This window comes from Camellia sinensis, chromosome 3 (assembly GCF_055761805.1).
Source record: "Camellia sinensis isolate YWXY chromosome 3, ASM5576180v1, whole genome shotgun sequence".
Lineage (NCBI taxonomy): Eukaryota > Viridiplantae > Streptophyta > Magnoliopsida > Ericales > Theaceae > Camellia > Camellia sinensis.
In genome coordinates this window covers 221,908,482-221,980,570 of record NC_138963.1, presented here as the reverse complement: position 1 = coordinate 221,980,570, position 72,089 = coordinate 221,908,482, and the positions used below count along the sequence as shown (strand labels likewise).

At 33.9% G+C, this 72,089-nt stretch overlaps 1 protein-coding gene and 1 long non-coding RNA gene across 9 annotated transcripts in view; one reads left to right on the top strand and one right to left on the bottom strand.

The window, feature by feature from the left end:
• The first annotated feature begins 16,022 nt into the window (after positions 1-16,022).
• LOC114308977 (uncharacterized) lies at positions 16,023-51,312 on the top strand. Of its 8 annotated transcripts, none has more exons than XR_014365276.1 (8): positions 16,023-16,281; positions 34,544-34,637; positions 44,126-44,260; positions 46,786-47,322; positions 47,410-47,502; positions 47,600-47,707; positions 47,794-48,248; positions 51,072-51,312. XR_014365276.1 is itself a non-coding variant. In XM_082922315.1 (7 exons), the coding sequence occupies exons 4-6, from the start codon at positions 47,113-47,115 to the stop codon at positions 48,226-48,228; spliced, it is 738 nt and encodes a 245-aa protein (XP_082778441.1). In that variant the 5' UTR covers positions 16,032-16,281; positions 34,565-34,637; positions 44,126-44,260; positions 46,786-47,112; the 3' UTR covers positions 48,229-48,248; positions 51,072-51,312. The 8 variants fall into 8 exon arrangements, 6 of the variants coding, with proteins under 6 accessions (XP_082778441.1, XP_082778442.1, XP_082778437.1 ...); XR_014365275.1 differs by lacking the exon at positions 47,600-47,707 and adding an exon at positions 48,539-48,598 and having other exon boundaries at positions 16,031-16,281; XM_082922315.1 differs by lacking the exon at positions 47,600-47,707 and having other exon boundaries at positions 16,032-16,281; positions 34,565-34,637.
• A 20,325-nt stretch (positions 51,313-71,637) lies between these two features.
• Positions 71,638-72,089, bottom strand: part of LOC114308952 (uncharacterized) — a 1,390-nt gene continuing 938 nt past the window's right edge. The window contains exon 2 of the long non-coding RNA XR_003645642.2: positions 71,638-72,015. This is a non-coding gene — a long non-coding RNA (uncharacterized LOC114308952). The remainder of the gene's footprint in view (positions 72,016-72,089) is intronic.

Sequence of the window (72,089 nt, the reverse complement as noted above, 5' to 3'; positions counted from 1 at the left end):
CTATAAAGGAATATGATGACTTGACATTTATTTTGATTTTTAAAACCTTAAAATATCAACTTTCAAATTAAAAAAACTAAAAAAAAAATTATGAGCAAAAAAATAAAAATAAAAACTCAGTTTTTTGGTTTTCGTGTTTTTCTGTTTTTAGTGAATATTTTTAAAATTTTAAATATATTTTTAAACTTTTTTAGATGTACCTTACTTAGATGTATCTAAAAAGTAAAAAAATTGTGAAAAAATATTTTAAAATTTTAACAAATACATAAAAATACAAAAAAAATGTACTGAATTCTCATTTTTTTTTTTATATTTTTGGTATTTAGTGAATTTTTAAAAGATTTTTTTCACAAATTTTTTACTTTTTAGGTATATTTATGTTTGGTATGTCTAAAAAGTAAAAAAAATTGCTTAAAGTATAAAAAAAATTCAGTAAAAACAAAAAAACACAGAAAACAAGAAAGTAGAATTTTTTGAAAAAACACAACCAAGCAAGCTTTTTTTGAAAAAAATTTAAAAATTGAATTTTTTTTTTGGTGCAAAACTAAAAGTTTTGTGTCTATAAAGGAGCATGATGATGAAACATTGATGTGTAAAACTGAAAAAAATAAAAATAAAAATAATAATAATAACGAAAAAAAATTGATAATATTCTCAATTTTAAAACTAAAAAAAAAACTGTTAATATTTTCGATTTTATTGGATAGTTGAATCGAACCAATAAGTAGAAGGGTAAAAACGTTTAATCTCATACTTTGTTTTTTTTTATCAATTAGTAAACAATTATCTGAAACATTACTATACAAATTTGATAATGTTCTTAATTTTAAAAATTAAAAAAAAATGATAATATTCTCAGTTTTACTAAATAAGATTTATTGGTTTAAAAATTCTTAAATATGACCTGAGTTACCATAGTATTTGTAAGCAAGACTTTTAAGTAATTAACTCTAAATTTTTTGATTATATTTTTAAATATAGGTTTCACTACACTTGTTAAGCAGTCAAAAAACATAAAATGAATAGAGAGCGTGATAATAAACAAGTTGAGCAATATTCTTGTCTTCCAATTTAGTATGGTAGATTTTTTCTCATTACATATTCTAATGTCAAAATCTTAAACGTTGCTGGTTAATCATTAAAATATTAAAATAAAAAACTTGTATCATACAAACTCAGACATTTATTTTTTATTTTTCGTCAATCAATAATTGACAATCTTCAAATATTGTGAAAATTATATCAAACAGAACAATAATTTATGTGCAATAATTCAACAATACAACAATAGTAATTGTGTGTGTCAATTTCCGACCACACTGCCAATCAAACACTCAGCTAGAGAACACTGACAGAATAAATTAAGCACGAACGACCTGTCACAGAAAGAAGAGATTTCGACAGTGGTTCGTCCACACGAGGCCACTCCGACGATCAAATTAGTTGTCTCTCAAAGATAACAAAAGTGCTTAACTCACTATTCAGAGTATAAAAAGCATACCTTAAACTCATAAGGGTGCCTCTTTTTCATAGCCAACACTTACCTAATCCCAATAGAAGCCTAGCTTCAATGGACTTAGGATTACTGCTAATCTTGAACTCCCAGTAAAATTGGGATAAACTCTCTAAGAGTCTTATCTTTACTCAAACTGAAGTCTTCTCACATTCTAGGACTCTTGTCCTTTATCCGCTTACCCCGGATTCCAGTTTCTTCGCAGATAACCTCGGCCTATCCGAGATTATCTCGGTGTCATGACCAAGACACGTGACACTTCGGCTGATACCTCGGTGTCACCTCGACCACGTGTTGTCATTCAAAAATTATGTCCCCATAACTGCCGATGTTATGTTTAACATTTGTTGAAATTTTAAGAAAAATTTACAAGCTGTAGTTAAATTGGAGTCATGATTAAAGGAAGGAATGATATAGGTTCCATCACCTTAGGATGCTGAGGTAATAGAACCTAGGGGGCAGTTGTGAGGACATAATTTTTGAATGACAACACGTGGTCGATGTGACACCGAAGTGTCAGCCGAGGTGTCACGTATCTTGGTCATGACATCGAGATGATCTCGGATAGGCCGAGGTTATCTGCGAAGAAACCGGAATTCGAGATAAGCAGATAAGGGACAAGAGTCCTAGAATGAGAAATGACTTCATTTTGGGTAAAGATAAGACTCTTAGAGAGTTTATCCCAATTCTACTGGGAGTCCAAGATGAGCAGTAATCCTAAGTCCATTGAAGGTAGGCTTCTATTGGGATTAGGTAAGTGTTGGCTATAAAAGAGAGGCACCCCCATGGGCCTAAGGTATGCTTTTTATGCTCTGAATAGTGAGTAAAGCACTTTTGTTATCTTTGAGAGATAATTGACTTGATCATCGGAGTGCCATCGGGTGGACGAACCACTGCCGAAATCTCTTCTTTTTGTGACAGGTGGTTCAGCCTTAATCTATTCAGCCAGTGTTCTCCATCTGAATGCTTGATTGACAGTGTGGTCGGAAATTGATACACACAATTTGGCGTCGTCTGTTAGAAAGAAAGGAGAATAAATGGCCAACGACGGATAGAAAGAGAAGGTTGTGGACGATACCCCTACTGAGAGTGAAAAACATATTGACCTTGATGTCCAAGAAGACAACTGCAACGAAGAGACTCGTGATAAGAATCACGGAAGAAAGGACGTCGGCCAGGAGGGGCGGCGTACCGAAGAAATCGGACCGGAGCGGGTATTATAACGAGGACGACCTCCAGGTATAGAAGGATAGATACTTGCGGAGGGGCGATGAGATAAAAGGAATGGCGGACAAATTGGCTAACCTGCAAACGGTCGTCAATTTCATGATGTAGAATAACGTCATGCAGTCACCGTTCCTTTTATAAGATACGCCGATTTCAGAGGCCAAGAAAGATGCCCAGAAAGGGGGGTAGAACACAGTTCTTGCAGTTCCTCAGCGCGACAGGACAAAGGGACATTCTCACCGGCCTTCACGGGAGATCGGGTATGGAGAATCAAAAAGGGCTGGAGAATGATGCTTGAGAGTTGGAATTTACAAGCTAAGGTTGATTTAACACTTGTTGAAATTTTAAAAATTTACAAGTTGAAGTTAAACCGAGGTCATGTTTAACACTTGTTGAAATTTTAAAAATTTACAAGTTGAAGTTAAACCGATGACATGTTTAACACTTGTTGAAGCTTTTAAAATTTACAAGTTGAAATTAAACCGAGGTCATGTTTAACAATTGTTGAAATTTTAAGAAAAATTTATAAGTTGAAATTAAACCGAGAACATGTTTAACACTTGTTGAAATTTTAAAAATTTACAAGTTAAAGTTAAACCGATGTCATGTTTAACACTTGTTGAAATTTTAAAAATTTACAAGTTGAAGTTAAACCGAGATCATGTTTAACAATTGTTGAAATTTTAAGAAAAATTTATAAGTTGAAATTAAACCGAGAACATGTTTAACACTTGTTGAAATTTTAAAAATTTACAAGTTAAAGTCAAACTGAGGTCATGTTTAACACTTGTTGAAATTTTAAGAAAAATTTACAAGTTGAAGTCAAACCGAGGTCATGTTTAACACTTATTGAAATTTTAAAAATTTACAAGTTGAAGTTAAACCGAAGTCATGTTTAACATTTGTTGAAATTTTAAGAAAAATTTACAAGCTGAAATTAAACTAGGGTCATGATTAAAGGAATAAATGATATAGGTTCCATCACTTCAGGATGCCGAGGTAATAGAACTTAGGGGGCAGTTGTGGGGACATAATTTTGAATGACAACACGTGGCCGAGGTGACACCGAAGTGTCAGTCGAGGTGTCACGTGTCTTGGTCATGACACCAAGATGATCTCGGATAGACCGAGGTTATCTGCGAAGAAACCGGAATCCGGGATAAGCGGATAAGGGACAAGAGTCCTAGAATGAGAGAGTATTTTAGTTTGGGTAAAGATAAGACTCTTACAGAGTTTATTCCAATTCTACTGGAAGTTCAAGATTAGCAGTAATCCTAAGCTAGGCTTCTATTGGGATTAGGTAAGTGTTGGCTATAAAAGAGAGGCACCCCCATAGGTCTAAGATATGTTTTTTATGCTTTGAATAGTAAGTTAAGCACTTTTGCTATCTTTGAGAGATAACTGACTTGATCGTCGAAGTGTCCCCAGATGGACGAATCACCGTCGGAATCTCTTCTTTTTGTAACAGGTCGTTCGGACTTAATCTATTCTGTCAGTATTCTCTAACTAAGTGCTTGATTAGTAATGTGATCGAAAATTGACACACAGTATTATTATTCATTAATAGAAAAGTCAAACTCAAAAGCCTAACAATTAAGATAATAATATTGTCAATCAACATCGCATATGTAAATTCATACAACACCAAAAGAATGTCGTGAATATGAGGCTAGTCTTGAGGTATGACTTGGTTGAATTAAAGCCTCTTCTCCTATGTCTTGTCAAAAGAATCAAACTCACTTGCCTAATGTATATCTTATTAAACCACAAGCTCTAGTCAAAATCACCACTCAAATTATTCCCTAATTAATCAATTCTATCATTGAACCTTGCAAGATATCAGTGACTCATCGGGGAAAATCGGTTGCAATGCGTCGAATTCTCACAACTATAAATCAACAATGATGGCGTCTAAATGCATCACAGAGAAATGAGTGAAATCGGTTGCTTTAAAGTTATTAAAAACAAAATATAAATACTTATCTAAAAAAATAAAATATAAATATTAATAAATTGTCTCCCTTTTCAAAAGTTTAAGTTTTTAGATAAGATAGTGGTCAACAATTTACTTAAAAAGATAGTTCTGAAACCGGTTTAAGTTTGACTTTTAATATGTTAAAAAATTTGTTATTTATTTATTTATTAACTTTTTTTGTAAATAAAAAGAAAGTTAACGGGACATTTAGGGTATGTTTGGTTTGGATTTGTAAAGTAATTTGGGAAAAAATTTCTAAAAAATTTGTTTGGTTTGTAAAATTTTCAAAATAATTTCCAAAATCATTTTCTCTCTTACTTATCAATCAATCATTTTTTCTCTTACACACATCTACTCAATTATAACAAAATATCAAATCATTCCAAACTCTCAAATTCCAAAACTTCTTTCAAAATACACAACCAAACAAACTAAAAAGAATTTTAAACTCTCTCTCTAAAATAATTTTTAAAAACTACTCTCCCAAAACTAAACCAAACATACCCTTAGGGTGTGTTTGGTAACGTTTACGTTTTCAGTTTATATTTACAAAAATTTTATAAACTGGTTTTTGTTTATTTTTTGTTTATTTTTAGAAAAACATAAACTACAAACGCGTTTGGTAATTGACAAAATGTTTAAAAAAATTTAAAAATATAAAAAAGAGTAAGAAATGGCAAGTGGCGGCGAAAGACGGTGGTGGAAAGTGGTGACGGTGGGTGGTGGGTAGCTGGTGGTGGTAGGTGGGTGGTGGTGGTGGTGGGTGGGTGGGTGACGGTGACGGGTGGTGGGTGACAGCGAGTGGATGGTGGTGGTGGTGGTGGTGGTAGCGAGTGGTGGGTGGTGGTGGTGGCAGGTGGGTGGCGGATGGCGGGTGGTGGTGGTGGTAGGTGGCGGGTGGTGGTGATGGGTGACGGTGGCGGGTGGTAACGAGTGGGTGGTGGTGGCAGGTGGCTGGCGGATGGCGGGTGGTGGTGGGAGGGTCGTGGGTAGTGACGGTGGGTGAGTGGGTGACGGTAGCGGGTGGTGGGTGGCAGCGAGTGGGTGGTAGTGGCGAGTGGTGGCGGCAGGTGGTGGTGGTGGGTGGGTGGGTGGGTGGGTGACGATGGCTGGTGGTCGGTGGTAGCTAGTGGGTGGTAGTAGTGGTGGTGGGTAGTGGGTGGTGGTGGCAGTGAGTGGCGGGTGGGTGATGGTGGTGGTGGTGGTGGTGGTAGTGGGTGGTGGGTGATGGTGGTGGTGGTGGTGGTGGGTGGCGGCGGCAGGTGGTGGTAATGGTGGGTGAGTAGGTGACGATGGCTGGTGATCGGTGGTAGCTAGTGGGTGGTGGTGGCAGGTGGGTGATGGTGGTGGGGGGTGGTGGTGGCGGGCGGGTGGCAGGTGGGTGGTAAGTGGTGGTGGCAAGTAGGTGGCGGGTGGTGGTGACGAGCGGTGGATAGTAGTGGCGGGTGGTGGGTGGTGGCGGGTGGATGGCAGGTGGGTGGTGGTTGGTGGTGGTGGTAGGTGGGTGGTGGGTGGTGGTGGAGGAAGACGGTGGTGGAAAATGATGGCGGATGGTGGCTAATGTTGGGTGGTAAAAAAAAAAAACAGAAAACTCAAAATGGAAACATATTTTTTGTGTTTTCATTTTGTGGCCAAATTTATAAACTGAGACCACTGATTTATAAATTAAAAATTTTACCAAACAAGTTTTTATTTGAATTTTTAAAATTTTTATAAATATAAATAGAAAACTGAAAACGTAAGTGTTACCCAACGGCGCCTTAATACTCTATTCGATGACAAACACTTCATTGTTTTTTTTGACCTTTTTAATAAAAGCTAGCTTTTTGAAAAGTCGCCTAACACTCCCAAGAATATTATGAGCTTGATTAAGGAGTGGTTTAGAATGATTTAAATAAGTATATTTTTTAATTTTTTTATAAAATATTGGTTGAGTTTGAAGTAATGTGATAAAGAGGTGATGCGACTTAAATAAGATGATGTGACTTAAATAGAATAGTGACTTTTTGACTTTTTTAGATTATAACAAATAAGGCCTAAGTGTTCATAATTCAAAATATAATTATACTAAACAAAATGAATACTAGCTTAAATGTAATTTTAGATTTTGAATTATGGATACTTAAGTTATGTTCGTTTTAACATAAAATATCTTATAATAAAAATTATTTTGTATGTAAAATGAGTTTATGAAAAAATAGTTTGTCAATTTTATTTTTGGACGTTGGGTAGTTATCCAAAAAAATATTTACAAATTAAATCTTAATGTTTTGAGCCAAGGCAATGCAGGCCCGGTCCTGAAATTTTCGGGGTCCAAAGTCGATAATCAACTAATAAATTTTTGAAGCCCTTCACATTTTTTTTTTATTGAATGAAAAAAAAATTTGAAAGTAAAGGACAAAAGATTTGTGTCAAAATCATAAAAAATACTTAGTATTACATTACAATAACTAATAAGTATCGTTTGATCCTCACTTTTTTTGTATTTTTAGAAGCAAATAAATCAATCATACTTGCATAATCTAATTTTTTTGCAAAATCAATTTCAATGAATAATAATGCTAATTATTTTAAATGGACCTTTCAATTTTTTAATGGATTAATTTATTTTAAGTTAATTTGGGCTTTCCTTAATTCTTTTTGGACTTAAAATATACTTAATATATTAGATTAAACTATAATAAGGGAGGCCCTTTTTTGGGTCTATTTTTCAATGGATAACAATGTTAATTTTTTTAAATGGTCTTTTAATTTTTTAATGGGTCAATTTATTTTAAGTTAGTTTAAGTTTTTTTTTAATTTTTTTAGACTTAAAACATACTTAATATATTACACTAAATTATAATAGGAAGAGACTCCTTTTTTTAATCTATTTCGAGAGATACTAGATCATGGCCTTTTGGCGTATGCCCCAGGGCCGGCCCTGAGGCAATGATGGCTCTCTCCTCTCTTCAACCTCCCAAGCTAAGCGATTCAGAATTGGTTTACGGACTTTGGAAACTAAAATCATTTTATGCTTCTGTGGTAGGAAATATTTTTATACAAAAATATTCTTTGAATTTTTTGTTAAACAATATAAATTGTCGAAACAAATGAAGCTTTAAATGCAAATTTTCTTAAGTTCGGGCGAAATAGAATGAAGCCAGTGTATGCTCCACCATGTGGTCGCAAAACAACGGATTCGCCTCCTCTCCTGCCCTTTACAGTCTAGCATCCTCCAGTCATATCTACCAGATGGAGAAGCGTAGTGACGGCGATGAGGGAGCCATGTCTAAAGAGTTCAACAGCTAAACAAAACAACATTGATTTCTGTCGTTTTGGCCAAATGGAAGGTATGTAACGGGAACCCTTCATACACTCTTCTTCTCCTGACTAGATTGAAAACTCAACCCCTCTTTCTTTCTAGACTTACATTTTCAAATTTGGCCTCCCTCCTCTCCATCAGTGAACCCATCGGCGGTGGTGGAGGGCTTTCAGCATTAGCCTTCCGACGTCCTTTCTTTGCATGGACACATTGCTTTGTTTACCCAAACACATTAGAAGCCCTGGATTCTCCTCCATTGACAACCAAGAAAATGTTTTATTTATTTATTTATCTATAAATCCTCTCCATTTGATCCCCATGATAAAAAGCTGTGTGATTATTTTTTTTTATATATTTATAAATCCACTCCATTTAATCCCCATGATGAAAAGCTGTGTGATTATTATTATTATTATTTTTTAATTTATAAATCCTGTCCATTTAATCCCTATGATGAAAAGTTGTGCGATTATAAAATTGGACTTGCTGAAATGCTTTGTGAATTTGAAAAATAAACTTGTTGAAATGATTAATTGAAAACATATGTGAGAATTGAAAGCATGAGTGATTCTCTCTAGACTTACATTTTACATTGTAAGTGTATAATAAAATGCCTCAATAAAATGCTTTGTGATTTTGAAAAATGAACTAGTATGATGAAATGCCTGAATGAAAAACTTATTGTTTATAGGTATCTGAACTTGTTTTGACATGTGAAACAACAACAGCAAAACTTCTTGTTATATACAAATGTATAAATACTACAAAACATGATGTTAATGATTGTCATCTTTGGTTGTTTAAATTATGTAAAGCACTAGTAGGTTCACATGATATATTAATTAATAATACAGTGCATATATATTGGTGGCATCTAAATGCATCACAGAGAAATGAATGAAATCGGTTGCTTTAAAATTATCAAAAACAAAATACAAATACTTATCTAAAAAAATAAAATATAAATAGTAATAAAATTGTCTCCCTTTTCAAAAGTTTAAGTTTTTAGATAAGATAGTGGTCAACAATCAACTCAAAAAGATTGTTTTGAAACCAATTTAGGTTTGACTTTTAATATGTTTGAAAATTTATTATTTATTTATTAACTCTTTTTTGTAAATGAAAAAAAGTTAGCTGGACGTTTAATGGTTTATTTGATAACAAACGCTTTGGTGTTTTTTTGACTTTTTTAATAAAAGCTAGCTTTTTGGAAGGTTGCCCAACACTCTCAAGAATATGATGAGCTTAATTAAGTGTTCATAATCCCAAAATATAATTATACTAAAAAAAAATGAATACTAGCTTAAATGTAATTTTATATTTTGAATTATGAATACTTAAGTTATGTTAAAACGTAAAATATCTTATAATAAAAGTTATTTTGTATGTAAAATGAGTTTATGAAAAAATAGTTTGTCAATTTTATTTTTGGACTTTTGGTTGTTATTCAAAAAAATATTGACAAATTAAATTTTATTGTTTTGAGCCAAGGCAATGATGGCTCTCTCCACTCTTGAACCACCCCCAACCTAAGCGATTCAGAAGAATAAAGCCTCCGACCCCCAATGGGGGTGCTGGGGGTCATCCGTGATTGGCCAAAAAAAAATAAATTTTTTTTTTTTCTTTTTTTTTTTTGTTTCTAACCAACCCCAGGCGACACGTAGCACTACGTGGCACTGGGGGGTCATTGGGGGCGCCCCCAACTGGGGGTCTGAAGTACGGCTGGACTCAGAATTGATTTACAGACTTTGGAAACTAAAATCATTTTATGCTTATGTGGTAGAATATATTTTTATACGAAAATATTCTTTAAAAATTTTTTTGTTAAACAATATAAATTGTGGAAACAAATGGAGTTTCAATGCAAAATTTCTTAAGTTCGGGCGGAATAGAATGGAGCGGGCGTATGCTGCACCATGCGGTCGCAAAACAAGAGGGGAAAAACTAATCAAGTGCCTTCAGAGCTCGGGGTCCAGACTTTACCATCCAATCACGTGGCCACATTTATGCTGTGTGCCCCCTTGAGAGCAAAATCAAGTGGTCACAAGACAAGAGCATTAATTTTTTTTATTTTTTTTAATTTTTCTGTGAAGTAAAAGTAAACACTAAACTCCACATGCAAGTTTTACACTATGTTTGAAATCTAGGAGGGAAAAAAAAAATGATTACATAAGTAATAAAAGAAAAGAAATTGTTGTGATTTCTCTTCTTTTTATTTGGATAAGGAAGAAATAAAATAAAAGAAATGATTATGATTTCTCTCATTCTTGTTTGGTTAGGTTTCATTAAGAAAAAAGAAAAGAAATTATTTTTTATTATATTACCAAAATAACCTTTCTATATTTTCAATCATTTTATTTCTTTTATTTTTATAGGGATAAAATTGGTATTATGAAAATAGTGATTTCTTTTCTCTCCCGATCTCTCCACTTTTGGGAAGATTGAAAATGAGGTTTACAAGAGAAATGAGTTTCTCTCAATTTCTTCCTATTTCTCTCTACTTAGGTTATTCAAACAAGTAAGAGAAATACATATCACTCAATTTCTTTTCTTTTCTCCCCAAATCACTCAATCCAAACATAGCGTTAACGTTTGACCTAATAAATTTCACTGTCTAATTTTTTTTATTATAACTTTTCAATTACAGAATTAGACATAATTCTTTATATATTTAGAATTTTTTATTTTTTACTTTTAAATCTTGAATGAGAATGTAAAAGGATTGTTTGTATCAAAATTTAAACTCGGTTACTTCTAAGTAAAATGTGAGATTTCTAAGCAACTAGATTAGCCTTATAGATTTGGTAATAAGTTCCAGTATGATCTCACATATATATATATATATATATATATATATATGACGACAGATTAAAATTATAAAAAAAAAAAAAAACTCTGTTTTGCCCCATAAATTGAGAACTAGCTTTGAAGAGAGGCAAATGCTTTATTTCATAAAACTTACAACTCATGTTTTTGAAATAGTTAGGGTTGGTTTGGGAAGTAGCTTGGCTTTTTGGCTTTTTGGCTTTTTTGACTATTTTAGCCTGGGCTTAAAAGTTTGGTTTGGGAAGGACTTTTTGACTTTTTTGAATTTTTTTGTGAGAGAAGAATGTAATGATTATGGGTTGGATGTGATGTTTTGTTTGTTATGGCTAAAATAGCCTATTTTGTTTTTTGTATCTAAAATAGCCAAAAAAAACCTGGAAGAAGCTGGCCCTAAAGTTCCAATTGGAATTACAGTACTTAATTTAAAGTTGATATACCCTATAGTAATATCACTTTTATATTGACAAATTTCAAAGTTTAAAAAATAATTTTCATATATGAGACTCATATGCATCGGTCATATTTTATTTTACATCTTTTTCTTTCTTTCTTTTTTAATAAAAATTTTGTGCAAACAGCTTCGTTTGGAAAGTGGGTTGACTTTTTAGTTTTTTGGCTTTTTCGACTATTTTAGCCTGGGCTAAAAAGTTTGGTTTGGAAAGGATTTTTTGGCTTTTTTGACTTTTTTTGTAAGAGAAAAGTGTAATGATTATGGGTTAGATGTGATGTTTTATTTGTTGTAGCTAAAATAACTTATTTTGTCTTTTGTGGCTAAAATAACTAAAAAAGCCCATAAACCAACTTGCCAAATGGAGGCTAGAATTACTCAGTGAGAGAACAAGAATGAATTTAAGGCTCTGTTTGGTTTAGATTTCAAAACATAGTTCCACCACTGATTTGAGTGTGGTATTTGATTGCAGTTTTCAAATCATAATTTTACACACATTTCTCAAAACTCATTTCAAACTATAATCATTACTTTTCAAAATTTATAACCAAATATACAACTCAAAACTCTTTTCAAAACTCAAAAAAAACATAATTTTTATTTTAAATATTTTTTATTTTAAATATCTTATTTTATTTTATAGAAATATTTTTAATATTTTAATTTTTATAAAAATATTTTAATATTTTAATTTTAATATTTTGATATTTTAATTGTAAATATTTTGATTTTCAGAATATTTTTAATATTTTGATTTTCGGAATATTTTTAATATTCTTAATATTTTAATTTTCGGAATATTTTTAATATTTTAATTTTCTAAATATTTTTAATATTTTTAATGTTTATACAGGCCTAAAAAATGAATTGACAGAAAAATTAATTGACATAAAATAATTGACATAGAAGTTATTTGAAGAAAAAAATTATTCAAAAAAATTACTTAAAAACAATTAATTGAAAAAAAAAAATCATTTTTTTATTTGAGTATTTTAAAAATAGTTTGGTTATAACTGTTGATAAAAAATATGGATATCGAGTTATGAGTTGTGTGTTTGATTATCAATTATAGGTTGAATTAAGTTTTGAAAATTATTTTGAAAACTCATCACCAAACAATTTTTTTTATTTCACATGTTTTATCAAATTTTCAAAACTTAATTCCACATACAATTCAAAACTCAATTCAACACTCTATTCAAAAACCATAACCAAACAAATTTTCTACACTCAAATCATAATTTCACAATTCACAAACTCAAAATACAACTCATACGCTCAAATCATATTTACAAAACTCTACCCAGCGCAATCTAAGTTTTTTTTTTTTTTAATTTCTATTAATATATAAAATTGAATGGTTATGATATTAATGGTTTGTTGGCTACATGTCAAAATAATTTAAAAGTCAAAAAATCATTACAAAAATATTAATTATTTTTTCTATTTTTTTTACATATTTTATTATTATAATATATTAAAATGTCACTAAAAAAATGGATTTTCAAAACATCTCTCAATTCACCAATAAGTAAACTACAGAGTTCAATCATGAGTCTTCATTTACTTGATTATGGCTTGTTTTGGGTACACAAAAATAAGTAAATTTATTAATTTATTTGAGTCATATCTTTTTTCTATTTTTGTGTATATCTTTTTATAACAATTTTTTTTTTAAAAAAAATAAACCATACCAAAAATAAACATTCATGTAGTTTTAATGTTAACTTATTTTTATACTCATTTTGAATCTTCAATGCCATCGTCAGACTTCAATCAGGAGACTACGTTGATGAATGGGGGGAGTATTTTTTGGAAACTTCAGGCTGTCACTACAATGAAAAATACTTTTAGCGACTATCTTTTACATATTTTCAGTAGATAATTTGCTTTCTACGACTAATTTTTTTTTATCGCAAATGAGCTACATTTTCATGACCAATGATTATTTGGTGGCTAATATTAGAAGAATCCGGATCCTCCTTGCCCTTTTCTACGGCCAAACCCTGTCACCATCCAAAATGACGTCGTTTTGGAGGATTTTTTTTTTTTTTTCTTTTCTTTTCTTCTTCTTCTCTCTCTCACTGATAACTCTCTCTCTCTCCTCATTACAATCATTGACCCAAATCATCGACCCAAAAAAAAAAACGCAGCAGATTTGTTTGCCTTGAGGCTCTGTTCTGTAAATTTGATTATAAAAAAAACGCAGCAGATTTGTAATTTCCAGAACAAATTTACAATCATCGACCCAACTTCAAGCAAACCCTCAATTTCATTCAGAGTTCTGCAAATTTGTTTTTTATTTTTTGAAACAAACAAAGTGGGTTTGCTTGAAGTTGTTGTCAAGCCTTTGATTCAGAGTTCTTCAGCTTCCATGGCTCTTCTTCCCCCCTTTTGTGTTTTTTTTTTTGGTTCAAATTTGAAATCTGATTTTTTTTTTACAGATTTACTCACAGATCTGTATTGAAAATATCAGGAAAAAAAAGAAAGAAAAAAACGAAGGAGAGGGAGAGAATAATCATCATCTGTGACTTCGAGGGTTCTACAGGTATTGCTTCAGAAGTTTAAAAACAAAGAAAGAAAGAAAAGATTTGATTATTGAATTGGGTTGGGTTGTTTTTGACCAGAACGTTTTTCATTTTTTGACGGTTTGATATTCCAATCCACAATCCTTTGAAATTCTTACTACTACCCATTTTTAATTGTAGTTAATTTTGATTGTTGGTTTTGATACTTCCTTCACTCCCATAAATTAATACACACATTTCTTCTTCTTCTTATTCTTTTTTTTTTCTTTAAATTCTGATCATTGATGATATATTATCTTTTTCTGTTAACTTGTTTTAGTTTTTGGATCTTGGGTTTCACTCAATTTTTTTCTTTGTTAAAGGTATAGTCAGTTACTTACTGGGTTTTATGTTGTTATGGGGTTTCCAGAGTGAGCTTTTCATGTCATGTTCTTGGGGTTTCTTACTGGTTTTTGGGTTTATGTTTATGTTTATGTGCTTAGTGAGAAATGTTGAGGGGAATAATCAATGAAGCGTTTTGAGGGAGAGAGAGAGAGAGTTATCAGTGAGAAGAAGAAGTTTTTGGTTCAGATGTTCAGTTTTTGGTTCAGATGTTCCCCTCTCTCTTCTTCATCACAGTGAGAAGAAGAAGAAGAAAAGAAAAGAAAAGAAAAAAAAAAAAAACCTCCAAAACGAGTTTTGAAGGGCGACAGGGTTTGGCCGCAGGAAAGGGCGACGAAGGATCCGGATTCAATATTAGAAGTGTAAAAATGGCTTGAAATCCGTGGACGGCCCGCGGTGAGCCCTGCCCGATTAGGCCCGAGCTTGAGCCCAGTCCAGGACCTTGGGCCTGAGCCTGGGCCTTCCATTTGAAGCCCGGCCGGGTCTAGCCCACTTGGTCCTTCCTTCGCCAATAGTCAAATTTCAAAAAAATAAAATAAAATAAAATAAAAGGCAAGTTGCAAGTTGCAACCAACGGTTAAATAATTTTTTTAAAATAAATAAATAAAAAATAAAATAAAGGTTGATCTTTTTGTGCAACAATGGTAAAAAAACAAAAAATAAGACTGGTCATTTATTTGCAGGGAGGTGGAGCTGATGCCTGCCCCCTGCCTTGCAGAGGTAGGACTCACTCAAAATCAATTACCAAGATCATTTACCAAGTCAGGGATAAGAGTGACTCAAAATCAATTATTAAGATCATTTACCAAATCATTTCCATGCAAGCTGCCAGTGCCACCCTACCCCTGCCCCCCTTGGGCCTTGCCTTGTCATCCTGCCATGCATCATCATCACTCACATCATGATTCATTGTAATTTGCAATGAATGAAAAAAAAATTAAATAATCTACACTTATTTTATTTAATGATATAAATTTTTGTAATATTTTATTTCATTTTGAAATAAAAATTATTCATTCAATAAATGTTATATAATTAATTTAATATTGTAATATTAAAAGTTTCATTTTCATATATATAAAATTATTCATTTCAAAAGAAAAAAAATAAATAATTGCATATTTTTTTATTTATAAGTTCATAATTGAAAAAGAATAATGTTATATGCTCCAACTAGTGTACTAATTAATGTATCAATTGTTGATGTGGTATAATTCAAGATATTTTTGGTATTTGTAATTTGTATAATGAGTGGGATCAATAATAATGTCATAACTAGTGTTGGCACACTAGTTAGTATACTAATTAGTGCATGTAGGACCACCGATTAATAAAATATAAGTCATACATAATTAAATTTAAATACCACCATAAAATATAACCAAACAAAATATCTCATTAATCTTAACTAAAATACTCTAGTATAATTTTTCTTTTATTTTTTATCCCTAATAAATAATCTACATAGATAATGTATTTATCGTTCATTTTTCAAAAAAAAAAGAAAAAGAAAAAGGGCCCAGCCCTAGGCCCTATTTTGAGTGGGCCTAGGCTTGGGCCTAGGTCTTACTTTTTAGCCCATGGGCCAGCTCGACTCAGTCTGCCAAAAAATTCAGAGTCCGCGAGGCCCTGCTGGGGTCGACCTGAGCTCGGACCCAAATGGGCCGACCCGGCCCATTATAGCATCCCTAGCTAATAGATAACTTTTTGTGACCACATCTGAAATATGGTCGCAGAAGGTAATAACGAGAGGGTGAAAATTTTTTGGCGAGATCTCGAAATCTTTGGTGATTAGTAAATTATGGTCACATAAAGCACAAAGGCATATTTTGTAATGAAACTAGGTCATTTTGAATGTTTACAAAACCTAGTATGCTTTCTCTCCTTTCATCGTTGGCCCTCTTCCTCCCTATAACCAGAGTTTTTTCACTCTCTCTCTCTCTCCCTCTCGTCACTCTCTCACTTTCAATTGGAATGAAACCCTAGTCACCATCTCTATTCACTTTGTCCCTTGTTCTACCTCCACCACTAGTTCTGATACCTCCTTTCTTGCATTGCCACGGGTGACCTCCAGTCTAGGTATGATTTGTGTTCTTTTAATTTTGTTTTGTTTTCTTTTCCCCCAAAAGGCAGAGAGAGAGAGAGTGGAAAAGTGAAGGATCTTAGTGATGAATGCTTGATAGATTAGAAGGTGAGTGTGCTCGCACTTCTGATTTGAGCTCTAATTTCATTTTATATATATACATGTACGTATCTACATGTTTGTGTATATAAATGACTGAATCCTCATGGAGTTTTTCCAAAATGTTAGCTTTTGCTTTCTGGTTGTTAGATTTCAAGCTTTCTTCTCTATATTCTTCTTTAACTCTGCCTAGAAATGTGTATAAAAATTCGTGTTCAAGTTCTCTCTTTGATTGTTCAGTCAAAAGCGATGAAGAACAATTTTTTTTTCTTTTTTTCTTTCGTGACTATATAGGAAAATTGGTTACTAATTTGAGCTCGGTGATTTTTTTTTTTTTTTTTGTACCCTTTATTATGAAATTCATTGAGTTTTTGGGTTTTATTATGAGAGTAGGCTGCTTGTTGTTTTGGTATATTTGTTTGAAATTTCTATTATGGGTCTTTTTTTGACTAAATTTACATTTTATGATATGGTTGTCAAATTTAGGGACTTTTGGTTTGTTACTGATTGTCAAAGTCTCTATATTTGGCTCTCTTCCACTTAACTCTGGAGGATAGCAAGTGAAAATGTATTTATGATCACTGAATATGGTTATATGTGTTCATATTTATTTAGATTTCTCTCTCCCACTTGACTTCTGTATCTATTAAACTTCAATTGGGTATTTTCAATTTTCTTTTAATTTTCAATCATGGATCCCTTTCCAGCCCTTTTCTGTCTCCTTCTTTCACCTCTTTGCATACTAATTTGGAATGGTATATTTATATATTTTATTATAATTAAAGATTGACACAAGCACAACATAATGAACCTAAAACAGTAGCAACAAAATCTTACCCAATACATATGAATCTAATTATCTAATTTCATGATAAATACATTTAATCTATTTTAAGATTGTTGTACAAATTGTGTAAATTAAACAAGATGAATATATTCATGATTAATCAATTACATTACATAATAAGAAACACATGTTGAACATTACAACCATATTGCACAAAAAAACATAATATGACAGATGAGAAAGAAAGCAAACCGAAACCTGTGTTGTCACGACCCGAACCCACCCCTATGGGTTAAGGCCATAACCGGCCAGTAATCACGAGATTACCTACGGCCTCAAACCACTAAAACAAAACTCATCAGAGTAAAGGGGCCAAACATAAGCAAATTTAAAACTTTGTCCATAGAGCTGTGCTTATATGCACACCATCACATTCTAAACATTTATGTGTTAATAACTCACATCAAAATATATACCAACACAGAACATCGTGCATATAGGATCATACAAGTTTAAGTCAGTCGAACCCAAGACTTATATACAAAGTAGTCCAATGCTTTCGCCAACATAACAAAAACTATGAACAAAGGACAAAAGCGAAGACAGTCTCGTGCGTGAGACGTTTGGGTTGACTCCTCAAAACTCTGACTGTTTCTCACAATTTCATCGAGGCTAGTTCTGGACATCCCTTGGCTTACCTACATGTACATGAATGAGTGTGAGCGAAAGCCCAGTGAATAATATCAAATAAGGTAGACACATAAGCAATCTTTGAAACAGTTACAGCAGACGGCCTTTGGCCCAATCACTTGAATCAATCGGCCTTCGGCCCAATCATTTATGTCAATCGGCCTTCGGCCAAATCACTTATGTCAATCGGCCTTCGGCCCAATCATTTATGTCAATCGGCCTTCGGCCCAATCATTCATGTCCGTCAGCCTTTGGCCCAATCATTTATATCAATCGGCCTTTGGCCCAATCATTCATGACAATCGGCCTTCGGCCCAATCATTCACGTCAATCGTTGTCCACCATTCAAATTAATAAACTTACAAAACTTACATAGAAGTAAACAATTGGACAACAGTATATTTCAAATATCTTGTTAAGATATTACTCACAGTGATCGGCTTGTGGATTTGTCCTGGAGCTTGACCCTACACATCATATAGCACATATGGGCCACAGACAATTCAATCCGTTCTTTAATTCACATATTTCTCTTTAGGCTTTATTCTTATCTCTTTAACTCAGTTACAATGCTTAATGCATGCCTAAGAGTGCTTGCAAGTGAAAGAGAACGGAAAACAAAACACAAAATGCACTTTCAAAATTTCAGAAAACAGGGTCTCCGCTCGAGCGTGGGATTCCCCGCTCGAGCGGACCCTTGAGGCCTGTAAAAGTACTGGTTATGCGAAAGTTATGCTCGAGCATTAATTTTGGCGCTCGAGCAGAAGGCCTCTCTACATGGCTCCCCCCTTGAGCGTGAACTTCCCCACTCAAGCGGGAGTCATGTTTGCAAAATATGCTGGGAGCACGAATTTCACGCTCGAGCGGCCCAGCTAAGTTCTTGAGCTCAAATCCAGCATTCAAACCAATCCAACTTACATTTTATGGCTCAAATTCCAAATATATTTATGTTACCATGATACAAACACCCATTTACATCAATATGGAGCTCAATTTCATAAATCAAACACATGCATGTCCCAATTGACACCAAACTCATTTCCAACATGCAAATTCATGCATTCATAGCTCCTATTCTTATAATTGTACATGCATGTGATGTATTACCCTTGTTCTCAACCTAGATGATGCAAATGGTGTTCATTCTCATGAAACTCAATAAAAACATGCTTGCATGTATTATTTAACACTCATAATTCCATATTCAACTTAATACATAGCAATTATATACATACATACATGCATACATTGACCTTCAATTCAACATAAACAACTCAATTCCACTTCAATCCTTACTCTTGATCATTAATCCACTTTGAATACACAAAATTACACATTAAACTCATGGATTCACTTACCTAGAGGCTCAATCCTTCCAATCTATAGCAAGTTCTTGAGTAATCTTCCAAAATCTCCAAGCCTCAAGACTAAAATCTCAATCTCCTGCACTCTCTCTCTCTCTAAGCCGACCGTCTCTTCTTTTCTTTGAGTTTATGATCAGTCCAAATGAGGCTAAGGAGAGAAATCGAGTGTATTAAGGCCCCCACTCAACACATTATTTTATTATAAAACAATTGGGCACTTAATTCATTAATTTAATCTAATTAATTTGATCCAAATGAATTTCCAATTAAATTTCACCGTAGGCTCTAAAAATTACGCTAATCACAAAGGCGCAATCGATTTCAGTTTCTGTGGCCGATAGGGCCTTCAATTTAATTTCCAAAGCAGATAGTCAAACAGATATTCCTACGGTGAACAGATAGAAATTCAAAACCACATATTTTCACATGATGGCACACAAAATCCCATTAAACACATAATCATATTCATATTAAGGACCAATTAGCACAAAACGGAATAGGGTTATCACATGTGTGATACTGTAGTCTCCTTAAAACAGATTAGCCGCCTCACCATAGGTGTTGGAGGTATGTTGAATTTTGTCTTCCAAGATACGAGGTTTAGACTGGTTAGCGCAGAAGCACCTTCTGATAGTTTTGGCGAATCGACAATGGCAACATTCTCTCAACATAGGAAGAAAAATTATATAGAAGGAAGCAAACTGGCTATATATATTTTGGAAGCAAAAAATCTATACTAAAACCAAGGGAGAAGGGTCTTCTTTTATACACCATGGGGGAGAGAGAAGGAGCCTCCAGCCATGAAGGCTAGCAACTAATGCCCATTACTCTTGCAAAACTATTGGAGTAATGGACCAAAACTGATGGGTCAATATTATTTAAGATATATATTCTGCATACACAAGTGTCTTGGTCCAAAAAGTTTAGGTTGGTGGACCACCAATCTGGCCCAACCCAAACCTAACCCATTCCAGCAAGCCTCAAGCACCTCAAGCTTGCCCAAGATCCACGATCTACGAATCACGGATCATAGACCTAGCCCGGTCAGAGCGACATGTGGCAATTTTTCCATAACTAACTTGGACCATAGTCTTGGTCCAAGCCCATCCTTGAAGCATTCATAACTCCATTCTTTCGGAAAATTTGGATTCCCTAAAGGGCTCATTCCCTTATCAAAATCTTGAGGTTTAAATACCCATCAAAGTTTTCCTCTACAATCAATGTGGGATTGGTAGTTATACACAATTTTCAATACCTCATTCATGAGGCCATCTTTATGAAACAATTTCTCATTCAATTCTCAATGATTGTTAGTCATTCTTTTTGGACTAATGCTATGTGCACCAATTAGTGCACTAACTAGTGTACCAATTGATGATGTGATACAATTTAAGATATTTTTAGTATTTGTAATTTATATAATGAGTTGGGTCAATAATAAAGTTATAACTAGTGTTGGTACACTAGTTAGTATACTAATTGGTGCATGTAGCACCGCTCTTCTTTTTGTGGTGTAAAGACCTTATTACAAAGAATTTAAACCCATTTAATCTCACATCAACCAATGGTTAGAACCTTCTTTAATTTCACATTAAAGTTATCAAAAAATCCATTTTTTCCAACAGCTCTCACCTCTAGGAAAGTTTTACTCTTTTTTTTTTCTTCTCTATATACATATTTCTACACCTACATACATGGTGTTTGTATTGTAATTGATAAATGCTAGGATTTTAGAATTTTTTTGTTTAATTTTGGGGTTTTTGTAAACTATTTAGTTTCTGCCTCTTAACTAGACAAATTGTAAAAATTTCAATTGAAATGCTTGATCTAAAAATTTCAATTTCAAAGTAGCAATTTCACCAAATGTAATATCATGAAATGCCTTTCTTTCTCTTGCAAAGTAGCAATTGCAAGAGGAATTAGATAAGAACAAAATTGGAAATTGGAAATTGCAATTTGCTTAGGGTTGAATTGGTATCTTGAAGAGGAATTAGATAAGTATTTTATAAACCCATTGTATTTTATGATTGTTTTACATAAACAAAACGTTAATTTAGCATAGAATTGGAATGACCCCCTCCTCTTTTTTTTCCCCCTCTCGTAGATGACTTCTCTTCTCTTCCTCTCTACTTTTTCTATCTTCTCTTAACTCTTTGGTATCACCTAATTAAAGAAAAAAAGATGTCTAACTCAATTCCCTTTTTCAATTTGTCAGACAAGAATTTAAAAAGGAAAACAACAATGTTAGCTTCTAATTAAAATTGTTTTTATGTGATTTTTTTAAACCAATTTTTTTTCCCTTCATCTCTACTTTTTCTATCTTCTCTTTAACTCTTCGGTAACACCTAATTAGAGAAGAAATATGTCTATCGCATTGCTTGTGCCACGACTTGTAGTTATATTTCTAGCAATATATATTCATCATCAATATTAGGTGCAAGCTCAATTTAATTAAGCCTCTCTATTGTTACTTTTTGTTTCGATATGTATTCGCCATCATCATTGTTCATCAAATTTGTAGTCTACTTTTAACTTGGTTTGGTTTGTTTTGTTCTTATATCAATGTTAGCTTTGAAACATTTGAAATAATCATCTAAGTTAGTTTGTCCTTGTGACACCCTAATTGTTTAATTAAATACCCCATGTATACATATATATATAATTATGGCTATATGGGATAATATATTATCAAAACAATAAAGAAATAACTAAATAAATAAATAGGTTAAATAAACAAATATAATAAACGTAATAAGAAATAAATATAAAAGTAATATCAGACTAATAATAATAATAATAATAATAAGATATAGCAAATCTGTGAGTTAATAATAAGATATAGCAAATCTGTGAGTTAATAATATTATCCAATTATATCTAATTTCTTAATCCAAATAATAATGAACGTGTACTGCTGGACAAATGAACCTCAGTCATTTGGACTCTCAAGGCCTAGGGGGAGGTAAGTCATCCAATTAGGATCATTATGTCCATCACTAGGCTCTGTGTATATATATATAGGGGGTGGGGCTGTGAAGCCATTAGGACGGGGGAAAAGAAAACAAAAAAAAAAAAGGAAAAAAAGAAGAGAAGTAAGGGAGCAGCCGTAAGAAGTTAGCAAAAATAAAAAGAAAATAGGAAGGATTAATATTAAGATGAGTTATATTATACCTTGAGTCACCATAATATATTTTACATATGTTTTGAACTACCATAATTTATTTTATACAAGTTATGTTTTATAACTTATATTTATATTTCAATTACGTTAATTATTTTCTGAATTCCATTTACTTAAATTGAAACCCATTGATATGTTTGTTTAAATTTTAAAAATTATTTGACAATGATTTTGTAAACAAGTATTTTCTGTAAGTACCACCACAGGAGTCCCATGCCTTGGCGCCTCTGTTCGGCCACTTTGTGGTCCTCTGTTTGTGATGGATCCATTTACCTATGTTTTGACTGTCACTTATGTGACCTCTGTTCTGTTTTGTTTTGTACCCGTGGTTATGGTTATTTATTTACGTAATTTTTGTACTTCAATTTCTGCCATGTAAATAATTTGTTTATTCAAATTATGTTATGTAAATGTTTTAGCTTAACTAACTAACTACGGTTATTTTGTGTTCCCTATACTCTTGGCATAATATTTCTCATTCTGCTATGTGCTTATAACTGTTACCCTTTCAGGTAATGAAATGTAAGGAAGACTCGTAACCTCGTGTAGTAGAACTCACACAAGAATTTGACACTAATCCGTTATTTTGTTTCTTTTCTTTTTCTTTTCTTTTCTTTCTTTTGTGTTTTACTGAGGACCGGTCACTGAATAATAAAATAATAAAAATTCCATAGATGTACTTTCTTTTATTAAAATAGTAGAATGAAATAAATTTTATGTTTAATTTTTTTCCTACTTCCATTTTGCCTCTACTTGCGCCATTTAATTTGTTACAATTTGAATTATTTGGTAAGTTGTGATTCCAGCCCTAAGCCTTGGGGTTGGGTCGTGACAAAGGTGGTATCAGAGCAATGGTTCATTCAAAAAAAAAAAAAAAAATCTATTTTAATTTGATTAGAATGTTTGAAAAGTTATAAATAAAAATATAAATAAAACTATATAACTAGATACATATAATAAAATAAAATGACTACATAATAAAATAACTAATAAATATTTACCTGTGACGTTAGTCCTTTTATGTAAAATCTCACGTTTATTCTAATGATGTGGGGATGTCCGAGATTAATCTTGATGAGGCATTTTGGGAGGAGCTCGGGGCCATTAATTTGGAGGACATTTTAGCAGAGCACCCCGCCCTCGCCTCACCTGTAGGATGGGAAGACTCGGAGGATATAATTAGGAGACTGTATTCAGGCCTTGCCCAATTGATGGGTCGGCCAATATATATACAGACCGATCCTACTGATGTCCCATACTTATTATGGAGGCAGAGCCGTGCCTACACGCGTAGACGCTTTCTCGAACCCACCCGTGTCCTCAGCCTTGCCCCAGGATATGACCGCTCACACTATATCGTTGGCCCTTTGCCCCCAGATTTTGTAGTAAGAAGGGGAAATGTGTACCCCGAGGACTACATTTTTACTAATGTCCCTAATCCGTTGGAAATTATTAATATTCAAAATATTGATTTTAGTAATGACCTATCATACATTGAGCAATCGAGATGGATCGTCGATCGGGCGTTTTAGGGATACATACAAGCCATCCCCATTTACACAATCCAGGCAGCGTGGATGTGTTTGGTGTGGTACAGTTGGGATGAGAATTTGAGCTTTCTATGCAACACTACTTCCCGTGGTTATTTGACCCGTTTGACCCACCACTCTAGATTTGGTAGAAGAAAACTTCTTTTTGTAAGCTAACCATGATGCATATTCTAATCTCTTTTTTTTTGTTTTTTTGTTGTACCATAGGGATGAAAAACTAACATATTTTGAGTTTTGAACAAGGATGTAATATTTTGTAAAAATAGTAAAGTTTTATATATATATATATATATATATATATATTGCGCTATATATGTCATGACCCAACCCTAGGGGCTTAGGACTGGAATTGTAACTCACTACTTTATTCTAATCGTGGCAAATTAAATGGCGCAGGCGGAGGCAAAAGGAAATAAAAATAATTAAACAGAAAATTTATTTCATTTTACTATTTTAACAAGAGAAAATACATCTATAGGGCTTCTATTATTTTATTATTCAGTGACCGACCCTGAGTAAAAACAAAAGGAAACAAAAATAAAATAAATATAAAAAAAAAAAGAAACGGGTTCCACTACGTGAGATTATGGGTTTCCCTTACATCTCGTCACCTAAAAGGGCAACAGTTATAAACACACAGCAGAGTGAGAAATATTATGCCAAGAGTATAGGGAATACAAAATAACCATGGATATTTATTTAAGCTAAAATAGTAACATAACTTAATTTGAATAAACGAAAGATTTAAAATGGTAGAAATTGAAACACAGAAATTATGTAATTAAATAACCATAACCACGGTACAGAACAGAACAGAACAGAGGTCACTGGAGTGACAATCAGAATAGAAGTCAATGGATCCATGACAAACAGAGGACCGTAAAGTGACCAAACAGAGGCCAATGGTGATTTAAGTCCCCCAAGGCGTGGGACTCCCGTGGTGGTACTTACAAAATATAATTGTTTATATGGTCATTGTCAAATACTTTCTAAAATTTAAACAAACATATCCCTATGGTACAACAGAGTTTAGAAAATAACCCACGTAATTGAAATATTAATATAATTTATAAAACATAACTTGTAGAAAATAATTTATGGTAAGTCAAAACATACGTAAAATATATTATGGTGGCTCAAGGTATAATATAACTCACCTTAATTTTAAGTCTTATTCTTCTTCTCCTATTTTTGCTGTATTATCTTCTCTCTCTCTCTCTCTCTCTCTTGCTTTCCATTTGATCCCTTACTATTTTACAGCCCTTTCCCTCCCTTATATACACGTTCCTTAGTGCTGACTCATCCCATCATGATGACCCCATGGTTGATGACTCACCTCTCCTATTTGCTTAGATGGCACAGGTGGCTTAATTCTACCTCTCTAGGACAATTGCCAAATCTTCTCTCATTAATGGTTGGTTTGCTTAATCCCCAAAAAATCTCCTACATCATATATTTGATAAAGGCAAATTGATTTACATATACTTTTTATTTTTTATTTTTTATTATTTTTCCTTAATTTTACATTGACTCTAATTAATAAATTAAATTATACTTTATAACATACCATCATAATATTAATTATTTTGTTTTACTATTACATAATATTATTATTATTCTTATTCCATATATTTATTTTATTATTATTGTTGTTATTATTTATTTATTTATTAAATAATATATTATAACATACAACCATAATTATATATAACTATAAATATTTATGTAGTATTTTATTAAACATTCAGGTTGTCACATTTCTCCCCTCCTAATAGAAATTTGTCTCCAAACTTGACGTACCTTAATTTTCGAAGAAGTGTGGGTATTTAGCTCTCATTTGACTTTCTGTTTCCCACGTAGCTTCTTCAATATGATGATTTCGCCGTAAGACTTTTACCAACGGTATGGTTTTGTTTCGAAGAACTTGATCACGACGATTGAGAATCTGCACTGGTTGCTCTTCGTAAGAGAGGTCCTTTTGGACTTCCAAGTTCTCATAGTCGACAACATGTTCTGGATCTCGGAGGTACCGTCGGAGCACCGAAACGTGAAACACGTTCTAAACGTTGGACAGTTCAGGCGGTAGTGCAAGGCGATATGCTACAGGACCAATCCTTTCTAGTATCTCGAATGACCCGATGTAACGTGGGTTTAACTTTCCTCGCTTTCCAAATCGGATAACTCCTCTTGATTATGAGATCTTAAGGAACACATGATCTCCTATTTGAAATTCCAAGTCCTGTCTTCATATATCTGCATAGCTTTTTTGGCGACTCTGAGCATTGCGAATTCGCTGTTGGATGAGTTAGATTTTCTCACTTGTGACTTGCACGATCTCGGGGCCTAACAGTTTCCTGTCCCGGACTTCCTTCCAGCATAGAGGTGATCGACATCTCCTTCCATACAGAGCTTTGTACGGTGCCATTCCAATGTTTGCTAGTGGCTGTTGTTATAGGCGAATTCCACTAAGGGTAGGTGCTCATCCTAGTTACCTTTGAGGTCCAACACGCATACACGTAACATGTCTTCCAACGTCTGGATTGTTCTTTTGGATTGCCCATCAGTTTGTGGGTGATAAACCGTGCTAAACTTCAGCGAGGTTCCTAAAGCTTCTTGCAATTTGTTCCAGAAGTGAGACACGAAGCGGGGATCTCGGTCACGATTGAAACTGGGGTGCCATGCAAATGAATAATTTCTTTGATGTATAAGGTGGCAAACTTATTAAGGGAGTACATGATTTTAATTGGCAAAAAATGCGCTGACTTCGTCAATTAGTCTACTATAACCCATATTGCATCATTTTTCGAAAATGACTGTGGTTGCCCGACCACGAAGTCCCTAGTAATGTGCTCCCATTTCCACTTAAGAATAGGGAGTGATTGCAGTAGTCCTACAAGTCTCTGATGTTTTACTTTAACACGCTGACAATACAAACATTTGGAGACATGGCTTGCTATGTCTCTTTTCATTCCTGTCCACCAGTAATGTTCCTTCAGATTCTGGTACATCTTTGTGTTGCCAGGGTGGACTGCAAATCTTGAGCTATGAGCTTCCACCAATATCTTTTTCTTAAGTTCTGGAATGTCGGCTACGCAAATTCGATTTCGAAATTTTAGTATCCCATTGCTTATAGTGAAATCAGGATTAGGCGTACTCCTTTGCTCCTCGTACTTTTTCATTAAAAGTTTATCTTTACATTGATGTGCTCTAATTTCTTCAATCAAGGTAGGTTTCACGGTTATGTTGGCGAGCAGTTCATTGATCTTGCAGGAAACGAGAGTACATGCCAAACCTCTGGTTGTCTTTCGGCTCAGTACGTCTGCCACCGCGATAGCTTTGCCTGGACAGTGATGGATCTCTACATCATAGTTTTTCATAAATTCTTGCCACTGCTGTTGTCTCATATTTAGTTCCTTCTGTGTGAATAGATATTTAAGACTCTTGTGATTAATGTAAATCTCATAGGTTGCACCGTAGAGATAATGATGCCAGATTTTGAGGGCAAAGATCACTGTAGCCAATTCCAGATCATGTGTTGGGTGTAGTTTTTCTCATGAGTCTTTAGTTGGCGTGAGGCATAAGGAATGACTTTTCCATTTTGCATAAGAACACAACCCAAACCATTGTATAAGCATCACTATAAATACGAACACATCCGCTCCTGTAAGGTGTATAGAAGTTGACACAAGTAGACTTTTTAATTCTTGAAGCAACGCTCCTATTTGTCAGTCCATTCAAAGGGTGTGTTCTTCTGAGTTAGCTGGGTCAAGGGTGATGCTATCTTTGAGAAATCTTGCACAAAATGTTGATAATAGCCAGCTAGAACCAAGAAACTTCGAATTTCTAACACATTAGTAGGTTGCGGCTAATCTACGATTGTTGTAACTTTTGGGGGGTTAACCAAGATGCTATCTTTGTTAACGACGTGACCAAGAAAGTGTACACTAGTGATCCAGAATTCTCATTTCTTTAACTTGGCATAAAGTTTGTGATCCTGTAGTGTTTGTAGAACCGTTTGCAAGTGATGCTCATGGTCTTCCGGTGACTTGGAGTATATGAGGATGTCGTCAATGAAAACAATGACGAACTCATCAAGATAGGGTTTGAACACTCGGTTCATGAGGTCCATGAAGGCTGCTAGAGCATTTGTGACACCAAAGGCATGACAAGAAACTCATAGTGCCCGTAACAAGTTCTGAAGGCAGTCTTTTCTATGCTTTTCGTTTTGACTTTTAGTTGGTGATAGCCCGATTGCAAGTCGATTTTTTAGAATACTTGGGTGCCTCGAAGTTGATCGAACAAGTCATCGATTCGTGGCAGAGGGTATCGATTCTTGATGGTGACCTTATTCAAATCCCGGTAATCGATGCATAACCTCATTGTGCCATTCTTTTTCTTTACGAACAGTACTGGGGCTCTCCAAGGTAAGGTACTAGGTCGAATGAAACCTTTGTCCAGGAGTTCCTGGAGTTGAGTCTTCAGTTCTTTCAATTCTGTCATTGATATGCACTAAGGGGCTTTTGATACTGGTTGGGTACCAAGTTGAGTTTCAATGGTGAATTCGATTTCCCGATCGACCAGGATACCAGGTAGATCTTTAGGAAAAACATCTGGGAATTCTCGAACCACGGGGATTGCATCAACGTTGGGGTCCTTTTTTTGTGTATCGATCACATAATAGATATAACTACAACAACCCTTTCTTAAAAGTCGTTGGGCTGTCATGGAGGATATAATACAGGGAGGGTTGGAAACCCTAGTCTTATCAAAGACAAGCTCGGGTTAGTTTGGTAACTTGAGGGAGACCTTTTTGGCTTTACAATCAATAGAGGTGTGGTTGGCAGCTAGCCAATCCATCCCTAAGATTACATCAAAGTTCCCAATGCGGAGGGGAATCAAGTCTATGTATAAGGTCTTGTCTTTTAAGGATATAATACATGATCTGTATACCTCAGTACTACAAGCAGAACTACCAGAAGGAAAAGACACAGACAATATATATCCTAAGGGTTTGGGTGTTGATGCCAATTTAGCAGTAAAATGTGGTGCAACAAAAGAATGAGTTGACCCAAAGTCAACAAGGACATGAGCTAAATGACCATAAGCAAAAAATATACCTGACACAATGTTTTCAGTAACTTCTAGTTTTCCAGGTACCAATGCAAAAACCCTTCCTTGGCGTTTTTGGTCCTTCCTCCCTCCTCCAAGTCCTGCGGGTTTTCTAACTGGGCCAGAGGAGTTGGTTGTAGGATTAGTCAGCTTTGGACAGTCCCTCAGCAAGTGGCCCACTTGACCATTTAAAACATTCTCCCGTGTCCCGATGGCATTGTCCCTAATAAGCCATTCCACACGTAGAACAAGTTGGAATAGTGCCTCCTTAGGGGTTGGTAGGACCTTGATTGCCTAAACTAGTTGTGCCCGTATTCACCTTTTTGGGAGGCACAACACCAGGTCTTCTGGTGTTTCTTTCCCATAATCGCTTCTTTTGGCTTGGTTCCTCAGAATGTGAGGCTTTAATCCCTTTTTCTGCAATGTACGCTTAGTCTACCACTTCCGCATAGGTTGGCAGTTTCAAAACCTCAAGCCTATCTTTGATTTCAACATCCAATCCTGCTTCGAACTTTCTTGCTTTTCGAGCTTCGGTGGGGATGACATATGTCGCAAAACGAGCGAGTTGTGTGAACTTGCTCTCGTATTTGGCCACCGTCATGGTTCCTTGCTTTAGATGTATGAATTCTGATGCCTTCTATTCCCGCAATGAATCTGGGAAGTATTTTTCATAAAATACTTCCAAGAATCTTGCCCAAGTCATAATTTCTTCTTTCTCCAGAGTGAAAAGCCACCATTCACTACAACAAAAGTAATCTATGGTGACGAAAAGTAGTGAAGAAAATAAATTTCGTCACTAAATAAAAATAATTCATGAGGAATTTACAAATTTTGTCACATATAATAAAAAAATAAAAATGATAGGTGACGAAATTTATTTTCGTCAATAAATACTTCATTTTAAGTGAGGAAAAATTAAGTTTCGTCACCAAAAATTTTCCCACTAATTTTTTTGGGTGGCGCTAAAATTTTGGGACTTTTGGTGAGAAAAAAATTTGTCACTAATTATAAAATTATTTATGAGGAACATATTTTCGTCACCAAAACGTTTTAATATTTTTGAGATCTTTTGGTGAGGAAATAATATTGTCACCAATTTTGGTGGGAAATTTTTTATATATTGAGCGGCAATAAAAAAAAGGATATTAATTTTTTTACCCCTTTTTTGTTTATCATCTCTCTCTCTCTCTATCTCTCTCTCTCTCTCTTTCAAAATAGGGTCTTAATTTGTTTTAACTCTTGCTCCTCCACCACGCTAATCGCCATCGTCGTCGCCTCTATTAGCCTTGCCAATCACCACCGCCACTAGTAGTCTTGCCGGTAACCACTGCATCTTCTTCGCTCGCTGATTTGGTACGTGATTTCTCTTTGCTCTTTTTCTAGTGTCTCTTTCTCTTATTCTTTGTTTTGGTATGGTGATGAAAATTAGTGAAAAAAATAAATTTCGTTACTAAATAAGAATAATCCATGATGAATTATAAATTTTGTCACGTATAATAAAAAAATAAAACTAATACGTGATGAAATTTATTTCCGTCAATAAATACTTACTTTTAGGTGAGAAAAAAATTAAGTTTCAGTCACGGAAATTTTTCCCACTAATTTTTTTTTATGGCGCCAAAATTTTGAAACTTTTGGTGATAAATTTTTTTTTTCACCAATTAAAAAATTATTAATGAGGAATATATTTGCGTCACCAATAATTTTAATTTTCTTTTTTTGAAAAACTTGATTTTAAATATTTTAAGACCATTTAGTGAGAAATATATTTTCGTCACTAATAATTTTTAATATTTCAAGCCTTTTAGTGAGAAAATTATTTTGTTACTAATTTTGAAAGAAAAATTTTGACATATTAAACGATAATGAAAAAAAATAGTCTATGTTTTTCCCTCTTTTTTGTGTGTATTTTCTCTCTTTTTTTTTGTGTGTGTATTGATCAGTTTTCCTATCAATCTCAATCTCTATCTGTCTCTCTCTCTCAAAACAAAGCACAAGTGCCGTGTGTTTTGTTTATTGACAAATTAGTTTTGCTATCAATCTCCCTCTCCCTCTCCCTCTCCCTCTCAAAACAAAACACAAGTGTTGTGTGTTCTTCTCCAGCGCCCCTTCAGCGTGTTCTTCTCCAGCGCCGCTGCAACATCCATGTTCTCCTCCTTCAGTGTCGCCACAAACGTCGTATCTCCTTTACTGCTGTGTGTTCTCTTCCATCAGGCATGGGTCCTCTCTCTCTCTCTCTCTCTCTCTCTCTCTCTCTCACTCAATTTCTCTATTTTTCTATCTATGTTTTTCCTAATTTTCAGAATTAATGTTTTCCCTAATTTTCAAAACTAATTTTTTAGAATTAATGTTGTATTTTATTCTTTCCAGCAAGGTTTCTCTTCAATAAATTGTGAATGTATAAATTGTAAACTTCACCATCCTCAATGTCTTTTGCTGGTTTCTGCTATAAACTTGAGAATGAATGTCCTATTGATTATAATTAATAGTTTGAATTTAGTAAAAGCCCTTGACTAAATGTGAATATTTTATATGATTTGGATTGATTGTCTGTATTTTTAATAAATTAGGGTTCAACTCCTCTCTATATTTGAATGTTTGTTTAATATCTATTTATTTTATAGGTTTTTTTACTTAAGTTATTCATAAAAAAATAAAATTAATTAGATATTAATAACCGAGACCTACACAATCAGAATAGTCCAAAACAAGTCATTACGAAATCAAATCATTGGCCTCATATTTTTCCAAATGAAGAAGAGGTTAGATGATACAACTACAATATATCAGTGATAATTGAACCTTTATTGATGTGTGCTCCAGGTTCCAACCATCTAAGAACCCATGAATGCATGTGGCCTGCACATGGATTTAGTTTGTTAATTTCTGCTTCTATTATGCATGTTCATAGCCCATCTTCCATTAGGTAATCCATGTCCATGGCACTGCTAGTTCAAGCTGCTTGTTTGCTGCTGCCCATTTGCCTTGATTTCCTAGATGTGCTAACTGCTAGATGTAGGAAATTAGGTCTTTAGTTGGTCCTTCTACTTATTTTTGGATGTCCTGTCTTTGGTGGGGTTGCTTGGCTGCTGCTATGGTTGGTTTGGCCTGCTATTTGGCTGTTGTGGTGTTGCTTTTGGCTGCTGCTTTGGCATCCCTGAAGAGGTACCAACAGGACCTCCAAAGAAGCTCATTAGAGGAAATAAGGAGCAGCTCCAGCCAACAAGCACCCACAGCCTAAGGAGACCTGCAAGAGTCGTAAGTCCAAGCATACAAGATTCAGACATCATTGCCTATTGTTGCCCACCCACCTCCACGAGCGGTGAGGCCAGTTGAGTTCACTAGAAGAATGGGTGGTAATGAAGTAGGAGAAACTGATTTCTATCAAAACCCTTCTTTTCCATATCCTTATCCTCTCCCATGGGACGATAATAACCCTTCTTTTGGAGACATCACTGGAGGAGAAGAAGAAGGAGGAAATATTAGAATTTTTAGAGCATTGTCAGTCAGTGTAATAAGTCACAGCCTATTTAGGGTTTGCATCTATCAGCTTTGGAATGTAACTCTCCTATCATCCTATGGTATTGTTTGGTCAAGGGTTTCTAGCTACTTAGCCTCACATGGACTCTTCTAGCTACACCATTGAGAGTCTTATTGCCTACTTAGAAAATTATTTGGTGGGTTTAGTACTTATGTAGCTAAAATCACTACCATAAGTATTTATTGATTATCTACCGTGGAGGACCTAATTAGTAAGTCCTTAGGGTATGTTAAGTTGGTTTGTTGTGTCATTAGCTACTCCATTTACTCATTAAGCTCAACTCCAAATAATGTGCATGTGGAAATTCTTATTCTCTGGGGTTGTTTATGTTTAAGAATAAAAGTAATAATGCTAAGTTAATTGTAAAGAGGATTCTCTAGCCTAAGTCTTCCATTACACTAGTATTTATTCTCACTTTTCATTTCTGCTTTGTTCTCAAGGACCACCGCATGCTTTACTTTCTTAGCATATAAATGTTGAGTTGATTAGTTTACAATCTTTGATTCCTAAAATCCCATATGAAACATACAAGAGAGTCAGCTCTAAGTTGCCCTAAAATGACCCCATGTCAGTATCTAATTCTATATACTAATTCTCATTTATAGCAACATTACAGAGCTTGAAAAATTTATTCAAAAATTAAATGAATTGTGAATGTTAATCATATTAAGGGTTGTTTTGAAAAGTTGGTTTTTGATTTTTTATTAAAAAAAACGTATAAAAACAAAAAGAAAAGAGTTGATTGGTTTGTCTATATGGTTGTGAAGATCATCATTGAGTGTATGAACTAGTTGTTTATCTTTGCTCTTTATCGCTGTTGTTGGTTGATTATTAAATCGCAGACCTGATTGAACAAAAAGGGCAAGACTTGGTGTATATTATATATATGTATAATATATATAATAAAATCAATTTGAATGCTTGGAAGCTTGGAAGCTATCTCCTATGATCAAGCAATCGTTATTCTCACATTCACTGTATGATTTTTCTATGCTTTGTGAGTCCTTGATATTGGTTTGGAATTTTGGTAAAATTATATGAGCATCAAATTTATTGTGTTTGAAGGGACTCAATAAACAGTTTATTCCTTTATTTATTGTGAATAACATTTAGATAGCCAAATAATAGAGGACAAAACATTTGGCCAAACAAGTTCACTGAGCCATTTCCATTTTCTCTATCTAGAAAATAAATATTTTAAAATAATACAAAACAGTCTCTAGATTTTGAATAAAATATACTTGATCATAGGAGGATTGCAGTTATGAAGATAATTCATTCCCTTTGCCCACAGAAAACAAATGTAAATAATTAAGCCCAAAAAAAATATAATGTACAGATGCCACTATCAATTAGGACAATGAAAAGAACAAAAATTAAACAATGGTGAATGCCTCCTCCATCATTTTGATGAGACAGTAAGATGTGCATAGGGGAGGAAAAACACCATACGGGTCATTTTCCATACTGTTATTAATTTATGAGTCATTTAGTTTCCATTCTCTCTCAGTTTTTGTTGTTTTCTTCTTTATCCCATCAGAGCTCACTCCGGTAAGTTATTTATCTCAGATTTTGTTGTTTCATTCCTCTGATTTTCCCTTGCTCAGCTTTTGTTGTTTCAACTTTTAATGTTATAATCTGGTGTGTTATTGTTATTGTTATGTATTTTTTTCTTCATTTCTTCAGTTCTTTGTGGGTTCTATACATGCTATTTTTAGGCTTTGAGAGCATCCCCTCCCATGAAATTTATATTTTAAAGTTTCCTTTTCCCTCCCATTTCTACCTCTGTTACATTAATTTTGTTTCCTAGCTCTTTGATTTACACACTATGATGAGAAGGTAGACCAATTGACTAAATGAAGAATTATGTTTGAAATCAAAATTTTATTAATTTTTTAGATAACTAAATGAAGAATTATGTTCTTCCTTGCTGATAGAAAATTTACTGACTGGAATAGAGGGAGAATTTTCCTTGCTGCAATTCAAACGACGCTGCTCTCCTCTAGCTCCCTTCGAACTCGCACTCGCAAGGTAAGATTTCGAACTCACTCCCTTTCTCTACTCTTCATCGCTGTGTTGAGTTGTTTGAATTGTTTGAATTTGTTGTTTGAATTCTGTTTGAAGTGAGTCCTTGATATTGGTTTGGAATTTTAGCAAAAATCTAATTGTAGTGGCGTTTATTAAATTTTTGGTTATATAAACTGTTATTAAGTCCCTCTCTTCTGTTATTAAGTCCCTTTCTCCCATTTGAGTAATTGATGTTTTTCTTTGTCCAATCTCATGATTTTGCTATTTGAAGTGTTGGTATAGGGTTCGCTGACTTCTTAGTTGAATTTTCTTTGTTCAATGCTCTGTTTCTACAAATTTTCTTTGTTCAATCTCATGATTTTTCTATAAATTTTCTGAATTTTCTATAAATTGGTGTATTCACTCCCTACTCTTTGAAAAAAAAAACAAAAAACAAAAAACAAAAAATTCTTGGACCATAATGCATGTTTGTTCCATGTCTAAACCATTATGTTATCCATGTCTGTTCACTGCCAATGCACCGCTACAGCTTTGTCCGCTACAGCTTTTAGGTTGAATTTCCTTAGAATCCCTGCAATTCAAACCCCAAAATAGAGGAATTTTACATTGAGTATGCTTTGTTGAATAGTGGTTTGTTAGTGTTTAGCCATTTAAATTCGCTCTCTCTGTCTCTGGTCCACTCTCTCTTTATATATATATTTGCATATGCATATGTTTTACCTAACACAGGCTCTTTATTATTGCGATCCTTAATTAGAAATGAAAAACAGATGGCAATGGGGGTGAAGAAAAGTGCTAATATGTTGGCTTATACTCCCATGGCCACAACATGTTTGATAGTTTGCCTATGAGAGACCTACCACAATGATCGAACACTGTTCTGATCTGAGTTGTTACTTCTCGATTGTCAAAATAGCACACACACTTGGTCTAAAATACATGGCCAGATTTACATTCCAGAGATACACACATATATGTGCATATGTATGTATGTGTGCTTACATAATTAGGAAGAAGCTAGGGCATGGTCATTCCAAATTGCGTAGAACACCATTGGGAGATTGATTTCAAGTCACTGTGTGATTTGCAGACCCATATACAGTTCTTAGACATGCTTGCCCCAAAGCTTTTTCAGCTATTTAGTGGGTATTTTGATTGTTGTGAAATAGAAGATTTGATTCTTTTATTCATATTTTAAATATGAGTTCAATTTGGTACAATAAGCTCCAGAATCAAGGGCTTTGGAATTGAGTTAGTGTCGTTTGGTTTTATCAATTGATACTCCTAATACTAATACAATTTGTTATTGCTTTGTATCTTAATATAGTGACTTAATTAATGCTTAATATCACTACTACTAATTAACAGTTTAATTGTGTACAACCTTTTCCACTCCATTGAGTGTTATTCTCTGCTTCTTTTCTTTTGTGTAGAACACCATTGGTTACCAAGATAAGTTCAATTTGTTGTCAAATTGAAGTTAGTTTTTTGACATATTGTAACAAAAGCGCACCATTGAGTGTTTATGTTGGTTGTTGATTTAGATTTTGTTTTTTGTTTTTTGTTTTTCCCTATTAGTCAGTGTCGTTTGGTTTTGATCCTAACATTATTTATACTGTGGCTTTAGGCACGGGCATACGCTAGTATTATATATTACATATTAATTAATTATTTTTTCTCTCACAACTATCGATTTAATGAAAATTGGAATATTACACCCTTAAATTAGCATATCTTGCTTTAACTTCTCTGGACTTCGTATATAGTTGAGTAAAGAGAAAATCAAGCAGAGTACGAACTACAATAACAGGCCATAAGTACTAAATTATAGGCTTGGGGCATTCATTGGAATTGTCACATGTGGCTATCAATTCTATTGGCATCATTCATTTCTTATATGCATAGCTCCTTAAGTACATTATTAAGTTCCTCTGCAGAATTTAATCACATTTTGTTTATCGAGTGCAATGTGAGCCAGAATAGTTATTGTTTCCCAATGTATTATTTTTTCAAAATCCCAATTTAGTTAATAAATGTGTCAACTTTGGTATTCGGGGCATATATATATTTTTCCAAATACGTGCAGTTCAATCATAAGATTTTGCATTTGGATATTTGAGTACTTAAATTGACTGCTTTAGAAACTCAATGTGGCATACTGTGGGTTTTCTTATCTGCTTTTTACTCTCAGCTCACTGCTTTATTGGTTAAATTTTCTCTGAATTATGTTATTTGTCTTATTGATGGTTATTTTGTTGTGGTTTATGTTTTGGTTTTGAATACTTCTTTTGTTTATGCTAAATTGCTTTGACTATTTCCTCATGTGACTTATGTATGGTTGTAATTTATATAACTCAGTATAATCATTGAACTTGAACTTTTTTTTAATTAAAATATATATATATATATATATATATATATATATATTTTTCTATATAAAATTTGTCCTATTCACCTAACTTTAATTAACTCGGCATAGTCAAACATAGACAAGAGTTGGATTGCACTAAGTAGCACAGTTGATGGAAGGATAAGTCGAGCATATAATGATGGGGTAATATCATTTCTTCGTTTTGCAATGGCGGTTATCGATTGAGATGGTAAAATTTTGTGCCCTTGTCAAAAGTGTGTGAATGTTGTTCGTCAAAATTTTCAAATTGTTCAAATCCATTTGCTGTAACATGGGATTATTCCAACTTACACTATCTGGCATGTGCATGGGAAACCCCGTGAATCAAATGAGGCTTATCATCATGATATACACGTTGAGGGCAATGAGGTTTTGGAAGGTATTGATGCCTTAGTGGAAGATCGAATAAGAGGGCAATCAACTAATACAACCCAGGAGGAGGAGGTTCGCACTTTTGATAAATTATTGAATAATGGCAAACATGAGGTGTACCCAGGCTGCAGAAATTACACTTTGTTAAAATTTGTCATCGAGATACTTAATATGAAGGTAACAAACCATTGGAGTAATAAGTCAATTGACATGATGCTAGAGTTTTTAACAAAACTTTTACTGAAGGATAATTTGGTTCCAAAGTCAACTTATGAAGCTAATAAAATACTACGTGAATTGGGTTTGTCATACGAGCTCATTGATGCTTGTGTAAACAATTGTGTGCTCTTTTAGAAGGCGAATGCAACACTAGATAAATGTCCAAATTGTAAGGCTTCTAGATACAAGACAAATTGTGGTAGAGGTAAGAAGATCTCTCGTAAGGTTCTTCGATACTTCCCGTTAACACCGAGATTGAAAAGGTTGTACATGAGGAAGAGAGTCGAGGATATGAAATGGTTCAAGGAAAAACGTCTAGATGACGGTGTATTGAGGCATCCTGCAGATAGCGATGAGCGGAAGGAATTCGATACACAACATCCTAAATTCACCTTGGGGCCTCGAAATGTGAGGCTAGGGTTGGCTACTGATGGTTTCAACCCTTTCAGAAATATGAATAACTCATATAGTTTGTGGCCTGTCATACTCATTTCGTACAACTTGCCACCGTGGTTGGCTATGAAGGACCCATTTTTCATGCTGTCATTACTTATTCCTGTGAATCACAACCAGGAATTGATATTGATGTCTACATGAGACCTTTAGTGGAAGAATTGAATGAATTATGGGAAAATGGTACATTAACCTATGATGCCTCGACTGGTGAGACTTTCTGCATGTGTGCATCTTTGTTGTGGACGATACATGATTGGCCCGCATTTGGTGACATTTCTGGATGGAGAACAAAGGGTCATTACTCTTGCTACACTTGCAATGATGAACCATATTTTGAATCTTTAAGAAGTGAGACTGCATATAGTAACCATCGATGCTACTTGCCTAATGACCACACAAAAAGGTGAAAGAGTAGAGCATATAATGGCAAGCATGAAAAATGGAAGAGATCTTTGGTGATACCGATAGAAAAGATTGAAGAACAATTGGGCAGCGTGACGGGTGTCACATATGGAAAACATCCAAGCAACAGGAAAAGACCTCGTTAGAACCCAAATTGGACAAATATAAGTATCTTGTATGAGCTACCGTATTGGAAGAAAATGAGGCTTCGACACAACATTGATGTCATGCATGTGGAGAAGAACTTTAGTGAAAATGTTTTTGGAACGATGTTGGGAATTAATGGGAAGAACAAGGATACAGATAAAGCATGAATGGATTTAGAAGATATGAATATAAGGAAAGAATTGTGGCTGACAACAAGTCCCGATGGATCATATGTGAAGCCTCAAGCCAGCTTCTCATTGACCCCTAAAGAGAGAGGGTTTCTTTGAATTCTTGAAATTAGTCAAGTATCCAGATGGGTACGCGGCAAACATTTCGAGATCAGTGAATGCAAAAAATGATAGATTAACAGGATTGAAAAGCCACGACTACCATGTACTAATACAACGGATTCTTCCTATTGGGATGCGTGGTTACATAGATAAAGAGATTAGTACAACACTTTTTGAGTTAGGTAGCTTCTTCCAAGATCTATGCTCAAGGACACTGAAACAAAGTGAGATGGAAAAATTAGAGGAGCCTATAGTACTCATACTATGTAAGTTTGAAAAGATCTTTACTCCAGCCTTCTTCGATGTGATGGTTCATTTGGCCATTCACTTGTCACATGAGACTATTCTCAGAGGACCTGTGTAATATCGGTAGATGTACCTAATTAAAAGGTAATTTCTAAAATTGTACTTTCAAATGAAAGTTATAGATTATGTTGTGTGCCTAACCATACTTCTAATTGGTTATCTCTTCAAGGTTTCTCAGAGCTTTGAAAAAGTTTGTCACCAATCGAGCTCGACCAGAAGGGGCTCTATTGTAGAGGCTTACATTGTCAAGGAGTGCATTACTTTTTACTCAATGTATCTTAAAAGGATTGAAACCGTGTATAATCGAGATGCACGAAATGAAGATTATGGAGTCCGTCGTGAAGGTTTAATAATATTCACCAAAACTACTCATCTTATTGGCCAAATCAAAAAGCATGTTGAGATGTCACAGGAATTTCGTGATATTGCTCATTGGTTCTTATTATACAATAGCCCTGAGATAGAGAAGTATCTTCAGTACGTGTTTCTTATAATTATATATATTTTAAAATTTTTCATGTTATTAGTCATTAATAATAGTAGTATTTCACTCATTAACCAAAACTATTTGAGTAGGGAACACAAGAATTTGTTACAATTCCCACTAGACAAGATATAACTCAGATACAACAGAAAGAATTTCCAAAGTGGTTCAAAGAATATGTAAGTCATTTTTAATATTCACGATTGCCCAAACACTATTAGGCTTGTATAAAATACAAACATTACTAACATAATTCAAGTGTTGCACATTGCATGTGGATGTAGATAAATAGATTGAGAGTTAATGAGGCACCAGAAGTAACCGAAGAATTGTGGTCATTAGCGAATGGTCCTAATTTGCTAGTGAAAGAGTACTCGGGTTGTATAATCAATGGTGTAAGATTCCAGACGAAGGAATTTGACAATCATCGTAAGAGTCAAAACAGTGTGTGCTTACCAAAGGGGACTACAAGGGAGAGATGCACGAATTCGATGGTCACTTGTGCAATATTTGGGAAATTGAGTACATGTGTCAAAATAAAGTTGTTTTGTTTCAATGTGAATGGTACAACACCGGTAACACTGGTAGAAGTAGAACAGTACGAGCTGACACATATTGAACAAGCATCGATGTCACAAGCCGATGGTATCAATCTGACCCTTTTATCTTGCCTAGTCAAGCTAAACTAGTGTTCTACCTGAATGACACCAAATGGGGGCAACCTTGGCAAGTCGTGCAACAGGTCCAACATAGAGGTGTGTTTGATGTGCCAGAGGTTGGTGATAGAGAACCACCAGATCAACCAGAATTTAATGATGCATTCCAACAAGAAAACATTAACTCAGTTGTCCCAATCAACATTGAAGATATTATTCGATTTCATAGGGATGATATTGAAGCTGAGGTTATTCCAAATAAAACAAAGAGAGATAGTAGAGAAGACGAAGAAGATGAAGAACTTGGCATACTTGATGATGATATGGATTATGATATGTAGTTTTTGTTTTTTTAGGTTTCTATATAGACATATGTTTTTAATGCATTACATAGTTATCCTATATTTTGTTGTGTCTCTTCAAGTAAAATTATGCTTTATATGTTATGTTTTATATCAATTTATGCTTTTTAGTTACCAAAATGGAAAATGGGAGAAACAATGGATCAAACTAGGTTTTCTAGCGAAACAGAAGTGAACAAAGTACGAAATGGAAAGATATAAGACAATCAAAAAGAATAATAAGAAAATGGATGCTCTACAATTGAAGTGTATAGCAGCTTCTATGATGGGTTCTTGTGACGCCCTCAAATTAAACCCATAATAAATAATATTGACATGTATTGACAAAAAGAAACAAATATTCTTCCATTCATCAGAGTATTCTTAAAAAAAGACATTACATGTAATAACGAAAGTAAATGCCCTACGGGCTTACATCTTTCCAAGCCAACACTTGGACACAAAAGAAATGAGTACTAACTCAACTACAGATTAAGCCCTTGGCTTGAATTTACATGTAATATCAAAATGACAAAAATAACTAAAAAGAGTCTTCAACTCCAAATCCTCCCAAGCTAAGTCCTTGGAGCTACCTGGACCTGAAAATGATGTTCCCATATAGGGTGAGCCACAGCCCAGCAGAGATATACTAAACCATATATAAGCATTGACTAAAGCAATAGCATTCAATAGATGGTTACTCTTATAATTCAATTACATCACAATACAGTTTCAAGACCACTATGTCCATGATACGTTTCACTTTCCATTATTTGCCCAAGTTTCCATTTTATACAAACATGGCTCAGAACTTGGCCAAACAATATAATGAGACTACATCTCATATTAAAATTACTTCCAATATCAACAATTAAATGAGGCTAAGGCTCATAATAAAACACTTCCATAAATCGATAAGTACACATATTTGTTGTACTAAAATACTTCCATACATCAATAAGTACACATATTTGCTGTACTAATGGAGTCCATCCCCTTTCTCCTCTCAAACTGGTTTGAGAGTCCATCCCCTATCTTCCCTCAAACCATGGAGTACATCCCCTATCTCCTCCCAAACAATATGCATATACAATGTATTTAACACTTGTCATATACAATATTCAATCAATACACGTATGTGCTGTATTAATTCAACTGTCATATTCAATGACCTGTTCAATGTGATTAGTTTCAGTTTTTCCTAATCCACATGCAATGTCTACAACAATCACGACTATCCTCCACTGATAGCCCAAAACAGTTATTTCTAAACAGAAAATAAATGCACTAAACGGATATAATATCAACATTTATATAAGTGGGTGATAAATTAATCCAACCACACCATTCAATCAACAATTTCCCAATTTCATGGATTTCAACTAAAACCCATATTTTTCCCAAATTAATTATATCAATTAATTTAATACAACAATTCGGGCATTTTCCCCCTTTCATCAAAATCAACCCTAAGGTTCAATTTTCTCTATTTGATACTATCTATGCCATTTTTCAAGTCTTACTAACACATGGAGTTTAATATATGGAAAACCCCCCTTTCGCTTAAATTACAAATCAAATCCTAACTTTTCCCAAAATCACCCAACAATGCCAACATATCAAAATGACCAAAACTTATGTCAAAACCTATAAGATGGAGTAGGGTATCCCTACCTCGAAGTGAGGAACTCAAACGGAGATGATGACCAAAGACCAACGTGCTCCAAATCCCAAGTTTCTCAGATTAAAACGAAGCCCTCAACCCACTCTATCTTTTTAATAAAGGACTAAGGTTAGATACTCACCCTAGGTATATCAATTCTTAGAGAGAAGACAAGTTTAGAGAGAGAGAGTCGGCTCTAGGGTTTCAAAAGAAAAGATGATGAAAAAAAATGATGTTTAACCCGCTACTGACTACTGATATATAACAAGCCATTAGGACCTTACAGTTACACCAAAAATAATGACCATTAAACAAGAAAATGGTTACACCAAAATAATGACCATTAACTAAAAAAATGGTTACACCAAAATAATGACCATTAACCAAGTTCATGAATTCTATTTAACCTCCATTTATGACCAAGAGGTTACCAAAGTAATGAAATCCCATAAATAAATATAAGATATTAAGGATTGGTCGCTATAGTTCTACTCAGCCCAATCGTGTTAATCAAAAGGGCAAGAACATTAGGGTAGATGATGATGACTACATACAGTCAGATCATGAGGATAACACTGATGCTGAGTCCTTTGAAAGTGTTTACGATGAGGTACTATACGTATGGCCATTCATTTTTTTTTATTATGTCACCGATAGCTATATATTTGTTAATGATGCTTTATATTTCCGTATACTTTATTGGATGAATAAGTCATAAAATAAAACTAGAAAATATACATCCTACATACAATAATATGCATACCAAAACAAAGCTAAAAGGAAAAAAAAAAAAAAAAAAAACCTCATGCACAACCCGTAGGAGTAAGTTAGCTAGAACACAAATGTATAACGAAATAAGACATAATTTGACCATGTTGGAAACACCAAAACTAGGATTAGCGTATGTGTGCAGCCTGGCCCTCATAATATCAGTAAAACACATGCCAAACTCATTGATCACCAACTTCACCACAGCATGAACTACCTGCCAGAGGGATTCAGCAAGTCTAGGACTGTTGTTGGAACTAGCGCAAGAAGCAGCCTGGTCCACTTGACAACCTCCATAACATCAACTTCAGTGTTCAAACTAGGACTATCCAATAGGGAATTCCATGGAGAATGGCCCCTAGCTGTAGCAAGATTCTCCAGGTTGCCTCTAGGTTGCCTCTCCCTCAAACTATTTATATGCTCACAGATACTCAACCCACTTTCCATAAGAAGAGGCCAAATTGACAACTTGCAAAGCACACAATTAGGAAAAACCAATTAAAAGATTAGAACTACTGGTAGCTCACAACCACTCAACCCTTTTTAAGGAATCTCACCACACTCAACCCACAATTCCCCAAACAACATATTTCTTAATACTTGCACACTGTAGTAGCAACTAGGAGCACCTGCAAGAGATATTAGTATACATAGATTCCATAAAGTGGGAACCTCTTTTAGGATGGAGGTTGGCAATCTTCAAGTAGACAAGAACCATGCATCATCTGAATTCCTCTTCAGGTTTTTGAGTGACAACACTCTAAACCTGACCATGTTAAAAATATTCAAAGCAACCACTTGTCAAGACCAATCTTGGGAAGAAAAGGAGTGGACTAGATCAGATTACAAATATCAATAGTGGCCTTGATGAGTTTCCATAGACATATCTTTACTTATCCATTTTTATGTATTTATTGTTTATGCTTTTGTATTATGTTTTTTAGGGCTTACCAATGCCATCAAAATGATTGGTGCAGTCATCTTTCTACCTTCTCACGAGGCAATTATTGTTCCAAATGGGGATTTACATGACAATGTGGATATCCAACACTCACAGCCACTTGATGTCGATATGGAGGCACCGAGGGAGGCAACCCCCCAATCTAGTGTCGGTAAGATACTTAATTTTACTAAGCTAAAGAAATTCTCTGTTTTAATATAATTCTATGGTGCAAAAAATTTCAGGCAATTTGTTTCATAGGGTTTGATTTTTTATTTTTTATTTTTTGGCTATAAAAAGTGCTGGGGTATACCCTAGTTTAACTCTTGTAAGTTTTGTTTTGTTCATACATACATACATATTACCTTCTGTCAAAATGTCTACTTATTCACTTGTGTTATAGTTCATGATTAACAATTATTTAATTTTTTAAACTGTCAAGACTGTTCAATTTTAAACAAAAATATGATTTCTAGGTTCTTATATAGTTGCTTTTAAAGATGTTGTGACATTATTTTGGATGGCTTCTCACATTTGTTTTGACAGCCTTTTAAATTTGAATTGTAAACATTTTTTCAAGGTTGGGTTTAGGGTTTAGGGTTTAGGGATTTGAAAAATTTCAGAGACTTCATGGTTGATGCTTTTCTTTTCTCACGTTGTTTTCTCTTTCTCATAGTTATATTTGTTCTTCCATTTTCTTGTTTCTTTAATCTTTCCTACCCCTGCAGCTTCTTTGTTCTTCTCTGTTACTACCACTTTCTTTCATACTCTTTGTTTCTCTTCAGCATAAAGGCCAAAAAATTATGTAATTTGTGGTAAAGGCCAGGGTATACTCTAAACATTACACAAACTCAAATGCCAAATTTAAGAATCTGCTTAGCCCTTGAATTAGTGAAACCATTAACCAATGTGTAGAACACTTTGGCATTTTCAAAAGCCACACTTCCTCAAGTAAGGAACGAATTTGAATGGCTTCTTTGTCTAAATCATGGTTTTAAATAATGGTATCAAGATACATATCTGTATCGATAATACGATCATATTGTCCGATATCAGGCAGTTTCGATTGATATATCATTGAATATTAGGGTCGGAAGTTTAAGATCCCAATACCAAAATTCGATACATATCAGTCAATATGCAGTTAAGATATGTATCGGTTGATATTTGAAACTGTGGTCTAAATTATGATACTCCAATGCCAAGTCATAAAATCTTTTCCTTCACAGACTGGATGTCTTCCTTTCCATTTTTATTAATCTCACAAAAATTTCCAATCAAAGCAGCAATTATTATTTTACTTTAGTACATTGCCCTTTGCGACAAAGATAAAATATATTATGTAGTATTTGAACACAAAAGAAGTTAATCTTAGATATATATAGTAATAAAAACTTTGGGGCAATAACGTAAAAATGATGATTTGTTCTTGCATTTATTGTGTTTTCTTGAAGTAATGGTTTTTTTTTTTAAGGAGACTACCAATTTGGGACTATGGAAATAATGATTTTTGCATAAAAAGGTAGTGGATTTAAAACTCCGAATAGATGAATGGGATAAAACTAATTAAGAAGGAACATGTTTGGAACGATCCACTAATCCACTCTGATTCTATGCTGAGATATTCATATCAGACATTATGTGCATGTTTTGTTGCAATACTGAAATACTTGTTTTCTCTTTTTCTCATTTGCTGAGTCATTTCTTCTTGATCGTTCGCATTCTTAATTGACAGCCACAAAAAGTAGGATTAATATCAGTGTGGAAAACTGTTAAATCGTGTAGCCAAGCTTGCGCTATTGGTTTAACAGCATAAAGGCCAGGGTATACCCCAGCATAAAGGTCCTCACTGGAGTAATCATAGCCAACCTTGAGGCCAAAAAATTATGCAATTTGTAGGTAAAGAGCACTTCATCACCACTGATAGAAGCACCCGAGGTATTGAAATTGTGTTGAGAGTAGCTGAACTACTTACCAAAACAGAGAAGGAGACTAGTGTTGTATAGGAGAAACAGTGAAGGAGGCTAGTGAATAGATAGCAATAGCAGTACGAAAAAAAATCAACAGTTGTAGCAACTGCAGAACAAAGTAGCAGCTGTATAGGAGAGACTAAACAGAAACAAAGAGTAGGGAAGAAATTGGCAGTAACAGAGAAGAACGAAAAAGCTGCAAATGTAGGAAAGAATGAAGAAACAAGAAAATGGAATAGCAAATATAACTGTGAAAAAGAGAAAACAACTTGAGAAATGAAAAGCATCAACTTGAGAGTAGGGAAGAAAGCTGCAGTTGTACCTGTGTGGCTGCTGCTAGTGCTGTTTGTGCAGGGCTTTTCTTGGGTTTATTTTCTAGTTTTGCTTGCTTTTTCTCTCTTGAGGGTTGTGCAAGTGTATTTTGTATTGTTTTTGGCTAGTCTATTGAATGTTCATAGCCTTTTTTTCTTCATGTGGCAAATGAACATTCTTTTGTGTGGTTTATTTTAGGATGATTCTCGTTATAGTTTATCTGTTTGGTTTTGTTTCTCTTTTATAGCTCTAGTTTTTTTTGTTTGGTGTTGTAAGGCCTGGGGAATGCCCCTCGTATATCTCTATATGTTATCATTTTATTTTATGACTTACTAAAAAAAAAAGTTACTTATATTGCATTTATGATTTCGCTTTAATTAATTGCTAACCAGTCAATGTTATGTCTTTAAAACAGTGCCTAGTAGACACCCTCGTGGCTTGACGCGCGGGTTGAAGGTTCAAGCAATGGTTCAGAAAGATAGAAAGCTCAAAGTTCCCATACCACAGGAGTATTGTGCGCCCGTGGGGGATCATGCCTCTCAATTAGTCTCCAAAATTGGTGTTGAGGTCCAAACACACTTGCCAGACTTTAGCATTCACAAGTGGAAACATGCCAATGAAGAAGTTACAGCACCTATGTTTTAGCATCTAACAGTAAAAGTTTTATATAATTGATTGAATTAATGTAATATAATTAATTATGACTTGCAAGATTTGTGGTTGTTGCTAGGATCAATTTGACATGGAAGGTGAATCCACAAATGTTAGCAAAGCGGTGGCAACAAAGTGTAGACGGAGCTTGAGCACCCATACCTACAGACTACGAATAAAATACCTGAACCTTAAAAGTGCTAAGGGAGAAGAGTATGCTAGAAGCCACCCACCGCCTGAATGTGACCTCGAGAAATGGAAAAACTCGATTGACAAGAAGTGGAATGATACTAATTGGCTGGTAAACTTTTCTTATGTTTATTTATTGTTGACAATTACCTTGTCTTCCTAATATATATATTTTTCTGTTGGAACTTGCTCCTTGTAGAAGCAATCAAGTGCTAACATTGGCAATAGAAATCAATTGAAGACGAAGCATAGGTGTGGGTCAAAATCTCTCCCAGCTAGGGTACACGAGGTGGTGCGTCTTCTTTAATTTTTTTTCCGTTTTTTTTTTTTAAAGATGGTTCTACTACCATCATTCTTATTTAACTTACTAGTTGAACAAAAAAAATCAGACAATTGCAAATGGGGGCCAACTGCCATAGTTGCCATGTGTTCACAAATCTACACACTTTAATGATGTCACAAAGCAGTGGATTTCTTCGGAGCGCGAAAAGAATTATGTATGTATATTTACCTTTTGTATTAGGATGATTGCAATTTTAATTGTATCTTTATTCATTTTTCTATTTTTGTTTTTAAATGACAGGATAATATGATAAAGATCCAAGCTGAATATTGCTCCCAACCTGGTGCGGTTCTCATTACTCTGGAGGAGCTATCTCTGAAGGTGCTGAAGCCAAGGTCGGGACATGTTAAAGGACTTGGGTTGAGGAGTTCCTTCTCTGTCAGGACTACCAGTGCTTCGACTGACAGTGACTATGTGAGGCATCTAGAGATGGAAATACAAGAGAAAAATGAGGAAATTCAGTCACAAAAAGAGGAAATTCAGCCACATAAAGAGGAAATTAAAGCACAAAAACATGAAATTCAAGCACAAAAAGAGGAAATTCAAGCACAAAATAAAAAGATAGAGAAGATGAATGGGTCGATTGACGAGCATTTTGAGATCACATCAAGCATCACAGAGTTTCATAAGAAGCAAGGTTTCAAAGGACAATTTAGAGGAGGAGGTATCCCATGAACTCGTACATCGTCTTTTTGGTAAGTCTCGCTCATTTTATCATTTTATTTTTCTCATGTTGGTTAGTATATACTAGTTAAAATACAACAGTTTGACTACTTATTAACTAAGATTTAACAAGTTTGAAGATGTATTTAATGAAAATAGATTCATTATCAAAATTCTCACTTAGCATGACCCTAGTTAAAATACACACTAACCAAAGTAGAGACAAAACTATGTGTTTACTTTTTTGTGTATTTTTGCTAGGCAGTGTTGGAGTTGCTCTAAGTTAGTGATGTGATTAATAGTGGGTGTGTCTTTGATTAAGTTTTTCACAGTAGAAGAAATGAAGGAACTTTTATTGAGTCTCAGGCAGTGGTTTGGTCAGGTTTGTATATCACTTTATGATTGCTGCTGTTTTTTATTTGCTTTAATTATTCTTTTGGATTGTATTGCTTTTTTGAACACCATGAAATAGCACTTGAACTCATAAAAAACACGTAACCAGATGTACTCTTTTTGTCTTCAATATCTCCGGCATAATCGCTATCTGTAAACACCAACAACTTACCATCTCCTATTTTCTTATAATGAATTCCACAGTTCACAGTCCCTTTTAAGTATCAAAGTGCTCTCTTAGCTTCCTGTAGATGAATTTCCATTGGTTTTGCCATATATCTACTTATGAGACAAGTAACAAACATCATGTCAGGTCTTGTGGCAGTGAGATACATTAAACTACCCACCAGCTGCTTGTAATATGTCTTATCAACTAAGTCTCCATTTCCGTCTCTGCTTATTTTGAAACCTGGAACTATTGGACTGCCCACCGAATTACTTTCCATCATACTAAACCTTCTCAAAACCTCCAATGCGTATTTCCTCTAATGTATATAAATACCATCAGACTTTTGTAGCACCTCGATCCCAAGAAAAAACCTCATCTTCCCCAAGTTAGACATATCAAACTCTCTTAACATAGAGCTTTTAAATTCAGACTTCATAACTTCATCATTACGAGTAAAAATTAAATCATCAACATAAACACTTACAATGATAATTTTTCCTTCTCTGCTTCTCTTTGTGAATAATGTCTGCTCGCTATTGCACCTCCAAAACGCTTCACCAATGAAATGTGCTGCGATTCGACTCAACCAAGCTTGTGGAGCTCGTTTTAATCCATACAGGGCTTTGTGTAACTTGTAAACTAGATGCTCACTGCCCTTTTTTTTCATATCCTCTTGGCTGCCATATAAACATCTTCACTCAACTCACCATGGAGAAAAGCCGATTTGACATCCAGCTAAAAAATCGTCCAATTCTTTTGTGCAACTAGAGCAATAATCATCCTTACTGTATCCATCCTTGCCACTGGTGCAAAAACTTCTGTATAGTCCACTCCATACTTCTGAGAGTACCCTTTAGCAAGGGAAAAAATTTGACAAAAATTGGAATAAGACAAGGCAGAAAGAAGACAGAAGCTTGGATAAACACCAAAAGATCTTGATGCTGCAAAGCCTTCTGCACTTGTTGTGGAGGAAAAGAAGAGCTCGTTGCCAGTTAGGCCTGCCACAAAGGCAGAACAAATGAGAGTGTCTACGATCTCTTAAGCAGAACCATAAGGATGATGAGGCCAAAGTGAAGATGGCATTTAATACGCTTTTAACTTATGTGAAGAATGTTGCGACAAATCTCAATGAGGACAAATTCCATAAAATTAGACTCACTAATGCCACCTTTCAGGCTAGAGTTGGTGCATTGCAAGGTGGAATTGAGTTTCTTGAGCTGTGTGGGTTTAAGAAAATTGAAGGAGGTGAGTTCTTGTTTCTACCCAGAGACAAAGTCAACAGAGTAGTGCTGAACTCAGCTGGGTCCGAGTTGAATAATGCGATAAGTAATCCTTTCTTTGGGGTTCTCTAATCCTAAGTTTTTGTTCAAAATGCATACACTGTGAACATGAGGTTTGTTTTTCATATTTCATGTAAGTTTTAGTTGAAAGTGTCTACAATCTCTTAAGCAGAACCATAAGGATGATGAGGCCAAAGTGAAGATGGCATTTAATACGCTTTTAACTTATGTGAAGAATGTTGCGACAAATCTCAATGAGGACAAATTCCATAAAATTAGACTCACTAATGCCACCTTTCAGGCTAGAGTTGGTGCATTGCAAGGTGGAATTGAGTTTCTTGAGCTGTGTGGGTTTAAGAAAATTGAAGGAGGTGAGTTCTTGTTTCTACCCAGAGACAAAGTCAACAGAGTAGTGCTGAACTCAGCTGGGTCCGAGTTGAATAATGCGATAAGTAATCCTTTCTTTGGGGTTCTCTAATCCTAAGTTTTTGTTCAAAATGCATACACTGTGAACATGAGGTTTGTTTTTCATATTTCATGTAAGTTTTAGTTGAAATGCATCCATCATTGTCAACTTTGTTGTAATGACTAGGATTAAGGGGTTTGTTTTACTTTATACATAGATGCAAATTGGCATAAATCAGAAGGCATTGAGAGGCTTCAATGGTACAACCCAAAAGTCTTATAAGGTTCTTGTGTTGTCTTATAAGGTTCTTGTGTTGAATTCCACTGATCAAATTTACCTCATTGAAGAAGTCATCAGCCCATTGTCGTGAATCAAATGTACCTCAATGCTACGTTATATTTTGGAGCTATTATATATATTCTTCCATTAGTGATAGTGATGTATGGTATTCTTACGATCTTTTGGCATTTTATCACCTCAACTCTTTGAAGTTTTGAATTGTTATATGCATTTCTACTAAATTGGTTTATAAAATAAAATTATTTATATATGAGTTTAGATGTAATTGAAAATATATTAATGTTTGCCTTGTTTATTTTCTTTGCAGATTGGTTTTGATGACGTTAGGAAGCATATAGTTGCAAATGAAGATCAACTGTTGAATTTTTTTCCCTAAACTGATGCTTAGTTGTAGTTGCAAATCAAGATTGAGTGTTGATTTTTTTTGTGGACTCCACGTTAGTTCATTTTGGGATTTGCTTTAATGGTTTTTTTGTTATACCTAATGGATTATTATTAAAGTTATTTGATGGATGTATTTTGATTTATAATATAAATTGTTTAGTGAATTTTTTTGTGGAGTGATATATAATAGCTAGTGGATTTCTTAGTACAATTAAAAGGCTATTGGGATATGAGCAGGGATATTTGTGAAATAATAATTTAAATTGAATATAAAATATGGAGCAAGTTTAGTGATGAATTTATTTCGTCATTTGTACTTGTTATTATGACAAAGTGATTATTCGTCGCTAATAAACTTTTTTTGTGACAAAATTTATTGCAGCTTATATATGAAAGTTTTCATTTATTTTGTTGTTTGGTGACTAAAAATTTCGTCATGTATATATATATTTGCGATGAAATATATTTCGTCACCTATGTATGACTTTTGAAGACGAAAAATTCCGTCACCTTTACATCTTACTGTGACGAAATTATTTCCTCATCAATGATCAACATATGTGGCAAATTTATTCGTCAACTAAAGTTATAAATATGGTACTGAATAATTATTTGGTGACGAAAATGAGAATTTTTTGCGACAAAATTTTGTTTTATTGGTGACAAAAAATTTCATCACTGAAGTAATTTCATTGGTGACGAAATTATTTTTCATCACGGTGATTTTTAGTGACAAACATTCAATGACGAAACCGGTGATGAAAATATTTCCTCACAAATATCTATAGTGGTGAAATTAGCTCTTTGGAGACAAAAAAAATTTCATCATTCAAGACCCAACTTGTTGTAGTGTTCCTGTGCATTATCTTTGAAAGTGAAAGTGGCGAAAGTTACCTTCTGTCTTTCGGTGTAGGATAGGGGCGAAAAATCTTTTCCATGTCTTTAACCCAAGCGTCTGCTACCATTGGGTCTGGACCACCGGTAAATGTGGTGGGTTTCAGATCCTGGAACTGTTTTATGATAACCGGCTCCTCTCACCGTTCCGACATCCCATTGTTGATACTCGTAACCGCTATTTCCATGATTCTTTCGATCGATTCAGTGCCACTGACTGATGACTCGCTTCCATTACCATTATTGGGCATTCTACAAAGTAATAAACGAGGCATTTATATATATATATATATATATATATAAGCATGTATAGCGCAATCTATATCTATATAAAATACCAACTTTATTATTTTTACAATTAATATTACATCCTTGTTTCAAAAGTCAGAATATGTTAGTGTCTCATTCCTGTGGTATAACAAAAACAAAAAAACAAAAAAGATAACAAAAAGGGATTAGAACACATCATGGTTAGCGTACAAAAGGTTTTCCTGTACCAAATCTAGAGTGGTGGGTCAAACGGGTTAAACAACCACAGGAAGCAGTGTTGCATAAAAAGCTGACCACACCAAAACACATCCACGCTGCCTGGACTGTAAAAATGGGGACAAACTGTATGTATCCCAAAAATGCTCGATCAACAATCCAGCCAGGTGTCTCAATATATGATAGGCCTAAAGTCAACATTTTGAATATTAATAATCTCCAGCAGGTTAGGGACAATGGTAAAAATGTAGTCCTCGGGGCACACATTCCCCTTTTTGTAACAAAATCTGGGGGCAAAAGACCTATGATGCAGTGCGGCCAGTCATATCCCGGGGCAACGCCGAGGACACGAATGGGTCTTAGAAAGCGGTCGCGCATATAGGCACGGCTCTGCCTCCATAATAAATATGGGACATCAGTAGGATCAGTCTATATATAGATTGGCCGACCCATCAATTGGGCAAGGCCTAGATGCAATCTTCTAATTATATCCTCTAAATCTCCCCATCCTTCAGGTAAGGCGGGGACGGGGTACTCTGTTAAAATCTCATCCAAATTAATGGCCCCGAGCTCCTTCCAAAATGCCTCAAGGTTAATCTCGGACATTCTTACATCACCAGAATAAACATGAGATTTTACATAAAAAGACTAACGTCGCAGGTAAATATTTATTATTTATTTTATTATGTAGAAATTTATTTTATTATATGTATCTAACTATATAGTTTTATTTATAGTTCTATTTATAATTTTTCAATCTTTCTGATCAAATTAAATAGGTTTTTTTTTTTTGAACGAACCATTGCTCTGATACCACCTTTGTCACGACCCAACCCCAAGGGCTTAGGGCTGAAATTGTAACTCACTACTTTATTCTAATCGTGGCAAATTAAATGGCGTAAGTGGAGGCAAAAGGAAATAAAAATAATTAAACAGAAAATTTACTTCATTTTACTATTTTAATAAGAGAAAATGCATCTATAGGGCTTTTATTATTTTATTATTCAGTGACCGGCCCTGAGTAAAAACAAAAGGAAACAAAAATAAAATAAAAAGAAAAAAAGAAAAGAAAAACAAAATAATGGTTCAACATCAAATTCTCGTGCGGGTTCCACTACGTGAGGTTATGGATCTCATCACCTGAAAGGGCAATAGCTATAAGCACACAGCAAAAGTGAGAAATATTATGCCAAGAGTATAGGGAATACAAAATAACCATGGATAGTTATTTAAGCTAAAATAGTAACAGAATTTAATTTGAATAAACGAATGATTTAAAATGGCAGAGGACAAAACAGAACAGAACAGAGGTCACTGGAGTGACAGTCAGAATAGAGGTCAATGGATCCATGACAAACAGAGGACCGCAAAGTGGCCAAACAGAGGCCAATGGTTATTTAAGTCTCCCAAGGCGTGTGGGACTCCCGTGATGGTACTTACAAAACATGATTATTTATATGGTCATTGTCAAATACTTTCTAAAATTTAAACAAACATATCCATTGGTTTCATTTTAAACAAATAGAGTTCAGAAAATAACCCATGTAATTGAAATATTAATATAATTTATAAAATATAACTTGTATAAAATAATTTATGGTAAGTCAAAACATGCGTAAAATATATTATGGTGACTCAAGGTATAATATAACTCACCTTAATATTGAGTCTTATTATTTCCCTCATATTTTTGTTGTATTCTCTTACTTATCTCTCTCTCTCTCTCTCTCTCTCTCTCTCTCTTTCCATTTGATCCCTTACTATTTTACAGCCCCTTTCCTCCCTTATATACACGTTCCTTAGTGCTGACTCGTCCCATCATGATGACCCTATGGTTGATGACTCACCTCTCCTATTTGCTTAGATGGCACAGGAGGCTTAATTCTATCTCTCCAGGACAATTGCCAAATCTTCTCTCATTATTGGTTGATTTGCTTAATCCCCAAAAAAATCTCCTACATCATATATTGGATAAAGGCAAATTGATTTACATATACTTTTTTTTCATATAATTATTTTGCCTTAATTTTACGTTGACTCTAATTAATAAATTAAATTATACTTTATAACATACCATCATAATATTAATTATTTTATTTTACTATTACATATTATTATTATTATTCTTATTCCATATATTTATTTTATTATTATTGTTATTATTATTTATTTATTTATTAAATAATATATTATCACATACAACCATAATTATATATAACTATAAATATTTATGTGGTATTTAATTAAACATTCAGGATGTCACAATATATGCTTATATATATGCTACGTTATGGATATAATGCCTCATTTATTACTTTGTAGAATGGCCAATAATGGTAACGGAAGTGACTCATCAGTCAATGGTACTGAATCGATGGAAAGAATCATGCAAAGAGCGGTTACTAGCTTTTTGCAAGCCATGCAGACCAACATCAATAATGGGATGCCAGAACGGCAAGAAGAGCCAATTACCATAAAACAGTTCCAAGATCTAAAATCCACCACATTTACCGACGGTCCAAACCCAATGGTAGCGGACACTTGGGTTAAAGACATGGAAAAGATTTTTCGCGCTTTACCCTGTACCGAAAGACAAAAGGTAACTTTTGTCACTTTCACTTTTAAAGACAATGCGCAGGAATGGTGGCTTCTCACCCTAGAGAAAGAAGAAATTGTGACGTGGGCAAGATTCTTGGAAGTATTTTATGCAAAATACCTCTCAGATTCGTTACGGGAACAAAAGGCATCGGAATTCATACATCTAAAGTAAGGAACTAGGACGGTGGCCGAATATGAGAGCAAGTTCACACAACTCGCTCGGTTTGCGACATATGTCATCCCCACTGAAGCTCGAAAAGCAAGGAAATTCGAAGCAAGATTAGATGCTGAAATCAAAGATAAGCTTGAGGTTTTGAAACTACCAACCTATGCGGAAGTCATAGATTGAGCATACATTGCAAAAAAAGGAATTAAAGCCTCCCGTTCCTAGGAACCAAGCCAAAAAAAGTGATTCTGAGAAAAAGACAATAGAAGATCCAGTGTTGTACCTCCCAAGAGAGGGAATAAAGGCATAACCAGCTCAGGCAACCAAGGTTCTACTAACCCCAGAGGTGGCACCATTTCAACTTGCCCTAAGTGTGGAAGGGCTCATTGGGGACAATGCCATCGAGACACGGGACCATGCTTTAAATGCGGTCAAGTTGGCCACGTGCTGAGGGATTATCCAAAGTTGACCAATCCTATAGCCAGCCCCTCCGGCCCAGTCAGAAAACCCGCAGGACTTGGAGAACGGATGAAGGACCCAAAACGCCAAGGAAGGGTTTTTGCTTTGGTACCTGGTAAACCGAAAGTTACCTAAAATGTTGTGTCAGGTACACTTTCTGTCTGTGGTCATTTACCTCATGTCCTCATTGACTCTGGGTCAACTCATTCTTTTGTTGCACCACACTTTGCTGCCAAGCTGGCATCAACACCCGAACCCTTAGGATATCTATTGTCTGTATCTTTTCCTTTTGGTGATTCTGCTTGTAGTACTGATATGTACAGATCATATACTATATACTTAAAAGGCAAAACCTTATAGGTAGACTTGATTCCCCTCCGCATTGGTCACTTTGATATCATCCCCGAAATGGATTGGCTGATTGCCAACCATGCCTCTATTGATTGCAAAACCAAAAAGGTCTCCCTCCGGTTACCATACCAACCCGAGCTTGTCTTTGATGGGACTGGAGTTTCCAACCCTCCATGTATTATATCCTCCATGACAGCTCAACGACTTCTAAGAAAGGGTTATTATAGTTATATTTGTTATGTGATCGATACATAAAAAGAGGTCCCCACTATTGATGCAATCCCCGTGGTTCAAGAATTCTTGGATGTCTTTCCTAAAGACTTACCAGGTACCCCAATTGACCGGGAAATCGAATTCACCATTGACAGTCAACCTGGTACCCAACCAATATCAAAAGCCCCTTACTGCATGTTAATGACGGAATTGAAAGAACTGAAGACTCAACTCCAGGAATTACTAGACAAAGGTTTTGTTTGACCCAATACCTCACCTTGGGGAGCTCCAGACCGTTCGTAAAGAAAAAGGATGGCATGATGAGATTATGCATCGATTACTGGGAGCTAAACAAGGTCACCATCAAGAATCGGTACCCTCTGCCATGAATCGATGACCTGTTCGATCAGCTTCAAGGCACCCAAGTATTTTTAAAAATCAACTTGCGTTCTGGCTATCACCAACTAAAAGTCAAAACGGAAAACATCGAAAAGATTACCTTCAGAACCCGTTATAGGCACTACGAGTTTCTCGTCATGCCATTTGGCGTTACAAATTCCCCAGCAGCCTTCATGGACCTCATGAACCTAGTGTTCAAACCCTATCTTGATGAGTTCGTCATCGTCTTCATTGATGACATCCTCATATACTCCAAGTCACCGAAAGACCACGAACAGCACTTGTGAACGGTTTTACAAACACGACGTGATCACAAACTTTATGTCAAGTTGAAGAAATGCAAATTCTGGATCACTAGTGTACACTTCCTCGGTCGCATCATTAATAAAGAAGGCATCTCAGTTGACTCCCAAAAGGTGGTAGCAATCGTGGATTGGCCATGACCCACTAACGTGTCAAAAATACGAAGCTTCTTGGGTCTAGCTGGTTATTACCGATGCTTCGTGCAAGATTTCTCAAAAATAGCATCACATTTAACCCAGCTAACTTAGAAGAACACACCCTTTGAATGGACTGACAAACAGGAGCGTTGTTTCCAAGAATTGAAAAGTCGACTTGTGTCAGCTCCTATACTAGTACTCCCTACAGGAGCAGATGGGTTTGTAATTTATAGTGATGCCTCATGCAATGGTTTGGGTTGCGTTCTTATGCAAAATGAAAAATTCATTGGTTATGCCTCGCGACAACCAAAGACTCACAAGAAGAACTACCCAACTCATGATCTGGAATTGACTACGGTGATCTTTGCCCTCAAGATCTTGCGTCATTATCTTTACGACGCAACCTGCGAGATTTATACTGATCACAAGAGTCTTAAATATCTGTTTACATAGAAGGAACTGAATATGAGGCAACGGTGGTGGCTAGAATTTATGAAAGATTATGATATAAAGATCCATCACCATCCAAGCAAAGCTAACGTGGTGGCAGACGCATTGAACCGAAAGACAACCAGAAGTTTGGCATGTACCATCGTTCCCCGCAAGATCAATGGGCTGCTCACCAATATAACCGTGGAACCCGCATTGATTGAAGAAATTAAAGCACGCCAATGTGAAGATAAATTTCTGAAGAAAAAGTACGAGGAGCAAAGGAGTACGCCTGATCCTGATTTCACTATGAGCAAATGGGATACTAAAATTTCAAAATCAAATTTGCGTACCTGACATTCCGGAACTCAAGAAGAAGATATTGGTGGAAGCTCATAACTCGAGATTTGTAGTCCACCCTAGCAACACAAAAATGTACCAGGATCTGAAGAAACACTACTGGTGGACAAGAATAAAAAGAGACATAGCAAGCCATGTCTCTAAATTTCTGCATTGTCAGCGTGTTAAAGCAGAACATCAGAGACCTGTAGGAATGATGCAACCACTCCCTATTCCTGAATGGAAATTGAAGCACATTACTATGGACTTCGTGGTCGAGGCTACTACAGTCCTTTTCGAAGAATGAGGCAATATGGGTTATAGTAGACCGATTAACGAAGTCGATGCATTTTCTGTCAATCAAAATCATGTACTCCCTTAATAAGTTTGCCATTTTATACATCAAGGAAATTATTTGTTTGCATGGCACCCCAGTTTCAATCATGTCTGACCAAGCCCCCCGCTTCATGTCTCACTTCTAGAACAAATTGCAGGAGGCTTTGGGGACTACACTAAAGTTTAGCACTGTTTATCACCCGCAAACTAATGGGCAATACGAAAGAACAATCCAAACTTTGGAAGACATGTTATGTATATACGTGTTGGACCTCAAAGGTAATTGGGATGAACACCTATTTTTAGTGAAATTCGCCTATAACAACAGTTACCAATCAAGCATTAGAATGGCACCGTACAAAGCTCTGTATGAAAGAAGATGTCGATCACCTCTGTGTTGGGCAGAAGTCAGAGACAGAAAACTATTAGGCCCCGAGATCATGCAAATCACAAGTGAGAAAATTCAACTCATTCAGCAGTGAATTCGCACTACCTAGAGCCGCCAGAAAAGTTATGCAGATATACGAAGACGGGACTTGGAATTCCAAGTAGGGGATCATGTGTTCCTCAAGATCTCACCAACAAGAAGAGTTATCCGATTTGGAAAATGAGGAAAGTTAAACCCACGTTACATCGTACCATTCGAGATACTGGAAAGGATTGGTCCTGTTGCATATCGCCTTGCACTGCCACCTGAACTGTCCAATGTCCACAATGTGTTCCATGTTTCTATGCTCCGATAGTACCTCTGAGATCCAGAACATGTCGTCAACTATGCGAACTTGAAAGTCCAAGAGGACCTCTCTTACAAAGAACAAGTGCAGATTCTCGATCGTTGTGATCAAGTTCTCCAAAACAAGACCATGCCATTGGTAAAAGTCTTATGGCGAAATCATCGTACCGAAGAAACTACGTAGGAAACGGAAAGTCAAATGGGAGCCAAATACCCACACCTCTTCGAAATTTAAAGTACGTCAAGTTTGGGAACAAACTTCTATTTATGAGAGGAGAAATGTGACACCCTAATTGTTTAATTAAATACCACACACACACACACACACACACACATATATATATATATATATAATTATGATTATATGTGATAATATATTATCAAAACAATAAAGAAATAACTAAATAAATAAATAAGTTAAATAAACAAATATAATAAACCTCATAAGAAATAAATATAAAAGTAATATCAGACTAATAATAATAATAATAATAAGATATAGTTGATAATAATATCTGATTATATCTGATTTCCTAATCCAAATAATAATGAACGTGTACTGCTGGACAAATGAACCTCAGCCATTTGGGCTCTCAAGGCTTAGGGGGAGGTGAGTTATCCAATTAGGATCATTATGTCGTCACGAGGCTCTGTGTATATATAAAGGGGGTGGGGCTGTGAAGCCATTAAGACGAACAAAAAAAAAAAAAAAAAAAGAAAGCAAGGGAGCAGTCGTGAGAAGTTAGCAAAAATGAAAAGAAAATAGTAAGGATTAATATTAAGGTGAGTTATATTATACCTTGAGTCACCGCAATATATGTTACTTATGTTTTGAACTATCATAATTTATTTTATACAAGTTATGTTTTATAATTTATATTTATATTTCAATTACGTTAATTATTTTCTGAACTCCATTTACTTAAATTGAAACTCATAGATATGTTTGTTTAAATTTTAGAAATTATTTGACAATGATTTTGTAAACAAGTATTTTCTGTAAGTATCACCACAGGAATCTCATACCTTTGGGGACTTAAATAATCATTGGCCGCTGTTTGGCCACTTTGTGGTCATCTGTTTGTCATGGATCCATTGACATTTGTTATGACTATCACTCTTATGACCTCTATTCTGTTCTGTTTTATACTGTGGTTATGGTTATTTATTTACGTAATTTTTGTATTTCAGTTTCTGTCATGTAAATAATTTGTTTATTCAAATTACTTTATGTAAATGTTTTAACTTAACTAACTATTCATGGTTATTTTATATTCCCTATACTCTTGGCATAATATTTCTCACTCTACTGTGTGGCTGTTACTCTTTCAGGTGATGAGATGTAATGAAGACCCGTAATCTCGTGTAGTGGAACCCACACAAGAATTTGATGTTGATCCGTTATTTTGTTCTTTTTCTTTTTCTTTTTCTTTTTCTTTTCTTCCTTTTGTGTTTTACTGAGGGCCGGTCACTAAATAATAAAATAATAAAAGCCACACAGATGTACTTTGTTTTATTAAAATAGTAGAATGAAGTAAATTTTCTGTTTAATTATTTTCTTATTTTTATTTTGCCTCCGCTTGCGCTATTTAATTTGTTACGATTAGAATTATTTAATAAGTTGCGATTCCAGTACTAAGCCTTGGGGTTGGATCGTGACAACCCTTAAAAAAGAGGAAGTATCATTGAAAGGACAAATTCAAGCATATGAATCACGTTTTGTGGAGTTCGAACACTTTATCAGAAAAATGCGGAGCAATCATAGTGGATATAATTCTTCCGATGAGTAAGTATTTCAAATTTTAGTACATAATTCTAACAATAAAAGTCCTAAACTTTTGTTTAAAAAACTTATATTGAGTTGATGGCTGAAACTATGCTGTTTGGTGCCTAATTCATGAAATAGATACCCGATGGACAATGAAATGGCTGCTTTACTGTGGCTGAGTCTTGGAACTGTGTATTTATTTTTATTTTTTTTTGGGGGTGGGTTGTCTTATTTGACTGCCTTTTTGTCTTTGGTGACTTGATATTTATGGGAGTCGCTATTTCAAAACGTTGTTGTTGAACTATCGATAGTGGAATGCTCATTGATATTTGTCTAGGTGTCCTATGGTTTTCTTGCTTTGCTTGCTCTCCTCCATTTGTTTAATTTTGGAGAAATGATTGAAATTGATTTTGGTGAGAGCAAGCTTGTTGTTTTGTGTGTTAATGCTATTATTGGGTTAACAAATTGTTGCTTCTATCTTGCCATTGTTGTTTTGTGTGTTAATGCTATTATTGGGTTAACAAATTGTTGCTTCTATCTTGCCATATTTTTAATGCATTTTGCTGGATCTACAGTAAATTTAATCACATAGATTTTTACAAAATAAAATAGAAATGTAAGCAAAAATATTATTATTAATAATAACACTTTCTTTATTTTTTTTTATTGCAGGTATAGGTGTAGTCATGCGTGTTTATGGACCTGAGTTTGCTGGTGCATTAATTGTAAGTTGTGCTTATATGTGGAGTTTTTGATATATTTCGCATTAGACAAATATGACATGCTAATGCTTTTGTTAAATATGTTTTTGATGTAGTGAATTCGTAATAAACTAAATGGATAGATAGTTATTTTGGACTTGTAATGTGTTGATGTTGACAGGTGGTAATAATTAAATAAATTAACTACTATTTTGACTTTATAATTGATGGGTTTTTTTATTTTTTATTTATTTTTTTATAGATCGGATAATTGATGGATTGGTATATATGTTGAATTTGATTGGATTGACATGAATTATTCATTAATTGCAAATATATTATAGGCATTAAAAAAAAATTCATTACATTTAGAAACATAATTTGGTAAATTGAAAGATTTTTAGTTGCAGTTTTCAAAGAATAACCATTGCTGACCATGGATGTGGTCACTAGGAATGGCAACGGGCCGGGCCGGGGCCGGGGATCGCACTCCCCGTCCCCGCTCCCGATCCCCGACGGGGAACCCATCATTCCCCCCGTCCCCCGCCCCCTAACGGGGATCGGGTTTCCCCGACCCCGAAATATCCCCGGCCAATTTTTTTTTTTTTTTGTTCAACACACAACACAAGAACAAGAAAAATAAAAAATAATCTGTTTTCAACAACAATCATCATATGTAAAAAAAATCAGAAATTGAAGAGGAGAGGGCTAAAACGCAGATCTGAAGAAAAAAAAAAGTCGAAACACAAGAACTGAAAATAAAATTACTATGTGGCAATCCGTTTCATCATCAACAACAACAACAACAATAACAGATCTAAACTTACATAATAAAAAAATTAAAAAAATACGATTCGAGAGAGAAAGTGATAGGATTTGCACCAACAATAACAGATCTGTTCAATGGTGGATGTAAATCTAGAGAACAAAGAGTCAGATCTGAATATGACAGGATCTGAATAGAGAGTGAGAGGTCTTCACGATCTTTCCATTGATCAAGACATTGATCGAACGGACCACGGATGGCTTCACGGATGGACCACGGTTCACGATCTGTTTAGATCAGTGGTGGTGGTCGATGTGGATAATGTTGATGATGATGATAAGAAGTGAGAAAAATCTGAGTGAGATCTCAGTGAGGGATACAGAGATGAGAGACGCAGTGAGAAGAGAGAGATGAGTCAGTGAGTGAGAGACGAGAGAGAGACACTGTGATGAGTTGGTGAGACTAAGAGAGAGAGAGAGAAAGAAAAGTAAAGTGAGATAAGGTATATTATATTATATTATATAAAGCATACTATATTATATATATATATAACACGTCGAGGACAGCCGGGCCGGGGTCGAGGATTTGGTACTTATCACCGTCCCCGGCCCGAAATTAATCGGGGAATAATTTTTTAACACCGTCTCTGTCCCGTCGGGGGAATTTTTCGGGGAAAAACCGTATAAATTGGGATCGGGGGATCGGGTCTCCGTCGGGCCGGTTTCAAATTGCCATCCCTAGTGGTCACTAAAACTTAGACTTTCAGTGACCAAATTTAGGATGGTCGCCAATGATGTTTTTCCGCGACCAGATTTGTTTATCACAAATGACCAACTTCGAAGAAATGTTGATTCTTTCCGCGACCAAAATATGTACTCACAAATGTTAACTTTCAGCGACTAACTATACTTGTGGTCACCAAAAATCTTTTGTGGCGGACTTTTAGCAACTAAATGGCGGCTAGAGTTTTTGTGGTCGCTAAATACTAAAAATTTGATCGCTAACATTGTTATTTCTTGTAGTATGTGTTTTGTTTTGAGCATAAAATCCCACGAGATTGTATTACTATATTATGATCAATTTCAAAACTTACGGTTAAATTTAAAAATGAACGTTTCGATTGAGTCCTGCGAATTGTATCTTCTTTCTGATACCAAATATGATTAAAGTGAGTCCCATGGAAAATGAAATACAAAATGAAAATACTAAAATATTGTTTGATAAGAACTTTTTAAGTTTGATTTTTTTTTTTTTTTTTTTTTTTGACTATTTTAGCTTCGTTAAAAGAATTCCGTTTGAAATAAACTTTTATCTTTTTTTTTTGTAATTTTGTGAAAAAAAAAATTAAAATAATTATAGTTTTGATTTAACATTTTATTTTATTAACTTTTTAGTCTATTTTATTTTTTATTGACTAAATTAGTTTCAACAATCTTGTCAGACGAAGGCTAAAATTTTATTTTGACTTTGAACTTAAGTGGTAACTTAAAAAGCAAATATGAAAGAGAAATGGAAACAATGGACAAAGTATTAGTAATATATAAATAAAAAGAATATATATATAATTATATTTCAATTACACTTCACCCATAAAACTGTTTTTACCTTTTTAAATCTCTCTCAAAATTCTGAGTTTGAGGGAAACCAGTTCACCAAGGATCCTCTAGAGTATTTTTTTCCTAAAGTTTCCTAAAGTGGTGTATTGTGTGGTTGAGATTTAATGCTAAAAAATTGATGTGACTTGTCACTAAATCTCAACCACATAATGCACCACTCTAGAAAACTTTAGAAAAAAAAAAACTCTAGAGGATCCTTGCCCCTCTCCTTGTCTATTAGCCACTCTTTTGGATGAGGACTATTTTAGTTAACTTTCTAACATTTTAACTATTTCAATCAATGAAAAAAATTGTGTTTAAAATAATTTGTAAATTTTATTTTTATTTTTTATAGTTGAATATATAAATTGTGAGAGAATAGTGATCTATTAATATATAGAATACGTCATTTTATCTTATTGATTATTTTAATTTCTTTTTTTAAAAGCTTTATTAACTATTTTAGAAAAAAATCAACATTCCAAACATTAGCTGAAAGGCTGTTTGTGAGTCCTAAATATTAACATGGAAAATGTTTGAGGGCCACAATTTTTGTGGCCACGATGGCTCAAAACTATTAAAACGACGTCGTTTTGGGTGCAAAACATGTCAAAACGACGTTGTTTTAACAGTTTTGAGCCATTGTGGTCACAAAAATTATGGCCATCTAGCATTGTTGTATTAACATATATCACACCACATTATTATATCACATCATTGTGAATCAACCTATGAAAGGCTGTTTGTGAGTCCTAAATATTTTCACTTTTGTAATGGTATTATCTATTTTCATATCAATGTTACATATTTTGTAATTCAAAATTTTTTTCATGAAAAATATAATACTACAATAAAAATACATAATTTTATGGGGGTTTTTTTTTAAGGTCCTTGATATTATGATTTTATAGCATAAAGGACATCAAATATTTTTATGATGTCTAAGGTCCATCAACAATATTTTCATAATGTCTAAGGTCCCTCAACCTTGATCCAGAGAAATTTCAGTCCAGAGAAAATTGGTCCAGAGAAATTTCAATCCAGAGAAAATTGGTGCAGAGAAATTTCAGTCCAGAGAAAATTGGTCCAGAGAAATTTCAATCCAGAGAAAATTGGTGCAGAGAAATTTCAGTCCAGAGAAAATTGGTTCAGAGAAATTTCAGTCCAAATTTCTCTGGAAAATCTAATTATTCTCAGAAAATTTTCAGATCTGCTGCTACTTTTAGCATGCAAAATGCCCATGATTTTGTTTGGTATCGATTAGTACTCTTTCTCTCTTGCAGTTTTTCCCCATTGTCTTAAGTTTATGTCCAGAGAAAATCTGTTGGTTTTATAGGAAATCAAAAAACTAAGGATAATGAAAGAAGCTAATTTTTGAGACTGCAGAATGTTACTGAGAACAAGATCATCTTGTTCAAATGGTAAGCTAATTTCATCATGTCTAAGGTCCCTCAAGTTATTCCAGAGAAAATTGGTCCAGAGAAAATTAGTCCAGAGAAAATTCACATCACAGAGAAATTTGGTTCAAAGAAATTCTGACTTTCCAGAGAAATTTTACAAATTTCTCTGATTTGAGAAAGGAAGGGAACATTAGAAAATTGATCCAGATAAAATTTCAAATACATGCACTTACATCCGTTGTGGTTCAAGGTAAAGCACAGAAAGTTGAACCATCTAATGTGTTTTACATATCAGTTAAACAAGTCTTAAAATAAGAGCACTTCCAAGGTTGTAGAGAGAAACCTAAGTTCATGGCCATACCATTCTAATATTTTACACAAACCAGCTCTTCCTGGCATGATTTGCAGATCACAATGAGATACATTTTGTTTCTATAGACATTAAAAAAAAAAAAAAAAAAAGGAAACTCCATCCAGTCTCCTCTTTTTCAAGGGTTGTTTCAAGCTACTCTTGACCCTACTATTGACCAACAAAAAAAATCAGTTAGATACTTGAGCAGCTGCCAGCAGGAATTGACATGCACATACATGAATGGGTAGTAGACTAGTAGTTCATTCATTTGCCAAACTATACACATTTGACGTGAATTAGAGCTTTACTGATTACAGTGACTAACAAAGGCAATAGATTCCTGTTATGCTAAAATAGGAAGTTCTAAAATGCACATGTTGTGACTCATCATATATAATGAAACAATTTGTTCAACAGGGTAATGCCCAAATGCAAAAGACTGAAATACAATAATTGATCTTCATTTTCATCTACTAGGGAAAATCATTAAAAGCAGTTACAATCAGTCAACAGACAGCTGTGAAGATTTTCCATGAAATTGACATTAGTTGAATTATTGTATTTTCTGGTCCAGAGAAATTCAAAATTTCTCTGGTTGCATGGTTAGAAAAGAAGGTAAACTTAATCAATATTAAAGTTGCATCACAAGTTAGAAGTGAAATTTCTCTGCTTTGAACTAAAATTTCTCTGGGTTGGTCCAGAGAAATTCTCTAGTTTGAACAGAAATTTCTCTGGTTTGGTCCAGAAAAATTCTCTAATTTTAACTGAGCTTTAACACGATCTGGATCAGCAGTTGGCTGGTCAATTTTGTTTATGACTGGGATTATTGTCAGGTTCGATTCAAAAGCAAAGATTAAAGTTATCAACAGTTCACTCTATTGAGTGAATAAACAACAATAGCAACCTCTATATATATATATATATATATATATTAAAATGTGTTTTTGTGCAAAGAGAAAACACTTTCGATTGTTTTTGTACACAATCTTTTCCCACACAAACACACATTAATATGTGTGTTTGTGTGGGAAAAGATTGTGTACACACCTAACTTTTGGCATAGTGCACAAAATGGTTATCCCGACACTTGAAACCATAACCTCGAGGTTATTAACCCATAAAAAACAAACAAAAAAAACAAAAAAACGGAATTTGGCAGAGCAAGACAACGAAAATGATCAGGAACTCTTCATTGAATTTTGAACATAACTATCACTTCAACATAAAATTCTCACTGAAACTTTAGTGATGCATGTATAATTTAATGGAAGGTTTTGATTTAACGTGTTTTAATATTTTTTTAGGTGCTTTTCTTGCTTCTAATGTACTTTAATTTTATTTATTTAACAGGCCTAGCTTCTTGTTCCTCTCTGAAAGAGTTATACTTGGCTGGAAACAAAATCAGCGAGGTCGAAGGTCTTCACCGTCTCCTAAAACTAAATGTCCTCGATCTGCGTTTCAACAAAATCTCCACAGCCAAATGTCTCGGCCAACTTGCTGCTAACTACAATTCCTTACAAGCGATCAGCCTAGAAGGAAACCCCGCCCAGAAGAACGTCGGAGACGAACAACTCAAGAAATATCTGCAAGGGCTTCTGCCTCATCTGGCTTACTTCAACAGGCAGTCCATAAAAGCTGGCACTTTGAAGGATGCGACAGACCGTCCGGCTCGATTGGGTATTACTGCCGATCGTGGCCTTAGATTGGAACATAAGAGTTCGCGGAAGGGAAACCATGGTACCTCAGTTCACAAGACGTCGTTTTCTTCATCAATTCATGGTCAGAAAGGTCAAGCCACAGTGTCACCAAAACACTTTCGATTGATCAAGCTCAGGACAACGTGGATGGAGAGGGGATGGGGTGAGGGACCTTAGACTACAAAAGAAAAGATTGTGGACCTAATCTATTACTAAAAGTTGGATAGGGACCTTAGACCGATTTCCTCTAATTTTATTTATAAATTCAAATTATAGTAATTCTACTAAAAAATTACATAATATTTTATTAGTAAAACACAATATATATATATATATATATATATAACAAAAATGCATAACTAGAGATATATAGCATGCCCTGTTGGAGATGTTCAATTTTTTTCTTTTTGTAAGATTAAAAAAATTATTCTCAAAATATGATTCGTGTTTACTAATAACAAATATATCTATAGATAAAGTAAGAGCAAATAAAAGGAAAATATAAAAAATAGAAAGTAAAAATAAATACTTAGAAATTCACAAGAAAAAATTGTAATGCAATGAGTTTCAGAATAAATTATAAATCAGTTATAAAATTTACCGACTGTAAAAGTAACAAACTTTTACATGATTTTAGAGTGTTTTGAAAAGATGATTCAAAGCTGTTTTTTGACTTTTTTTATTTTTTTTGAAAGAAGAAAGTGAGTTAAAAGGTGAAAAGTGACTTTTAACTTACTTTTCAAAATGAATTTGTAATGTTTTTAGTCTTCCCACTTATTTGCAATTTTTCTTTTGCACAATGTAGTGCATAAATAACTTGTAATTTCGTGAGTTTGCAATTACTTTTCCTAACTTTTCAATTTATGTATATATATATTTTTCCCGGAAAAAAAAAATGCAATTGCGTATTTTAAAGTAAAATTGAAATTTTTTTTTTCATTATTTTAACTTTTTTTAAAAAACATACAAAAATAAAATAAAAAAGTGATATGATCCAAAAAAAATCTAAAAGTTAAAAAACTAATTTTTAACCCATTTAATAAAATAAGCCAACATAAGAAAGATTTTATTTAAAGACAATTCAAAAACAGTAAGCTATGTTAAATTTTATTTTAAACTATTTTCCCTTTGAATAGAAATAAAACTTCAAACTTGTTTGAGATGATTTAAATAAATATATTTGTTTACTTTTTAAAAATATATATATACATAGGAAAATAATAAAATAATAATTCAAATAAATACACTTATTTAAATAAGTTTACTTATTTAATTTATATACCAAATAGTGCTGAACTGTATAGACCAAACAAAAAAATTAGGATTTCAAAATTTGAAACTCCGAATACTCAAAATTGGGTTTAGATGGTAGAGAATAATTGATGAAATATAAAACGTACATATAGAATAAATTTGAAACATTAATATAAAATTTTAAATAATTTCTAATTTTTTGTCTAAATTCATAACATTACTGATAGAATAAAATTAAAATAAATAAATGAATATGAGTACTAAATTATAAATGAATTTTTTGATTATTTTAATTTGAAATTGAAGTCTCATTTAAGATAAAATTTTTTAATTTTTTAACTTTTATAAATAAAAAAAATTATAATTTTGATGTAATATTTTATCTTATTAACTTTTAAATTTATTTTATTTTTTTATAATTAAAATAACCAAAAAAAAATTATCACGAACATAACTTTTAAACATCTACCAAAACTATTCAACTAATCCTTACAAACGAAGGAGATAACACCCCTATATGTTGGCCAAAATAAATATTCGAGAAGCATCTTAAAATTAGCGGCCATATAGGAAACATACTTATAAATTAATTTATTTATTTAAATAATATCACATTTTTAATTTTTATACATTTTATCATAATAAATCAAAATAGTAAATTATAAACCACTTTTCGAAATAACCCTTCGTCCTTCATTATCACCAAAAACCAATTAGCTAGCAAAAACTTAAAATACTGTAGTAAAAAATTTTACTAGTAAAACATTCTGATCTAACTTTGCTAAAACCTCATTTAAGACAGATTATTTTAATAACTCTTTAATTGTTTATAAAAAATTAAAAAAATAAAACTAATAATATAACAACTTATAATAATTTTTCACTAAAATATAAAACTTAGAATAATTTTTCACTAAAATATATAATTGATGAACGAGGCCCAAGTAATTAAAAAAAGGACAAATTACATATACCTCCTCGAGATTTGACTAAATTACAAATACTCCTTAAAATTTGAGAAATTACAAATTTCTCCGTGAATGTTATATTTACATAACAAATTAGAGTAATTTATTATGAAATTTAAACCTCATAAGACAAATTTTTATGAAAATACAAACCTTAAGAGACGAGATATAATTTCCGAAACCTTAAGAGATATCTGTAATTTAATCAAACTTCATAGGAAATATATGTAATTTGCCCTTAAAAGAATAAATCTAGAAATAATCTTGGAGAAAAGTACATAGAGATGTTTTGAGAAGTTGATAAAAAATTAACTTTTGACTTTTTTAGTTAAAAAAACTAAAGGTATGTTTAGTTTGCATTTGGGAGATGAATTTTAGAAAAAAAATTTTAAAAAATTGTTTGGTTTGAATTTTTCTCAAACCTTAAGAGACGAGATATAATTTCCGAAACCTTAAGAGATATCTGTAATTTAATCAAACTTCATAAGAAATATATGTAATTTGCCCTTAAAAGAATAAATCTAGAAATAATCTTGGAGAAAAGTACATAGAGATGTTTTGAGAAGTTGATAAAAAATTAACTTTGGACTTTTTTAGTTAAAAAAACTAAAGGTATGTTTAGTTTGCATTTGGGAGATGAATTTTAGAAAAAAAAATTTTAAAAAATTATTTGGTTTGAATTTTTCTCAAAAAAATTTCAAAGTCACTTTCTCTCTTTTACACATCAATCAATCACTTTTTCTTTCTTCTCTCTCCTTTTCAATCACTTTTTCTCTCATACACACCTACTCAAATTCTCCCAAAATATCAAATCATCCCAAACTCCAAAAAAAACAATTTTCCCAAAATATACAACCAAACAAATCAAAAAAAATTCTAAGCTCTCTCCTCAAAAATTTTTTCAAAAACAACTCTCTCAAAAACAAACCAAACAAGCCCTAATTTTTTGGGTAGCCAATTGGTTAAAAAGAACTTTTTTTTTACTACAAAATACTAAAAGTTAAACTTTTTGCTAACTTGCCAAATCAAAGTGAAAAAGATAAACATCGACCTAGATTATAACTTAATTAGCCTCCGTTTGAGAAGTGGGTTGACTTTTTGACTTTTTGACTTTTTTGACTATTTTAGCCTGGGCTAAAAAGCTTAATTTGAAAAGGACTTTTTGACTTTTTGACTTTTTAATTTTTTTTTGTGAGAGAAGAGTGTAATGATTATGGGTTGGATGTGATGTTTTATTTGTTGTGACTAAAATAACCTGTTTTGTCTTTTGTGACTATTTTAGCCCCAATCCACTTGCCAAACACTCTCTTAATAACTGCTATATTGTGAAGAACGCTAATAAGTTGAAGAACGCTAATAAGTTAATTTATTAAATTATTAACTTATTTAAATCATATAAATTTTTTACTTTCTACGGAACCGTTTGGGAAGTAATTTTGTGAATTTTTTTGACTATTTTAATCACAAAAAATAAAATAAATTATTTTAACAACAATAAACAAAATATCACATCCAACCCATAATCATTACACTCTTCTCTCCCAAAAAAAAAAAATCCAAAAACTACAAAACCAAAATCTAAGTTTTTTAACTCAAATTAAAATAGTTAAAAAAATCAAAAAACCAACACACCTCCCAAACCAACCAACCCGTAAACCAACCCGTAAAGTAACTTGAACAAATGATAATTCACTTGACAAAGCCAATAGAATATATAATAATACAGGAGAGCAATGCTGGAGTTACCAAACAATTTATCAAAAAAATTATCAATAAATCCCACAAGCATGTGAGAGTCTTCTATAAATTTTTTAATAAATTACTTGGTGTCTCACATTTTTAAATACAAAAAGTTCACATGTAACTTGTAAATAATTTTCTAGATCTTTGCTTTTTGAATGGAAGTCAAGATATTTTCCTGATGCATTAATTAATGACGCCCTGGAAATAAACTACTACTACATGGTCAAAAAAAGGAACAAATTCGAACTGACATAGCTTTGGTTTGAACATGCATGAGGCCATGAAACTGCAATCCAGTCTTCCTAGTCTGACTGTAATCTAAATAATCATCAACAAGCACTAAGACTAATACACAAATCAGACAAAAATTAAAATTTTAGATTCAATCAACATGGCCTTCACTAAACACAAAAACAGATTCAGATAATTCATTAAGTTTAAACCCAAGTTCTGATTTCACAAAGAAAGTCCTTTTTGTCCTTTTTGTCCTTCTGATGATAAAAAGTAGAGAGAGAGAGAGAGAGAGAGATGTTGGAACACTAAGCAGAAACCTTATAATGGAGTTGATTGGATAAAGAGAAAAAAAGCAAGAAAAAAGAAAAAAAAAAAAAAAAAAAAAAAAGGAGAAGAGAAACTAGGGTTCCATATTTGTTTTTTGTTAGGGTTCATGAATTGCTCAGCATAAATAGATTTTATAAAACAAAAAGAAACATAAGATCTTTGTCTGATGTTGGTCATCACACTCCTCCAGGTATAGATTGCATTAACACACGATAAACCCTGCAAAACAAAGAAGAAAAAGTACAAGTAAAGATTTTCTTTCAAGAAGGGAAAATTCAGAAAAAGTGGGGGGG

What these genes read in the sequence shown, in the direction of transcription:
- LOC114308977 (XM_082922315.1), top strand. Translation starts at nt 47,113, where the DNA reads ATGGAAGGTGAATCCACAAATGTTAGCAAAGCGGTGGCAACAAAGTGT. An exon ending in GGAATGATACTAATTGGCTG is followed by an intron (nt 47,323 to 47,409) that starts GTAAACTTTTCT and finishes TGCTCCTTGTAG; the next exon opens with AAGCAATCAAGTGCTAACAT. An exon ending in CAGCTAGGGTACACGAGGTG is followed by an intron (nt 47,503 to 47,793) that starts GTGCGTCTTCTT and finishes TTTAAATGACAG; the next exon opens with GATAATATGATAAAGATCCA.